Below are 72,089 nucleotides of genomic sequence, written 5' to 3'. Positions count from 1 at the left end.
ACATGGTAGTGCAGACGTGAGCCAGCATGAAAAGTTTCTATACACGAAATTGTTACAAATTCCGCAAATGCCAGTGCGCTTCATGTGTTCAAAATACCGCAGCGCTGACTTGGTAGCAGACATGTCAATTTCACGTGATGCAGACAAACAAGAACTACAGAGGGTACGTATTGATTTATCTTGTACTCAAATATTACAAGAAAAGCTATTAAGAAAATGTTCTTTGAGTACCGCGATTGAAATGTGACGGCAAAAGCGCCAGCTGTTTGTTCAGGCTTACTGTTTCTCGTCCTGTTCCGTTCCTAATTTGATAATTATATATTTCTGTACAATCGCTGTGCTACTTCTTCATATATAACATCAGCGCAGTAGTATACGTGAGAAACAGGTCAGACCAACTTTATCAAAATGTCAAGGTAATTGGGTATCTTTGGCTATACGCTAATCGAAGCCAAAAGAATTACACAACCACCAAAATAGAGACCTTAGTGCTGATCATGCATATTCGTTATTTCTGCTCCGAAGCTGAAGCGAGACATTCGTTACTCTTTAGTTGTCTTTTAGGCTTAGCATCATCAAATGTAGGACTTGCAGCTTTGATTACAGATATACAAGATTTCTTGCGGTGTTAAAGATGCGAAACCATGTAAACAAACGATCAGACAGAAACAAACTCCACTCGCAGCTAACTTTATTGTAAAGACCCGTGCGACTGCCAAGTAAAGCACCAGCTGGCGCAAACACATCTCCTTACCGAAGACGGAGCTAATAGCTATAAACATTGATATTTAGTATGCATTTTGGACATACACTTGAAGAAATGTTCGGTGCTGCGGAGGGCCCTGGACTTATCGCTGATACAATGATCGCGTGTCTTGACACATGACGCACACACACTTGACACACATGACAAAGAGTGAGTCTCCTGTGTGTCTGCTTGTGCCCAGTTTAATTCGCGGCAAAATCACTCAGATCACGATCTCATACGAACAAGCCCACAATGCAACTCTGGATATCAGAAAGACGTGGCTGACACGTGTAGAAGCCACCGCGTACCGCGAAATGCGCAGAGATGTCTGTTTTTTTTTTATTGAAGGCCTGTGCTCCCATGCTTTGTCATTAAAGCAGGGGCCCTGATTTGGACAGTATATACCCTAGGTCAAGTGCGTGGAACATTTAGACCACACCATCCGTGTAGGAAGCATAACGCTTAGCATGCTTTTTAACAATTCTGCGGCTTTTGTGTAACGGAACCAGAATCTCAATATAAGGCACACTACAGTGGAGGAGACTGGAGTGGTTTTGCCTACCTGGGATACTTTATTTTGCCCCTAAATCTAAGTACACGGGCGTGTTCGCATTTCGACTCTATAGAAATGCAGCTACTGTGGCAGGAATGAATTCCGTGACCTCGAGTTCAATAGCGCAATGCCATAGCCACTCGGCTAACATGGCGGGCTAACATGCTTCTTCCCACACAGCAACTGATTCTGCGGCATTGAAATTCATGAGCACTAGCAAGCCAGCTTGCGTGATGTCGACAGAACCATAGATTGTCCGTTCCTGCTAGCCACTATTTGTCAGGTTGTGAATTACGTTGAGCCACGCTTTTATGCATTAGTGCATTGATTTTGCCATTTTACTTTGGTTCTTCAAGAAGGCTTTCCGCCCTGCAACCACGATATACCATATTTTGCTTTTGATGTTATTATGCAACATGGGGAGAATGTACCAGATGCATACGCCCTGTCAAGGCTTAATTTACAGCTAAAAAACAATCGCAAGATTACAAAAATTGTGGTCACTAATAATAGTGCTACCTTTCACACCAAAAATGATGCCGAATGCGCTCATAGAAACCCCAAACACTGTTTTTGTATCCTCCCACTCTGAAGCGAATTCGTTGACAGGAAACTTTTTACGTGATAAAAAAAAAAACTGTTCGCTTTGATCCAGCCGAATTTCAATGGCAGTTGTAGGTGTTTTCTAGAACTGGCCGTCGCCCACCATAAATCAAATAGTGTTTTTCCTGTGCACCATTAACAATTCCAAATGTTTAGGCTTCACCTTATAGGTAGCCAAGCACCTTTCGGTGTACTGACAAGAAGTTACTAATTACTTTTGCTATTGTTTTCGTAATTTTATGCCATACTTGCTTGGACTATAAGTGTGCAGAAGGCATTTAATAAAAATTTTTAACATCTAGCAGAATGCTATCTCAGCGTGAAAGTCGGCAGCAGTGTGGTGAGCATTTAGGCAATGCAGCAACATACCATATTTCACCATCGAAACGCGTTAGGAATAAGGCGTTTACTGGCATCCTTTTGTCGTTTCTCACGCTTTGCTTTAGATACGCTGCGTCATCTAGCGGAGCAGCAGCGAACACCACGCGAGGGGACTGCTTTTCTAAAATTTTATTCCGGGGTTTTTGCTGCCAAAACCAAGATTGAATTATGAGGCACGCCGTAGTGGGGAAGTCCTGAATAATTTTCGCCACCAGTGGATCTTTTACGTGACCCTGACGCACAGGACAGCATCGTGTTTGCATTTCGCCCCCATCAAAGTACGCCCGCCTTTGGCCGGAATTTGAGACCGTGAGCCCGTGCTTAGTAGCGCAACACCACAGCCGCTAAGCCACCGCCGCGGGTTCGAGGGCACTGCCTGAGTACATATATAGATAAGGTTGTCTTAATTACTTGACAATGGTTCGATTTTACCATGCACCGGTGAAAGTCTTTGATGTCACTCAAGAGCATCACCTACGCAGTCCACCTAACTAGCGATCCAAGTCCCCGTCAAAGAGGTTCATTGAAATGCTGCGCGTGCTTGATGATTTGCTGACCAGTGACTCAGGTTCGCTCGAAAATGGTGAGATAGATAGATAGATAGATAGATAGATAGATAGATAGATAGATAGATAGATAGATAGATAGATAGATAGATAGATAGATAGATAGATAGATAGATAGATAGATAGATAGATAGATAGATAGATTCTCAGCCGCGAGAATGTGCTGAAAGTGTCCTAAGGTTGCGAACCCACCTAATAAATTAAGGTGAAATTAAATTACGGTTAAGAAATTACTGTCTTATGGTTAAATATTTATCTGCTTGCACACGCCAGGTGCTATGGATAACGACAGCGATAACTTGCGCAAGTAGAGCAAACATTACTGCCCGATCTCCTTAGTGGGGCTTCTAATATAGTGTGTAAGCATTACATCCAGTCGCTCATCTTGTATACCTGCAATGAACAATTCATTGAGTGGCCGAATTGCGCACACTGTGGCTCACTGCCTCAACGATGACGCAATATTCTGTAAGTACTGCAATGACCTGTTACAATTACCTAATTGCTTAAACAAGCTACATACTGAATCGAATTTATTAGCCGAAATTAATGTTATCTTAACAATCTATATTAGTGTTAGGTAATTCAAAAGCGTTTATTCTTCATTACCCTTCATGATCTTGATTGCGCTAAATTAATAATGGAATCGGAATAACTGTTTATTCGGTTTCGGTCATTCTACTTATCCTCAAATAGCCCTGATTACCCTTAACATCATTTTTGTGTATAAATGAGAATACGTTTAATAAAGATAAGCACGCTCAATTATGTTTAGTTAGCCCTAATTATTTAACTGAAATTACGCTTGACTTGAATAATTATTGTAACGTCAATATAATTTAGGCTTAAATACTTCATCCTAATTAATCTGGTAAGTATATTCTTAATTAGTCTTCATACGTCTTCAGTACTCTCCATTAATGGTCATAATGATAAATCTCAGTAGTGATATGTAGTGATAAGGCATGGTATTATACAAGGTGATCATTAAAGATGTACGGAATTTTTAAAAATCGCCTGTGGCAGATAACATAATTATAGTCCTTGAGCTGGATTATTGAGAAGGGCGAAATTGCTTGCTCGATAAGTCGAAACATATGCTCAACTAATTGACGAAAATTCAGTAGATCTGTTTTGAATCCCTTGGCGCCACATATTGCAATTTACGAATCGTATCCGGTGAGCTTGCAAGACGTATCCGCTTGGTGACAATTTCCAGAATAACGCCAGTGTGCAGATATGCGCCATCAAAGTTGCCGCAAAATGCACTGTTGTTCCTGTTAGATTTTGAGAAAACGCTGTTGTATGCATTGAATCATAAAGGTAACTATAATGCCCATGTATTTCGTCCCTCACTTTGGGAAATAATATGTCGACGCTGGTGCAATCCTAGAGATTCATTTCAAGTGGATGCGTCTCGCAAACTCACCTGCTACAATTGGTAAATTGCAATATGTGCCATTAAGTAGTAAATTATGAACTTAATTAGTTAGTTTCTGTTAATTAGTTGAATATGTGTTTCGATTTCTCGGGCCAGTAATGTCCGCTTCTACGAATAATTTAGCTCGAGGACAAGAATTATATTTTCTGCAACAGGCAATTTTCAGGAATTTTTAATAGACGGACAGACGGACGCACGCACGAAGAGAGTTGCGAGAGAAATAGCTCTTGAATGCCAATAGTTCTAGAATGCTGAAAGCGCTGGCCACTGACGTCAGCATGTACGAGCTCCGAATTTCGCAGTTCCCACAGGACGTCAGATTAAGCAGTATCTTAATAGAAATGCACTTGAGTTAAGCAATAAATTGTAGCACGTTGGCACGCAATTTACAGCCATCCTAATGCCTTACTAAACCAAACAAATTCTTTAGACGGTCCTGCTAAAGCGTGCGAGTCAGACGACAAGTGAAACTAAAATTTTCAGTGCGATGCTTCCGCAGCAAGGGGGCCCGCGTAAAGGTGACACGCCAGCGACGAATTCTGTGGGGCTCTCTGGGGCAGTCAAACTTCCATCTTGAAATTTTAGTTTTTCCTGAAAAAATAACTAAACTATTTCGGATTGTCTTTATATACAGAATTAAATTATTTTTATTAGTACCAGATTCGGTTTTACTGCTAACCAGTCAAATAAAATATCAATTTCATATAATCGGCAGTAGGTTCGGCAGCCCCATCCAGCTCACCAACAACAATGATGACTGGCAATGCCGTCGAAACAGTTTGACACAGAGCTTCAGTTGCAAACAGCACCTTCTTGCTGCTAAAATGCCTCCTGTAGGCACGGCTTTCCGTTATTTAGTGACAATTTGGCAATGAGCTCATGACCACTGTTGTGCTGTTATGCCATCTATGACTAGTCCACAGTATTAGCGCCGATGTGCAGCTTATGAGGGGCCCAAAGCTTATTCCTGGTACATTTTCTCACGTGCGGCGTGTCAATGGAGAAGTAAACCTCCTTACTGCACTCTTCAAAAACAGTTTTTTTTTGGTGCAACATCGAGTTGTTTTCATAAATACTCTTATATGCTCGTACATCACCGTCGTTAGTTGCCTTATCGCCAGCAACCACCTTAACAAACAGCTCGTTTTGCGTCAGCTCTTTAATCAAACCAAGCAGCAGTGGCTTCGTTATTTGTACGCAGCTTGCTTCATTCCACTGTAAACGCCAAGCATTGCACCCATGGCTTTCAGATGCGCGACAGGAGGGTCACAAATGTCGTGTTGCCATCTCCTAAGCGCTCTTAAAACAGCTGTTATAAAAGCCAACGAACACATGGTTTTTATATGATACTGCAATTATGGTCGTAGCGACATCGAACATTATAAGACAAGCGCGATATTCTTTAGGCCCATCTTCTGCTGTGAACTTCAGAGCATCAATAACATCAGGTATAAACCCGAGATGCATTGGCAATTCGAACAACTGCTTTTGGAGGGATCTGAGAGTTGTCAAAACAAGTAACCTAGACATGTGGCGGTAAGCTCTCGGGCTGCCAAAATACAGGCCAAGGATAAACTTCCGCATTTCCTTTAGCCACGAATAGCGAAGGAGTTCTGTGACGTTCCTCCGTCGATTCGTGAGAACATTACGGTAGGTCATACCTAGGAACATGCACCCCGATCATAATCGCGGTAGAAGGAGGGCAAGGGCGGCCAATCTCCTTGGGCAAACAAACAGTGATCAGCACCCGGTCAGCTTTGTGGATGCCGCTTCTTGTAAGGAACGTCGGACGTTCACCATCGTCACTGTCGATGGTCAGCAAGGAATCAACAACGCGGCCTCGGTTCAGACTTGGGACTTCGAAATTGCTTGACAAATGGCTGTTGATCTAGCCCGGCTGGATAGCTCACGGGATGTCATCTATAGTGATTCAAGGTCTGCAGTCAGATCATTTGGAAAAGGCACTGTAGCCAAACAGGCCCTCAGACTCCTTGGAGGCAAGGCAATCACGCACCACTGCATTTATTGGTTTCCCGCACATCAGGGTCAGGGTCATCAGGGGCACCACAGCATTTCATTGGAAGTAGAGGAAACTCAGAACAGACGCCACCATGTATTTCACCCGAACAGCTAACACAAATTGTTTACCTGGAGTGCTATGCAGGATGCGCCGATTTTCTCGTTGGCGCGAATTTTACCCGAGCTTTCTCGTCGGCAGTCAGTGAACGGAGATGGCAAGGAACACGCAATAAGAGCAAACAAATGTTGATGAAATATTGATGATGACAACGTGCGCGCACCCTGCTTCCGAGTTTCAAGCACAGAATGCTGCACAACGAAACACGCCAGCGCCGCGTATTGTTGTCAACAAATTGTCTCAATTTAATAATACCATGACTGTCCCACTGTCTATCTGCACACTTGCCGTGAGCCGTTTGCAACGCCTTTCTCGGGAACGTCAAGGGCCTGCCTCCTCTATCATGCATTATCGTTGGTTATCCTCCGTCTATTGAGAACAGGGCACACGCGCGGCGCATTCTTGCGCATACCCTTTCCCTCAATCGAATACATTAAAATGCAACAAATCAAATAAACATTTTATTTCTTGAAGTATCTGTTTATTGCTTAGAATGCTATAAATTTCTTATGACAGACGGATATCGAGCGACTCACTAAATTTTGCACTTTCTCCTGCGAATAGCAAGCGAGGCAAAAGTTCGCAAGCGGGAACGTTCTAGTGGGTCGCGCGCGTGCGGTGAGCATACGGTGAGCAGTCGCCGGGGGCGATGCAGTGCTATCTCTATAAATTCAGTCAAGAGAATGATATGACCATTCTCTGTCCATTAGGGGAATGGGAACGCTGCGCCGCCGCATGGCTATTCACAGCAGGCGCTTCAATGATGAAATTAAGGCCGCCCCTTTAGCAACTAAACATGACACTCGAATCATAGAGATCGAAGCAATGGCTGTCGCTGCAAAATGGCGGTATGGTATTCCAAGGGCTCGCTTTGACGCAGCACAGCGAAAATGTAAAAGTTAATCTGTGTGCGCAGAGCCTGCGCGATGCATTGCGAACAAGAGCGTGCTGTCCAGTGACACATTTTATCTCTAGCCATCGCTGGCCCAGTGAAGGTCCTCTGTGCGCATGTACGCAGTATTGGAGTGTGTTGTGCACCCCAAGGTGTTCGCCAATTTCCTCTGCTGAAGCTAACAGCGATCACAAATGAATATTGTGATGACATCGCAGCAATGGCATTTTGGCAGGTGAGGATTGCCGTGTGCAGTTGAGACTTCGAGACTTCGAACATAAACTGAGACTTCGAGCGGAGGAAGGTGCTGCTACTGTTTAGTGCGCAGTGCTTGCGGGGAAGATGTGCCATCGCCCTGGGTCTATAAAAGCGAGCGATTCTCGACGCAGGCCATTTTTGCAACACTGCGGCTTCCACACATCACTGATGACGGAGCAGCCATCTCAAACGACAGCTGCGATACGTTGTCATTGGAGAACGGTGCCCGCTCCTTTGCACCATCGTCCACCACGGCGCATCGACGCATTACAAACGGCTACAGTGGCGTGCCGATAAGTATTTGCTGTGCGCTACGTCGCCAGAATGCAGGCAATGAGACCGTGTTTTTGCGTGCCCTAAAGCCATCAAATTCCTGCTCGGCTGCTTCACTGGCCCGGTAAATCAGACACGAAATAGACCATCCAGCATCAACGAGATCCAATGTAGCTCCGTGGAAGAGGGTGCAATTAAGAGGAAGCTTTAGCTCGGGTGCTCCTATCTAAATACATGTAAAAGGAGAATTCGTTTTTCTCGGCAACCACAACACCAAATTTGACGGGGTTTTTTGCATTTAAAAGAAAAACTTAAAATCTAGTGACTGTTGGTTTCGAATTTTCGATTTAGGTCGTCAATTTTTTATTAAAAATTTGCAAAAATCGCAAATTTTCAGAAAACGAAACTATCAAGTTTACAACTTTGTAACTCAGCAAGAATAGGTGATATCGCAATTCTGTGAATTGTACCTAATAGCACATCTAAAGCGCACAAATTTGACATCTTATACATGAATCTCAAAAAATTTATTAATATGTAATTACAACTTTTGCAGAACCCTCGTAAACAACGTAACAAACTCACGTAAGATGTAAAATGACATATGAAATTTGTCCGCTTTGAATGATCTAATGGATGCCGTTTACAGAACCGCGATATCTGTTCTTGATGCAGAGCTATTAGTTTGTAAACTTCGTGCTTCTATTCTTTTCAAACTTCTGAAATTTTGTAAATCTCTTTAACAAAATGCAAGCCCTAAATCAAAATTCCGCTTCCAACAGTCACTAGAATTTAACTTTCTCTCTCAAAAGCAACAAATTTCATGAAAATCGGTCCAGGGGTTATCTGAGAAAAACGTTTTTACATGTATTTGAATAGACCGCGTCGGAGTTGGGCCCGAGCTAAAGATTCCTCTTAAGTGACAATAAGCGTATTGGTCGTCTGTATAGCCCGGTTCCTCGCCAAGCGAATGCCCATGTTTTCCTCCTTCGTATTGCCGATGATAATCTAGACGATGCGATTCTTGCAGCATACACTGATGCCAGTGTTAATGACACCATGATTCACACAGCTCTCGTGAGTCTATTGATACCAGAGGCTGGTCAGACGTGCTCGTATGTTCCCGATCCTGCACCAACGGCCTATCTTGTCGAGCTTGCTGCCATACGAGACGGCTTGGTCGCATTGCTAACTAATGTTCAAGCTGCTCGATACTCTCAACTCATCATTCGCTCGCACAGACTCTACTTTAGCCATCCACGACATACGTAGGGTATCTCGGTCCATTCTATTCTCAGATAGCACTCACCGTCTTGCTGCCCCTACGAATATCCCCATACGCGTCCACTGGGTGCCTCGAGCTGCCCTACCGGGTCTCCTTGAAGCAGATACGGCAACCCACCCACAGATTACAACATACCCACTTCCACATTTTCCTGAAAGCGCCTGTGGACGACTGATCCGGGAAAAGGAAAACCTCCGACGTACCACACGAGCTCTCATACCTCCGTGTGGGTCAGACCTCCCTGGTGGGTTAACCCAACGAGAGGAGGTTACGTTAAGGAGGCTACGTGTCGGGGTCGCGCTCACCCCGTCTGTGACTGCTCTCTGGCCACAACAGTACCATGGTCCTTACGGCTCATCGTGCCAATTTTGTTACTCGGAAATCCAAAGTGTGACAGTGACATACCTACTATGGACGTGCCCAGGACAGCATCTAAGCCGTCTCCGCCACCTCCGGGCAACAGGTCTTCGGCCTGGCCGCCCAACCGACATTCAACGTTGGATTCATTGACCACATCATCGTTCACTCCTATATCTTTTGCACGAGTCGAATCTGTTCCTGTACTTTTAACATCCTTTGTATTATGCCCAAGGGCATACTTTCGAATTAAAAAAAAAGAGACCATGCTGTGAGGCCGTCACAGCCCGAGAAGATATGCTTAAGCCAGCGACAGTCGACGCTTCGTCTTAGAGCGAAGCTGTTTATGCGGACCCTGTGTGTGTGTTGTGTGCCTTCGCTAAAAAGGGGCCACATACCCTAGCAGGAGAGAAAGAAAGAGCTAAGCAGGGGGAAATGAGTTGCAGTAATCTCTTCGCCCCTGTGAGAATGCTATCTTATACGCGAATTTTTCACGGTTGTCATAGGGATCACTTTCGGCGATCGAGCGAGATCGGCATCGAATTTATCGACGGTTCATTCCACCCTGTCACGAAAGAAACGAATGTTATGCTGGTGGTTTGCGGCCAACGAACAACGCCCAGGGGTTGAAACGCGATACAAGGAGCGCGTGGCTGCCGGCACTTTTGCTGGTGCAAGAAGTGCCGGCATCCACGTTAATCGTCAAACTAACGTAACCAATGGTCAAAACTTTTGTAGCGCCTGCACCTCCAGTGGTGGAGCTTGCGTTCAATAAACGGAGCTTTGGATTTCTCACAATACCGTGCTCTTATTACTGGAGCGGAAAAAATTGGCGGAGAAACTTGCACGCGAAAGTAAAGAACGCCAATACACAAACGGAAACCTCACGTACAAAAAAAGAACACTTGCAGAACTGCTTATAAGAAAAGCAATGCTAAAGCATGCTCACCACGTGAAGCCCGCAAAAGCGAAATTGAGGTGAAAGAATGGCGAAACAAAACATTTATAATATAGACTGCTTGTGAAGTTTGACTTGCTTGGTGTAACACTCGGTGTTACACCTGTTTGTTTTGACCATTTGCACGATCTGGAACGGGCGGTAATTGTTTTATAGTGGTGCTCAGTACATCACCGACGACAATGCATCGCGCGTGTTTTGTTTCGGTGGTCGATTGTTGATGCTCATCACCTCAGCACGGAATCCTTGTTGCCGGCAACTAAGTCGGGCATGGTCCAACTGTGGTGGGTGCCCGCACAAGAATTGCATGCCTCGCGCGGGGCGCGACCTATCGTACATCGAACTATCGATGTACAACGCAAGCCAATGCAAGCCAACGCAAGCCAACGCAAGCCAACGCAAGCCAACGCAATGCGCAAGCCGCACCTATTGAATCCAGAGGAAGGCGAAGGAGCAACGAGTGATCTGTTATAATTCACGTGCGAAAACCAGGGGCAGACCAACCTGTGCTCAGAGATGCGAGCGCATGCACGTAGCGAGCCGCCGCAATCCAATCCAGAGGAAAAGAGAGGGAGAATACTACTTCATCGCATAGCGTGAAACGTGATATAATTCAGATTAGTCTAATACACATTCAGCGTGCATCTTGTAGACTTGAAAATGCTTACTAACCATAATAATGTCACTAGTAATATTGTACTAAAGGCATTTATTTTATAACTTGCTTGCACATGTAATGCAGTCAGCGGAATGACAAACAAATGAAAGAAGGCACGAACGATGCACCGACGGTATCACACGTAAGCCGCAGTTTGTCGACCATCCATAAAGCAACGCCCAAGAGATGATAGCCACCCAAAGTGAATCTAGATAAACTAGTGAAAGTGGAGGCATGCCGAGGGACCGACCTTGTCTTGATATTATTAGTTCTTTCATTTTGGCGCCTCGACAGAGCTTGTGAAATTCTTCAGTTTCGCCAAACTTGACACATCCTGCATTGCACCCCTCAGCGCAATATAGTGGGCTAAACATTGAAGTCGGAAGCCTAAACCGGCTCATGGGACGAAAAATCAAATGTCCAGCGTTATAGCACGAAAATTTATGGCACCAAAATCATAGGGAGTCAAGCCCTCGACATTTGATGGGAGTCTAACCAACTGCCAGTGGTGTTAATTAGGGCGAATTTAATTAAGACCCACGACCTTTGCTGTGAGTCAAACACTCGACCCTTTTTCGGAGTCAGACCTTGTGCCGATTTGAGAACCACACTTGCGCCCATTTGATAACAAGTGGGTGCCCGGCGGTGAATGGAATCAAGCCCACAACATCCCGACAACGTCCTGACATCTTCTTCAGCATATGCTAAAGCGGCTTTCAAATTTTAATTAATACCTATAATGCATCACTTACACTGTGCCTAAAAACGTGCCGAGACACGTCTTCAGGTGCTGCAAATGAAAGGTCTGAGGCCACAAATTCTTGCACATCCTCTTTCAGCTGAACAATTGCAAACGAAATAACGTTGTCTTACGAGACATGTGTATTTGGCGGCACAAAATGAGAATCATGTTCTGGCTGCTAACGTTCATTTCACCCACATATGCTCACTACCACACGATTCTTGTTTACAAAATATTGTTCCCTAGCACTCCCAAAGACGAAGCTGAGGACAGTACAGGCGACGACCACGCTCGCCAATGTCGCTCAGACTGTCTTCCATCTTGTATGCCTAGTATGCCAGTGGACGCCTTGAAAATATCTTTTTAATATATTTAAACCTCTCTTCTCCCCGTAACATTTTGGTGGAGGTTGCGGGCTCTCCAGGACGCACGACAGCTTTACACAGCGAGCGCTCCTTGGCTGCATCTGCAATGCCAGCTCAAGGCGAGAATGCTTCGGAAATGTCACCACCCGCGCCCACCGTCATCCTTGCACAACCGCGCGACCATGGCACCTTTTCTTTCCGGAACACAGGGTGCCGTCGTTGAAGATTGGCTTCAACTATACGAACGGGTGAGCGTGAGCAATCGCTGGGACCAGACCGTCCTGCGCGCTAACCTGATCTTTTACTTCGTGGGAACGGCACTCGTCTGCTTTTAAGACCCTCGAAGAGCAACTCGCCAGCTGGGAATTGTGCGGAAAAAAACTCACTGGTAAGTTTGGCAAGCCGCTTGGCCGCTGGAGTGCTATGTAGAAGCACCCTGCGTGCAGAGTTCTGACTTTCATTGAGCCCTATTTGACATATATTACGGACGGGCGTGAACTTTGTCGCCGGGTTGACGAGATGCCGGAAGCGGGAAATGTCACGCATATCCTGAGAGGAATCGTGGAGAAAGCGTTTGCGCTCCTCGTCTTCAAAAACTCTTCCACAGTGACAGACGGCATTGTTGTACGCCACCGCTTAGAAGAAGCCAAAAGCCATCGCAATGACCACCACTTTCGTAGCCTTCCTAACACCGCTGCCACATCTACCTGCGAGGACCTCCGTCTCCCTCCTGTGTCATCTGAATTCGACAGTATTGTGCGCATCCTCTGCCGGGTGACTGCAGCTGCCTCTGCAGTTTCTGCCCAGGTTCGCGTCCCAGACGATTTCAGCGCTACAACACACCTTATCCAGACCATTGTGCGGCAAGATTTGGTTAACGTCGGACTCTAGTCACTTTGCTCAGTCGACTGACCCGACTACCACTCACCCGCGTATGCGATCGAACACGAAGTTCGTGCGTTCGCACGCGGTATTGAAACCCGGAGGAATGGCGCACTTCTGATTACAGGCCTACCTATTTTGCTGTGAACGTGTTGGACATATTTCTCGCCGTCGTTGCGGTTCTTGGAGCTCGCAGCCTTAGGCGAGCTTTCGAAATACCCGGCGCCTGCCTGGTAGCTCTCGCCAGTTGACACATTTAGAAGAAGACAGTGCTCCAAAATGTCCGCCAGCACGACCAAGCCGTTCCATTTCGCCATGCCCACGTCTTTCGCGCTCGCTTATACCTCGTCACTCTTCGTCTTCTCACTCCTGCCGGTCTTCCGAAAAGAGCATGCCATACTAAACGACGAGCCGACCCTAAATTCCTATGCTTCACTGCCTGCCCATCACAACCCCATCAATGTGGACGTGCACGGTATGCCCACGACGGCTCTGACTGACACAGGAGCACATATATCGGTTATAAACTGGAACCTCTCTACTCACCTAACTACTCAACTACTGCCCCGCTCGCTGTCGTCCGCATTGCCGACGGAGAAAGTCCAGCCGTCGCTGGGATGTCTACCGCTCGTGTTGCTGTAGCCGAGCACCACACGTCTGTTTATTTTTTTGTCGTAGAGTAGCGCCCGCACAAAATAATCTTAGGCCTTGATTTTCTGTCGGCCCATGCAGTCGTTATTGAATGCTGTAAGGGTGTTTTCCGTACTCACCCAGCCGTATACCGTTGACCCTCCTTATCCAACGCCGAGTCGAATACGTTCCACTGATTAAGTTCGCCTATCTCACCGGGCCGTGACCTATATTGTCGTTTCACCCAATCCACCCGTCGCCGATGGCAATTACGTGATGTCGCCCAAAGCCCATCTACGTCCTCCTCTCACAGAACATCGCATTTCCCAACACGGTCATCCGAGTAAAACACAATGCCACTTGGCATCCTGCGGTGAATCTCGGCTTGTGCCCTCAAGTGTTACCCCAAGGAATATTTCTTGCAATCAAGTATTTTTCCTCAGCTCGGACCTGCAGCAACAACGCTGGGCCGTCCAACGAGCCGAGGAAGCCGCCAAGGGCCAAAAACTCTTGGCCGAAAGCTAGGCGGGGTCCAGGCCCATCTCACAAAATTGCAATGCAATCAATAAAGTTATTTGAATGAATGAAGGCCCCGGCTTCCGAATACCATATTTCTGACTTTACTGCTTATACTGTGTCGCCTACCTTTGCTAGTTCGGGCCTTAGAACCCGAGTATTTGAGCATTTCACGACCACGTTCACTCCTGACCTTCCGAGCCACAATGTGGACGCACTTCATTCTCTTCTCGCCTCGTACTGGGACATTTTCAATCTCGATGACCAGCCACTGGATCAAACGATCATTGGAAAACATCAGATCCACATTGGCGACGCCAGCCAGATTCACCGACGGCCATACCACGTCCTCCCTGCTCGGCAACAAGTCATACGCAAGCAAGTCGACAAGATGCTTGTCCAAGGTATCATTGAGCCATCGGCTTCTCCGGGTGTGCCTGCGAGAAAAGAATGACATCTGGCGCTTTTGTCGACTATCGCCATCTCAACAAAGTAAGAAAAAAGGACGTTTATCTGTTGCCGCGGATAGATGACACCCTCGGTTGTTTACATGGCGAAAAATATTCTTGTTATACAGATCTTCGCTTCGGTTACTGACAGAGAGCCGTTGACGACATGTACCTTTGAAAGACCGCTTTGTTACACCTAATGGCCTCTATCGGTTTAAAGTGACGCCGTCCGGTTTATGTGACTCCCCAGCTACATTTGAACATATGATGGACGCTCTCCTTCACGGCCTTAGGTGTTGAACCTGCCTGTAATTCCTCGATGACGTTTATTGTCTTTGCCAGGCACCTCCAGGGTCTTTCGACGAGTCTTTCAGTTTTTCGCAGGACAAGGCTTGAGCTCATTTAATTTAAATGTCACTATGGCCGCCGGCAACTTACTGCGGTCGGACACGTCGTCGATTCTTACGGGGTCGGCCCCGATTCCTAGAAAATTCGCGCCGTCAAAAACTTCCTCATGTTTACTTGTGCCAGCGAAAATTGAAGCGTTGTGGGCCTCTGCTCATACTTCCACTGGTTCGTACGCAATTTTGCGAACGTTCCACTTTTTACAGAACTTCTCAACAAGGACGCAGTTTTCGTCTTGGATCCGAAAAAAGCTACTGTGTTTGCTGAGCTTACCGTATGGCTCACTTTACCAACAGTTCGTGCCGATTTTGGCATTACCTCTCCTACGGAAGTTCGAACCGACGTCAGCGGTCATGGAATCGGTGCTGCTTTGGCGCAGCGCCAGCAAGGTTGTGACCATGTCATACGCACGCCAGCCGTCTTCTGTCCCAAGTCGTGAGCAATTACTCGATTACTGAACGCGAGTGCCGAGCCTTCGTTTGGGCAGTGGGCAAATTTCGCCCCTACTTGTACGGCCGGCAATATACAACGATCACCGACCATCATCGCTTATGCTGGCTGTCATCCTTAAAGGGTCTTACTCGACGTCTCGGTCGGTGCCGTCTAGGACCCCAGGTGTACTCATACACAGTTGTGCATAAGAGCGGCCGATTTAATGAAGATGGTGACTGCTTGTAGCGCCGTCCAGTAGACAGCAGCGAGTTTAGCTGCCTGCTGTCACTTACTGCGTTTCAGAACATCGGAGATGAGTGATGCTGTGACCCCTACTTGCGATAGCTCATTCTCCTGCTAACTTCTGATACATCTTCCGCCTGTTTGTTTATGTTTGTGCTTAAGGATGGCACCTCCTACCGCTAGAACATGCACCATGACGGTCCTGAACTGCTCTTGGTTACTCCCAAACATATGCGTCCGACTGCCCTCACATAGCTACACAAATTTCCTACCGCGAGTCACCTCGGAGTCACTAGGACGTATGACCATGTTTGGTATCGCTTCTTTGGCCCGGTATGTACCGTTCCGTCTGTCGTTACGCCGCTTCCTGTGATGTGAGCAGTACCTAAGCCACAAGAAACCAGCGGTACTTCTAGCTGGATACCTTCAACCCATTCTTTAGGGTTGGCCTTGATCTTCTTAGCCTTTCCTGGTATTTGCCTGCGGAAATAACTGGGTAGCAGTCGCTACCGACTACATGACCCGGTTCGCAATCATTCGAACTCTTCCAAGTAGCCGTGCAACCGCCGTTGCCAACTTTTCCCTCGAAGACATTATAATTTACCACGGTGCTCTTCGAGAACTCCTCGCAGATCGGTGCCGCTATTTCATATAAAAGGTTGTGCAACAGCTCTTGCACACGTGCGCCACAAAACACAAGTTGACAAAGCCGCACCACTCTCAGACCAATGGCCTCGCAGAGCCTCCTAATAGAACTGTCAAAGACATGCTTGCTATGTATGTTTTCGCCGACCATCACCACTGGGCGCCGCTCTACCTTTCGTAATATTTGTCTATAATGCCTCCCGATATGACACTTCAGGATTTTTTATCTCTTGTGGAAGGGCTGCGGGCGCCGAAGCATGCGGACATGCTTTTATCGGCTGCAGCAGTTTTTGGATACCAATCACCGAAATTTTATCATCGCCGTATCCGCCTAGTCACCGTGAACACGTGGATCCCCTTTTCCGAGGGGGGTGCCCTTTTTTCATCATTTTTAGAGGACTTTTCTGTCCGCGTCGAGTGGCCGCCGAGCTAAGCCTGGGTACTCGCACCAACAACCGAGTGCAGGAGTTTGCGACGGCTCCGGATACGCACGGCGCGTTCCCGCATTTCGCCGTCGTACAACCGGGCCTGCCATGTATATGCTAGTTTTCGTAGACGGAGAGGGTGTCTCTACTGAGGAACTTCAACCTCCTCGTTGGACCACGGCTGTTAATCGACGGAAAGGCAAAACAGTACCCGACTGCACGGGCGAGGCGCCGAGCGCGATGCCCGACGTGGCGGCGTTGTCGCAGCCTCGTCGGTAGCTCAGGAAGGTGAAAAAGCAAGTCATAGCTGCTTCAAGACTGTCACAACTTTGGAAAAATCATCTGCAGGTGATTATCCGTCCACGCAAAAGCCTTGACATGAGGTGTGTTAGACAAATCAAGTTCGCCTTCGGCCTGTCCAGGGCGTCGAGGAAGGGCGAGTGAGACATCGTCGAGGACGTAGTTTGTCCTAACGTCATGCAGAGCATTGTGGTGGTGAGCACTTCGGCGGAGAACGCCAGAGCGTATGCCAGGATATCCAGTATTGCCATGGGCACTGTGAAGTACGAAGTCAACGCATATATCGTTGCGCCGGATGACACATGCAACGGGGCCATTCGAGGGGTGGACCTCGACTTCGATCCAGTGAGACCAGGTGCTTATTGTGCATGACAGGAACCCAACAGCCTTTCAAGCAAGGCGAATCAAGAACTCGAAAACAGTGGTGATTCTTTTAGACAGCCTCAAGGTTCCAAATTACGTAATTGCGGCGCGAGGATGTTCCGCTGCACGCTGTTCAAATAGCAGACAGCTGTTTTCTACGCTTGAGGCAAGGTAGGACATCGCGCTAATGTATGCCCTACGCCAGATGACGGTATATTCAGGGAATGCCGCAAACAGTCCCCATCGGAAGAGCACGATTGCAAGCTGACGTGCAAGTTGTGCGGCGGCGCACAGGTCACAGAAGACAGGAATTGCAAACAGTGTTTCCAGATCCTATATGTGGTGCGTCACGGAAGAAAGTAGAAGCAGAAGCAGGACTCAAATCCGTATTTTCAACGAGGCCATGACGCGGATGAAGACTTCCCACCACCACACATGGAAAAGCCAGGGGGTACCAGCGTGAACCAGCATGGGCGCTCCCTATATATGGACGGCTGATTCCGCTCCAGGGGGAGATCAGCCTCCCTAGCAAGATGCTGCTCCACGATTCCTGCGGTTCGCATCGCAACGAAAGGAGTTGACCAAGGGAGGTGGGTCACCAAGGTCAAGCAAGTGGCACAGCCACAGGTAAAGAGGGTGCTGCTTGTTAGCTTTGTCATGTTAGCTTTGAGCGAGTTAGTCAAATCCAAAAGGAGAATGCTACTCTTGGAGGCATCGTTGAACAGCTCAAGGATAAGATAGCAGAAATTATGGGAGCTAAGGCGGCGAAGGTTACCCCTCCATCACGACCGAACAGGCTCGCCGAGATTTTAGGGCAGTCGCCAACAGCTGAGTTTCCTAAGGATTGCGTATTCGAAGCTTACGCCGGCAAAGAGAAATGCAACTACTGAGCAAATTAGGAACGATGACCTCGATTTTCATGTGCAAATGACGGATTGCTTGGCAGAGGTTAAGGAATCTCTTAGGGAAATGGCGGAGGCGATGCCTCTCTTAACGCAAGGACTTCCAAGCTTGAGGCAGAGGTAGGCAGACTGAGCCAAGAAAGGCGTGAAACCGCTAGTTAAGAGTACGGCTGCTTCCTCGAGGGAGCCCCATGGTAGCACACAGGCTGAATTGGCCGATATCTCCAATGATTGCTGCGAGTAACAGTGTATTGAACTTCACGATCTCGGAATGGAAATGTTGGGGCTTCTCTCAAAAAGCAGCGGCCCTTCAGCAGTTCCTCAGATCGAGAGATTCGAGGCCACAGGTTATCCTATTACAAGAGGTATTGGTGGATTGTGTTTCTCCGTCGGGCTACAAATTGTTGGTAAAGAAAGAGCCTTAGAATGACAGAAAGCTGAGCTAGTTGGTAAGGCTTCATTATGCAAAAAAGAAGTGAGGCGTGCAGACAGGACACAAGGGTAGAGAAGTGGACAACACGAACGCCGACTATGAACTGAAGGGAGCACTGAGGCGAAAAAAGAAAGAAGGCACAAAACTCATCTGCGCATGCTCAGGAATGGTAACACCACGTGTCAGTCGGGTACACGTGCCAGTCTACGTGAGAGATAACTGTTATGGCACTAAATCTCTTCCTTATGTAAAGTAATCGAAGGCTGACTCACGGCACGCACTTCCACCAATATATATATATATATATATATATATATATATATATAAATATATATATATATATATATATATTATGCCATGCCTCTACCATAAGACGCGTATCTTCAGTCTTATGCCTGTACAATATCGCGCATTCATATAACTCTGGCGTGTAGTTACAATCTCGGCAATGTAGCGAAAGATTAGAAGGCAATCCACCGGTTAACGACCTTTTATGTTCCATTAGCCTCTGCTTGATACACCGTCCCGTTTGCGCTACGTAGAACTGGCCACAGCTAAGGGGAATTTTATAAACCACACCCATACGACAGTCAGTAAAATTGTTGTTCTTATTGTGCTTCAATGGACAAATCTCTGTTCGTTTTTTCTGCCTTTTAACCGCTCCTTTTTTCTCTGTAGGCAGCGCATATCCTAGCTTATTGGGAGCAGTGAAAGCAACATTAACATCCAAGCATTCAACATTTCAATGCAAGCATTCCACAGTATAAAAAATGGAATTGCCATGTCGGGCCTTAAGTCTTCCCTCACCAGATCCTGCATGTACAAAATGAGCGCCACTTTTAATGCGCAGGTCCGGCGCCTATTAGAAGCAGGTTGTCCTAGTGTAGCAGTGGCCACTGTGGCTGAGCGCCTAAAGAAGTCGGTTACGAGAGGGACGGACGTGATTACAGAAAGCAGTAATAGCAAAAAAAGAGTAGTGGCTATTCCGTATATTCATTCAGTGTCGCACAGGCTTAAAAAAGTTGCAAGTAGATATGATATTAATGTTGCTGTCACTGCTCCCAATAAGCTACGTAAGATATGCGCTGCCGTACAGAGAAAAAAAGGAGCGGGTAAAAGGCAAAAAACGAACAGATGTTTGTCCAGTGAAGCACAATAAGAACCACAGTTTTACTAACTGTCGTATGGGTGTGGTTTATGGGTGGTATGGGTGTGGTTTTACGGACTGTCGTATGGGTTTGGTTTATAACATTCCCCTTAGCTGTGGCCAGTTCTACGTAGGGCAAACGGGGCGGTGTGTTAATCAGAGAGTAATGGAACATAAAAGGTCGTTAACTGGTGGATCGCCTTCTAATCTTTCGCTACATTGCCGAGATTGTAACTGCACGCCAGAGTTAGATGAATGAGCGATATTGTACAGGCATAAGAATGAAGATACGCGTCTTATGGTAGAGGCATGGCATGTATATGTAATGGTGGAAGTGCGTGCGTGAGTCAGCCTTCGATTGCTTTACATAAGGAAGTGATTAAGTGCCTTAACAGTTATCTCTGACGTAGACCGGCAAGTGCACCCGACTGGCCCGTGGTGTTACCATTCCTGAGCATGCGCACATGAGTTTTGTGTCTTTTTTCTTTTTTCGCCTCAGTGCTGCCTTCTGTTGATTGTCGGCGTTCGTGTTGTCCACTTCTCTACTCTTGTGTCCTGTCTGCACGCCTCACTTCTTTTTTGCATAAACAAAGAGCCGGTGCATAAGGAGTTCTCCACCCTTGTCTCTAACAAAAACGCTCTTATGAAACACGAGCTAAAGATGGGAAGATGCAAAATTGAGTACATTTTTTGGCAACGTTATCCCGAGCGGCGAGTTCAGGAGTAGGGTATTCATGCTCAATGTGTACAGTTCCCCTACAGCGGGCCAGCATCGCTTCACTTCGTTGTTGGCTAAGGCAATTTCTATGGCAGGCAGTGCCAGGGCCCCCATTGTTGTGGCCGGGGATTTATAGTCCAGCATCAGCCGTGTAGTTACCCTCCCACTATACGCGCAATGGCGAGAACCGTGGATAGACGGCGGCGGACCTTGTCTTGGTGTTAATTACCGATTTCAACTGCCCCACCGGAATTGCCAACTCCTTGTCACAGGATTCTACTCCGGACCTCACATTCGTGGGGTCGGCAGGGGAATTTTCCTGGGCTAACTTGGGGATGGAATTGAGAAGCGATCATTGTTTTGTTAGCGCCGTGCTCCAGGTAGGCAGAATGCCTCCTACGACATTCAGATATACAGACTGGGATCATTTCTGTAAGATCCGGGAAGAAAGAGGGGGTGATTCTCCGGAGAATTTCCAGGAATTATGGGATCGAGTCAAAAGGGGCGTAGAAGAAGCGACCAAGTCGATACACATGGAGCTAGAGGCAGATAAAATGAATAGCAGATTAACAATCTTAACAGGCAAAGGAACAAAGGAATCTCTGCTCGCAAGTTGGAAAACACAAAGCCCAATCGCAGGCTTAGAAAGAGGCAGGCCGAACTAAACAAACAAATTATTACACATTGCCAAATGCTTTAGAGGTAGCAATGGCATGATGTTTTTAACATGGTTAGTGGGCATGGCCACAATTAGTACATGACCGGGGTTGTTGAAGAAGTAAGGGAGAGGCCTTTGCCCTGAAGTGGGCGTATCCAGGCTGCTGCTGCTGCTGCTGCTGCTGATGATGATGATGATGAATGGGCAGATGCAATTAAGTGGGAAATTAAACCTACTCGAGCCCCTGCTCCACGACGATAAGGGTAAAACCAACCAGAATCGGCTGGTGGATGGAATTCCCCACGCGGAAAGGCAGCAGCATGGGTACTACGAAATCGGCATGCGCTTGGCGGACGAGGCTGGGACCCCTAGGCCGGAATGCCCACGATAAGAGAGCAAATCGGCCGAAAGCCTAGAAAGGCTGTTTCAGGAGGCGGACGTTTGCGAAACACTACAAAAACTAAATGGCAGGTCAGCCCCGGGAACGGATGAAGTAACTAACAAAATGCTGTGCAATTTAGATAATAGGTAGAATAATGTCACAACGGCAGAGATCAACCGCATTTGGGAAACGGTTGCATTTCCAGATGAGTGGAAGGTCCCGTCCATGCTTCTCATTCCGAAATCTGGGCACATATCGGGGCTGAGAATCTGAGGCTTATCTTCCTCACGTCTGGTTTGGGCAAGGTGGCGAAGTATGTAATAAATGATCAGAGCTCTCAGCACATTGAGGATGAGGATCTCTTACCCAACATGATAAGCATCAGGCCTCACCTCTCCCCACAGGATGTCATGCTACTCATTACACACGATAAATTAAAGACACCAGGGACTCGATGGCCATTCTCTGTCTCGGTCTAGAAAAGGCCTTCGATAACGTGTTTCATAGGCATATTCTAGACTCGATTTCGCGCCTTGACTTGGGGGAGATATTTTACGGATTCGTGCAGTCCTCCCTCGGAGGTAGGAGGACCACAATCAAATTGGGTGACCTGAGATCGCTACAGCGGTCAGTTATCCAGCCGCTCTTGTTTATCACACTGATACACGGGTTGGCCGACGAGCTCCAGTAGATAGAGGGTATGGCTCCGCGATCTATTCGGACGACATTGCCCTCTGGTGTTCTGCCGGGTAGGACGGCCACGTTGAAGACGCAGTGCAAGAGGAGGTGCACTGCAGAGAAAAACACGTCAGTTGGATGGGTCTCCAGCCTCTCACCTTGTAAATCAGAGTTAATTCTATATCGTCTTACTAGACGAGGACTCAAGCCTCGAGGGTGGAAGCCTCCCGAGCGGATTGGTATTGGGGTGCGAAGGTCGTCCGGGTGTGAGATCCCCAGGGTTCGTTCCCTCCGGATGCTAGGCATGATCATAAAGCTAACGATCAGCCCGGGCGTGCTATAGATAAGCTTACAGGACATGCTGAAGGAGTAATCAGACTTAATACAAGGGTTTCGAACAGAAAAGGAGGGCTTAAGGAAGGTAATCGCCTTCGACTTTTACACGCATTTCCCATGAGCCATGATAATTATGCCACTCCTATGTACCTATGGCCTAAATACGAAATGAATAAGTTGAATACGCTCATCAAGAAGAGCATTAAGGAAGTCTTTGGACTCCCAATGCGTACATAGACAACCTAGCAAAGCTGGGCGTCCACAGCACATTAAAGGAAGTGAGCAAAACACAGAAGTCAGCACAGATTGCCCGATTGTCGTTTACGGGCGCGGGAAGGGAGATCCTGTCTAAGGTCGGTATCAATCCACAGACTTTAAGGGATAGGAACGCTGAGCTTTCAGACCGGGTAAGGCAGGCGATTAAGGTCTCCCGCATTCCAAGCAACGTACATCCGAGTTTCAACACTAGCAGAAGGACGGCTCACACCGCTGCGGATTTGCGGAACGCGCATGTGCACGAGGCAGAGTCATGGCCCAGTACGAAGGCGACTCCAGTCGTTTTTGTTGCTAACGTCGTAGACATGAAGAGCCGAATATTATCGGCCGCGTCAGTCCGGACGTCGATGGCTTGGAAGGTGGAGCAACTGGCCATTGTGCTGGCACTCCTTGGATCAGACAGGGAAGAGAGTTATACAGACTCGAGATCCACCCTTCGAGCTTTCTCGACTGGGGATGTTTGTGAGGAAGTTTCTTCGGCACTTGAGGGTAAGGTGCTTACTCATCACGTCATTACAAGGTTCCCTGCGCACGAGGGCGCTGAACTAGGAGAGCTAGCCAACGTTAATGAGTTGGTGAGGCCGGTGCGTCGGGGGTGACCGGCGGTGGGCTTGATCCGACCTTTTCGGAGGCACAACCCCCCCCCTCCCGCTTCATTGACATTCTCTCCACCTTCAACGAGATAACTAGCCGCTATCAGATGAGTCACAGGGCTTTGCCCTTGCTACATCAAAATCTCACGAGGCCTCAGGCCTTGACTTACAGGCTAGTCCAATGGAACTCGTATCCCCCACTATCCGTCTTCAGTAGGTACACGGTGGTATCCCATCTGTGTCCCGACTGTGATGGACTTAGCGACTTTGTTAGCGACCTATGTCAGATCCAAGATCATGGATTGAAATATTTTATTCATTGGTCAAAAGCCAAGACTAGATTGATCAACTCCGGGCTTTCCAGAAGACCCATGATGCGGCAGTGAGGCTTGGCCTTCCCGTCCCAACGTGTGAGCGGCCCGCAGTCCTGCCCCTAAAAACGGGGTGAAGATTCTTCTGGACCTGAACAAAGTTTACTACCTACCTAGCCATTTCTTGTACAGAACAGATACCACGCTAGCATTTGACGGACGCCTTTCCGCCGCTCTTACACGTCGTCAGAATACGCCCATGACGCCACCTTCAGAGCTGTCAAGGCAAACCGGATTACACACCTGCGCCTTACCACTTCGCAGAAAAAGCGACGATGCTTCTATGATGCCCTGAACCACGATGCCCACTTCAACCCCGGTGATATGCTCCTTCTTTGGATAACTTCACGGCGAGCTGGCTTTTGCTAAAGGTTGATTTCGCGTTAGTCTGGCGCTTACCGTGTCTGGCGCCAAGTGACCGACGTCCCACGCCTCTGAACTCTACGACGTCTCGACCTTCCACCGGTGTCGTCCACGTTACCCACCCCAACGATACCACTCGGACGGTCTCGCACGCACCTGGACGGCGCCTTCGCCGGCCAGGATCAAGTTACCAAGTAGTGCCAGAAACAAAGCTGAGGATCGTAAAGAAGTCGACGACGCTCGCTGATGCGGCGAGGACTGTCTTCCATCCTGTATACCTACAATGCCAGTAGACGCCTTGTGAATGTCCTGTGAAGATATTTTAAACCTCTCTTCTCCCTGTAAGAATACAAACTGCAAGTTAAATGCCCTGAAATATAAAATTATGCACACAAATAAACTTAGCCCTTCGCTTCAAAGGTCGTCCAGATGGTGGAGGTGTTGGGACGCGTCATGACCTGTTATTTGTACCTAGAAGCAAACACAAGAGTTGGGGATGTGATACGCTTGTTGACTGCAAAAGAGGGTGCTTAATATTGCAAATGTTTTATCTGTGATACTTTTCAATAGAATAATGCGCAAGATAACATGGTTAGTTTTTAAACAAACATACGCCATGTTTTCCATGAAAATTTTGAGTGTGTGACTTCTACTCTGTCAGATAACTAGCAGCACATGGTTCACAATTTCACTAAAGCAGAAGTACAGACTTAGTGGGGATGAAGCAATGCACTCAGCAGTGGGACACTGTCTGGGCGGCAGGCGCAAGCGCAGATCATGAGCGGTCGACGCCGGCTGAGACTTTGTTTTCTGTGCCCGTCGTGCGGTCCTTCGGCCTGCTGTCCAACCCTAATAAAACCCCTTTCAATGTGGTGAGGTATTCAAACCTGCAACTCCCAAGTCGGACGTTACCAGATGCCTCGGCAATGCGTGACGAAACCACCCAGCAGACCGACGCCAAATCCGCGCAGGTTATCGTATCCGGCGCGCTCCGCCAACGCGACCCTCATTTTGTTAGTGGAATAGATGACCACGATGTGAATGATTGGTTGGAAACATTCGAAAAGTTGAGCGGCCACAGTTAGTAGGGCGACCCGCCTAAACTACAGTATGTCTCGTTGCATCTCTAAGACCTCGCAAGCCTGTGGTACCACTACCACGAGTCGGACTTCGCTACATAGAGTACGTTCAAGAAACGCTTCGCAGACGTCTCCGCGGACGCGCGCAGCAGCAAGGCGAAAATTTTACTACCTACATAGAAGACATGGTCGACTTATGTAAGCGCCTGAATCCTTCCATGATCAAGCAAGAGAAGATTAAACAGATCCTGAAAGGCATTAATGACGATGCGTTTCAGGTGTTGCTGATCAAGGACCCATGCACCTTCGTAGAGCTTACGACCTTGTGCGAGAGCTTTGATAAGGTACGTACACAACGCGTCTTAGTTCGGCGGCCGACAACCATAGGTGGTGACTACAATATGCTACTGTCGCAAATCAGAGAATATGTCCGTGAGGAAGTGGCACGGCAGCTCTCGTGCTTGTCGTATTTGCCGATTCCAGAAGTACCTACGCATATTCTAGCGCCATCTATCACAAAAGTTATTCTGGAGCAGTTCTACGAGGTGCTGCCGCCCGCCTCTCGGCCGACACCTGTTGCCACATAGCGCTAAATCCCACCTGCCACTTTGCGGATGCCGCTATACAGCCACCGCGTCGACTGCCAGCGTTTGCCCCTCAACCTCTCCCTCAGCCATCGGTGCATTTCCCTGGTGCACAGCAGCATATAGTAAATCCATGGCGCACTGCTGACAACCGACCAATACGCTGCGCTTGTGGAATTCCAGGTCAAGTTGCACGCTTCTGTCATCGGCGCTTGGCGGCCGCCGCGGGTGCACCACCATACCGCGACCATTCTTTCCGGCCCTTGTACTATGAGGTACGAGACGTGCCACCATATGTTTACTCCCGAAACCCCCAGCCTGACTCCGGCATTCAGCCCTTGCCTTCCCGTCCCTCAACACGCCGCCGTTCTTTGTCACCTATGTGTCGCCGACCACCCAGCGCGACGCGAAGCTGCTCCGGAGGCACGAGCTGCGTCGTCCTCGACCTGTGTAATTATTCCCCGGATCTCCACCAATTTTTGCTGACGAAGGTGTTCAAACTCTTGCGGTCATCGATAGCGGTGCCAGTATATCTGTAATTACTCAGAAACTTTGCCGCGCTCTTGGTAAAGTGCCAACGCCACCTACAGGGTCTTCCATCAGTAATGGAAGCGCACAGCGACTAATCCGGTGGCAACCTGCGCCGGTATAGTCATCATTGGAGATGTACTCTACAACATTGAGTTTATTCTGTTGGCTTCGTGTTCACATGATGTGATCCTTGGGTGGGGTTTCTGACGGCGCCATCACGCCGTGATAGACTGCGCTCGCGATCAGGTGCAACTTTCTGTGTTTGGCGATGCACCTTCTGCCCATGTGCCCGTGCATGGCGCTGACAAGCTTGTCGGGGCTGCTGACACTACTTGTGCCCCCCCCCCCCCCCCTCATTGTCGTCGTCGTTCCTGTTTACTATGCTGCCCTTTCCGAAACTACAGTTATGTTCACGCCGTCTCACGCATTCAGTCGCCGCCACCATGCGTCGGTACCATTTGCCATTCAAACACTTCCCCAGGATGCCTCCGGAGTACTTACTTCCAACACTACCTCATGCCCTCTCAAGTTACGCCGTAATGAGACGCTTGGTAACGTTCAGTCAGTCGTCGGCGATGTTATCGCTCCTATCAATTCCTCCAAGCCAATTCCGAAGCCTGAGCTGAAAGCGTTGACGCCGCATCTCGCATCCGCTGACGTGTCCTCGGACGTATTTTCTCCTTCCATCGACAGCAACCTCGCTCCGGACCAATCCGAGCAGCTTGTTATCCTTCTGATCGAGTTCAGAAGTTCATTTGACTTGCACCAACCATCGTTAGGTCGAACGAGCACCGTTGTTTACAGAATTGACACCGGAACCAACATCCCTTTGCGACAGCGTCCGTACAGTGTATCAGCAGCGGAGCGCCGTATTACGAAGCAAGGTAAATACATGCTTCAGCGCAGAGTCATCAAGCATTCCTGTAGTCTTTGATCATCCCCCGTTGTGCTCGTCAAGGAAAAACAGGGTTCAATTAAGTTCTGTGGGCATTACTGTCGTCTCATCGAAGTTACTAGAAAATATGTTTACCCTCTTCCCCGCATAGACAACGCCCTGGACTCTCCAGAAGGCTTTGTTCTTTGAATTCTTTTGTTCACTCGACCTACGTTCGGGTTATTGGCAAGTCCCAATGGCCGAGTGTGATCGTCCAAAGACCACCTTCGTCACTCCGGGTGGCCTGTACAGATTGAAAGTCATGCCATTTCGACTTTGAAATGCGGCTGCCACATTGGAGCGAATGTTAGACAGCATCTTGCGCGGTCTAAAATGACAGTCATGTCTGTGTTATCTAGATGACGTTGTCGTGTTCATCTCCCATTTTGCTTCACATCTCACCCGTCTGAGCGCTATTCTCCGGTGACTTACCAACGCCAGCCTTCAGCTGAAGCTCAAGAAGTGCGCCTTCGGGGATCGCCAGCGCACCATGCTAGACCATGTAGGCTCAAAACACGGAAATCTTTGTCACCCTGACAAGCTTCGCGCCATCGCGGAGTTTCCTAAGCCGACCACCATAGAGTAACTGCGCAGCTTTGTGGGCTTATCCTCGTATTTTCGTCGCTTTGTCCAGAACCTTGCCTCCATCGTAGCACCGCTTAGGAAGCTATTGCTGCATCAGGTAAGCTTTCAAATTGGAGTCAAGCCTGCGACGATGCCTTCACTACATTACGGCATCTGCTTGGCATACCACCCGTTCTGCGCCATTGCGACCCGACTGCACTAACCGAAGTACACACGGACGCCAGCGTAGTCGGTCTTGGTGCAGTACTCGCGCAACGCAAACCAGACTTTTCTGAGTAAGTTCTCGCTTCTGCTAGCCGTGCCCTCACCAACGCGGAATCCAACCGCTCGGTAACTGAGAAAAAGTGTCTCGCGATTGTGTTAGTAATAAGCAAGTTTCGTCCCTACATACATGGTCACACATTCGACGTGGTGACTAACCATGACGCACTGTGATGGTTGGCATCCCTGAAGGATCCGTCTGGTCGGCTTGCGCGTTCGGCTCTTTGCCTGCAAGAATTTGACATTCGTGTGGTGTTCCGATAGGGGAGAAAGCACTCTTAAGCTGATACGATCTCCCGTGAAATCAACTGAATAACCGCATTCAACTGGTGCCCTTCCCTTGGCTGCTCTTACCGCCATAGACATGCCTTCTGAACAGTGAAAAGACCCCCGGATCGTCTCGCTCCTGAATGTTCTTTGCGCTTTGCCAACTTCTGCACACCCCCGTACACGTCGCCGCCAAGCCACGCATTTCGCAATGTGGGACGAAGTATTATGTATTATTGGCTGCTCGTCATCCCTAGCCACATGCGGTGCGATCTCTGCGCATACTTTCATGCTGGCCCTAAACATGCTCACGCTGGTGCGCTAAAAGCGTATGAACGGCTCCAACAACGTTATTAATGGCGTGGCATGTACACATATGTTACACATATGCATATATACACATATACACATATGTGTACATATGTGTATATGTGTGCATGTGTACATATATGCATGTACATATACGTGTGTACATATATGCGCGCATATATGCACACATATATGTGTATGTGTGTGAATATGTATGTGCATATGTGTACATATGTGTACACATATGTACACATATGACACATTCGGTCTTGCCGATTGTTTCAAGACGAAAACCATTTACCCATTCGCCCGGCTTCCTGCAGCCTTTAGCGTGTCTTGCACACCCCTTGAACCATGTCGGAGACGATCTTTATTACCCGCTTCTGTGCTCTGTCGCTGGTAACAGATGGGTCATCGTTGCCATCGACCACATAACGAGGTATGTGGAAATGGCTGCGCTTCCTTCGGCTGGTGATCGTCACGTTACGAACTTCACATTACGTCATTTCGTCCTCTGCCGTGGCGCAGCACGCGAACTAGTCAGCGACAAAAGCGTGTGCTTTTATCCGATGCCCTTCAGAAGCTCCTTCGTTCATGCCGTACGGTGCACCGAACATCTACAGCCTACCACCCTCAGACCAATGGACTAACGGAGCGCCTTGACCGCACGCTGGGAGACATGCTCTCTATGTATGTTGCTATTACTACTCTAACTGGGCTGTCGTACTTCCCTTCGTCACTTACGAGTATAATACCGCGACACAGTCGAGAACCGCCTTTTCCCCATTCTTTCTTTTATATGGCCGCGATCCATGCACCATACTCGACGCCATTTTGCCGTATCGTCTGGAGGCCTCCGAATTCAGCCAAGTTTCTGAAATGGCTCAATATGCCGCAGAGTGTCGGCAGCTGGCCGCGCATTTACTTCGGACAACCAAGCCCTCCAAATAGCTTGCCGTGACCACAATCTGACTTAACAGGATTTCGCCGTCGGCTTCCTCGTCTGGCTCCGCACACCACCTCATTCCCCTCGCCTGACTCCTAAGTTTGCCCTCAAATACCAAGGCTCGTATCGCATCGCCGAGTGCCTATCTAGCCTCACCTATGTTATTGAGCCGATCAACCCATCCTCCGACAAGCGTCGTCTTGGCCACCAGCTGGTCCACGTGAGTCTCCTCAACCCGTATCATGACCCCCTTATTCTCATGTCGCATTGAGTCACCAAGATGGCTTACCGTCGCCTCCGGGGTACTGTAGTGGGCATGAAGCAACGCACGCAGTAGTGGGACACTGTCTGGGCGGCAGGTGCGAGGGCGGATCGCGAGCTGTTGAAGCCGGCTGAGACTGTCTTTACTGTGTCCGTCGTGCGGTCCTTCCGCCTGCTGTCCAACCATAACAAACCCCCTTTCACAGAGAGCACCATAATGTCGTGATTTGTTACCAGATGAAGCTGTTTTTAGCCTCATACCTACCAGCTGCCTAGGGGCGCGTTCAGCAGATTAGTAAAATGAGAAGTACTTTAAAAAGACGGCTACTTTTACTTCTAAAGAGCAAAAGTAATGGCGGACGTGCTGCGGTGTGTCGTAACTTCAGGTGCCGGTTAACAGGATGTGGAGGGCGTCAAGTCAGCAGCACGTGGTGGGAGAGAGGGGGCACAACATACATACATACATACATACATACATACATACATACATACATACATACATACATACAAATCTACCTACCTACATACATACGCACAGACGCGCACACACATACATCCAAAGTCTCTTAATCTGAAGATATCCTATTTCATTGGGTGCAATTTTATTAATACTATTGAAACTCAGAAATTTGCTTAAGAATGCTCGGTGAAAGCTTTCTTACTCTGTAGTGCACGGTGAGAAGTTTTGTTCTCTTTCGCGTTCTCGTAATTCTAAATTTAATTTGGGCGCATAAAAAGAGTGGTGGTACCTGCCAAACATTTTCCTGGTGTATTCTTCTTGTGTCTTGTTCTTAGGCAATCCTATTCGAGCTGAGAAATACGAAATTGAGTCGCGTGTTTGTGGATGCTTGTATGCTTTATGTTACCAGTGCACTCTGTTGTGCCTTACTATTCACAGTTTTGCAGCCACCCTGAGTCGCTGCAACCGCGCTTGCTTGGGTAGCTGGTAGAGGCGCTCCATTGGCTGGCCTCACGCCTTGCGTGGGGTAGGGGTGGCGGCTCTCAGCTGTTGCTTGGAGGACTTCTTTCAGTCAGAAAATTGCAGGTTTCAACATAAACATAAGGTGAACGTTACACGTGCAAGTTTTTTTAATTAAAACATTTCTGCAGTTTTATGGGCCATCACCGCTATCTGATTATATTTCCTGCCGTAACGGGCGCCTCCCCGTTACGCTTAACCCCACGGAGCTCTAAGGTAGACATAAATCAATGTGCATCAGGTTATTTTACTTCGTCTTCATTGAAATGTGGCAGCCGTAGCTGGAACTGAATCCACGAGAGCTCAAGCTCAGAAACGCAAGGCCTGGGAACTAAGCTTCCGCGGCAGGTTCAAATTTTCTTGCGTATATTTATGAAATGTCATGTCACTTCAATGGCGAAAAAATGTCATCCCTCTGCGCCCACTCTCACCATAGCGCCAATAGGACGTAGTACACGATGCAATTTTCGCAGTGACGTACAAAATTCAGGAATGGTTTGATGAACTGGAGGTTAGAGCTACAACAAATACAAAACATATAATACAGAAATAAAACGCGATCAAAGGCCTACAGCTAAAAACAGAAGAGTGTCTAGAGGTTTCCCTACACTATAAGCTAAGGACTATTGCGCATGATTTCATATGACTAGCGCCAAACAAATAATTGCCTGCTTCGAAATGTGTATCCTGCAAGCAAGAAGTTTTATCAAAAAAGTTGCATACGCCCTACACACCGCTAGGCTCCACAACACAAAAGCGAGCAATATATGCACAAGCAACTTGTGAAGCTCCTATTCAAAACTTGAGACCCACCACAGATGCTTACGCTCGGTTGCTAACCGGCGCATATTCTCGCTCAGTACGGCCGCAGCCAGTGTTATTGAACGAGCGAGCCTAGTTTTTGAGGGGTCCAGATAAACACTGTCTGCATAACGGGCCGACACAACGCAGCAGCCCTTTGCGCTTTCTCCTCGAGCAGGCCTTCCATGTACTGTCGGTTGGCGTACCGAAACCAAGCATAAAATCGGAAGCACCAGTAAAGCTGAAGAAAAAAAGAACTTGAATTTGTAAACGTTCGCGAATTGTCCAATGGGTGTATTAACAGAGTGATACACCACGTTTTTTTTTGTTTATTTAAAAATATTTTGCTTTGTATAGAGCCACGGCAAATGAATGGTCGTGTTTTCTGCTGTACCCGCACTTTGAAGCCACAAAGTAGATGCCTAGTCGCTATTGTTTTCGCTACGTAAATTGCACATAAGCTTCACATAGGGTGAAACTTTAGCCAAGTAGGGTGAATCTTATCACCGCAGCGCAAATAGAATGGTGAAAAAAAAAGACTCAGGGAGCATGAGCGCCAATCCTGCGTGCTTTTCACATGTCTTGCAGACCTCTTTGCCCTGTCGTAGCAATAAAGATAAATTTGCTACATTCATCTGAGACTGGGTAAGCAAAAGACAAGCGAGTTTTTGAAGGAAAACCTACATGAAGGCTGATAGCAGGCAGATGTGATTTTTTTTAATGGTAGAAGGATCGAGTGACACTCTTGTTTCTTGAGCGGCACTTCCGGTTCCCCTCCTGAGACAACCGCGACAAAATTCAAAATAAATAAGAAAAAAAAGAAAAAAATATTGCACAGTAAGAAATTCATGGGTTTCATTATAGATATGGTATCAGAGCACAAGGTTACTTACAAGCTGAGTTACTGAAGTGCCTGCAACAATAAGAATTTTATAAATCACTGATTACTACACACCAAAGCACAGAATCGCAGCCTTTAGAGACCTGCCACCTGAGCACAATTATGGCGAAATTCCTAGAACCCCGGGAGTAGAAAGCAGAAATAATCACGTCATTGATGACGTCACAGAGAAGTTGGCATGATATTTAACCGGCTCACTAATGGAAAACCGTTTCCTGGCATAGACTGAACATCCGCCTTGCAGAGCGCATGTGACGTCATTCCTGCCTCTCTCACTCCTCCTCTCCTGGCGCGCACCTGCTCCATCGCTCGCTTGCTCTCAACAGTTGTGCGTTCACACTCATTACATGCTCTGACGTGAACACCGGAGAGGGCGTGTAAGGTGCGCTTCGTGCGCCGCTCGCTAGGGCACCACGCCCCGCCAAGTAGCGCGCGCTGCGCTTCCTCCCCGCCCACTCTCGCCCCTCACCTGCATATCGTGCCAGGGGAAAGGCGTTCGCTCGTTTAACCTAAACGAAACCAACGCCGAGGTGCGAGTGCCACTAAGAGACACCTAAGTCAAAGATTAGGGTCGCCTGTCATTTTTTCCCCCACGACCTATAATAAAGGTGTATATTTTTTTATACATGGGCACATCCAAGTTCTCGCACAACTAGCGCAATATATCAGAGGTAAAATAAAGAATGCTGTCTCACCTTCCGTCTGCAGGAAAGCAAGATAACTTTGCTTGACTGTTTCCGCCAGAATTTTGTCACCGCAGTACGCAGCAGATAGAATTCCTCCGGGAGTTTGGGCGCTTGTTGGCTGACATCGTGTCCGCCACCTATGCTACGGGATGGGGTACGATTCCGTGGTTGAGCCATCCCCGAAATTGCTAGAAAAGCATCTTATAGCGGTCCCGTCGAAGGCATCCAGTGCTGTGCAGGTGTCCAAACGTGAAAATCAACAGCGTGCGCAGTGAGCTGTGCTGAACGGAACGAAACAGATAAAGCCCATAATGTTAGTGGCACACACAAAAGATCGTTTTGAAAACGTCCCGCCAAGCCATTCGTAAAGACAGGAGAGCGCTCACGTTTGAATCACGAGGTAATTGAGGGCGAGAATAAAAGGGAAAGAAAAAATTATGACTTCTTTTATTTCTAGTACTTTTCAGTAGAATATTATGTATGAGTACAATGGCATCCATATCAAGGAAGACTGTGTGACGACGATGGCATGACAACAATGGGGGGACGTTGACGGTATGACGAGTGTTAAATGACGAAACTGGATTGACTGCGACGGAGTGACCACGATGGCATTACGAACTCGAGCAAATGGCCTAGTGGCCGAAGCTGGTACACCAATTGGGCCTTTGGGTCGATGCTAGAGGATAGATAGATAGATAGATAGATAGATAGATAGATAGATAGATAGATAGATAGATAGATAGATAGATAGATAGATAGATAGATAGATAGATAGATAGATAGATAGATAGATAGATAGATAGATAGATAGATAGATAGATAGATAGATAGATAGATAGATAGATTCAAAATGCCTGAAAATCGTAAGAATTCTGAGTGCAATAAACGTGGAATATTCCAAAGTGGACAGACATTATAGGGAAATGAAGGAGCAATCTTCGAGTCATATTTATATACCGTGACCATCGTCATAATTACCATTATCATCATCAGCCTATTTTTATGTCCACTGCAGGACGAAGGGTTCTAGTAATCTCCAATAACTCCTGTCTTTCTCTAAGTTATTAGAACTTGCGCCTGCAAATTTCCTAGTTTCATCACATAACCTAATCCGCTCTAGCATAAAGCATATGAAAAAAATCAGGTGGTATGTAGCATAGATCCTTGCAATAGAGCCAGTTTTGCTGAACCCCATAAAGACAGTCATGTAAAAGTGCTAATGCTCCCCTTCATTTTCTTTTTCTCTTAGCTAGTAATATTTTTCGATAAAACAATCCATCGAGTAATATTATTTCCATCCCATATTCATTTCTCTAAACTGGTGCCAGTCTCAGTACTCGTTGTAAATTCTCATACTTACCGACTAAAGTACTCCAGTGTTCTAATAAGCATTGTCCTCGAAAAAGCATAAACACAAGCTTCACTAGCAAAAGTATTACTGCGATTGTTCGTGCAATTTTTCTGTGCTTTGACAAGCATTGCGAAGGGCCAAATTCTGTTGTCTGCCGAGGGTGATATTTAATTACAACGAAAGCTTTAAGTTGCTCATTTGTCGGAAAATCGCATGGTCGGTGTTATAAAAACATTCACCGTTCGACGTTGTGACACTAAAATCCAATGACCCCAAAATTGATGGTTCCAACCAAGAACATTGAGGGCACTTGAAACGACAACGTTGGGTAGAAGTAGAACACACGACCATTGTTGGGAATCAAAGCTATGACCTTTGCTGTTAATTAACGCGAAGTTAATTAGGTCACTCGAAAACAACACCTTTAGTATGAGTCGAAACCTCGACCTTTGGTGTTACCAAAATTCAATGACACCAAAATTGATTTGCGCTGCCATTCACGGTTGAACCCACCACCATCGGTGTCAATTAAGGCGAAGTTAATTAAGTCAGAGGTAAATAAGGTAGAGTTATATAAGGCACTAGAACCCACGACCTTTGGTGGGCGTGGAACCCACGAATGCTGGTGGTACTTATGACGAAGATAATTAAACACAGTTAACTAGAGAGAGTTAATTAAGGCACTCGAACCCACGACCTTTGGTGGGACCCAATTCAGTGGCATCAAAATTGATGTTGCCACCATTCATGGTCGAACCCACGACCTTTGGTGCTAATAAGACGAAGTTTATTAAGCTAAAGTTAATTGTTATATATTTAATTAAGGTAATCAAACCTACGAACTTTGGTCGGAGAAAACAAGCAATAGGAAGTAAGAACGCGTTCGAATGAGATTGTCAAGTAATTCATTGAATGTCTCATGAGCGCGCAGGCTTTTGCCTTCATCATCTTTACCGTATCCCAAACTGACTCTGAACATTTACATATGTTTGATTCTATATTGAAGTGTTTTCTTTTCCTGTATCTTTTTTGAGGCATTGACATTATCGTGCTTCCTTAAAGGGCTTGGCAAAACCTTGTCTGTCTCACGCCCGTGGCTTAAAGATAACACAACTGCCACCATCTTCATTCGTTATCTATATCACAGGTCTTATCCCCGGGATGCAGGTAGTGCAAAGTCTCAGGCATAGATTGTCCGGTGCGGTTCTCTTTTACAAACAATGATAGAGAAATGATTGCTTGGTATATGATTGTTAGAAAACAGTTCACTCAAGAAACAAATTAGGTAGGTATTATATGAAAGAATTGTACCAATGCTTTATTCACATCACACATATATTTAAATAAACTGAAGTGATACCTGCCAACAGGCTAACAATATAATACGTGATAAACCTCCGGACACGAGGTGGCGGGGGGGGGATATGCAGAACTGTTTTATTCAAATCATTCCTTGAGCACACGCATTTTGTGGGATACGTGTGCACTTCATTATCGATGTTATAGCTTTAGACTCGGCAAACACGCAGCAGCAGCATGGCTAGAATAGCCGAGATTGACAAGCAATGCTTTGTTTTTTTTATATCGCAGTAACCTATTCGGCGACTTCGCTATTTAAGGTTTCGCCTGCTTCAGGAGCTTGCTCATATCACGGCTCTTGTGCGCTTTTCACTATAAGAAAACATCCGTGGGGTGGTTTGAAGACCAACGAGCGAATTTTTCTTGCGACCAACATTTGGTAAATCTTGACCCAGCCTTCGCAAAATTGTGAAACGGTCTCAAATTCGTAATGTGTACAAAAATTCGTCAGAGTAACCAGGCATGCTAAAGTGCACTCATACTCTAGGAAGGACCACAGTTATCCGAAGTGATACTAGTGGTCATCTCTTGGCAGTGACTCAGAATGATGGACATTGGGAATCACAGATATCTTACATATGTATCTACGAGGATAGACAGAGAAAGGAAGGTGTGCATCCCGTTTTGCTACCCTTGCAACTAGAAAAAAGTCCATAATTCGAGAGATATCTTCTTGCATGTCACTGCATTTTTCGTATTACAAGTTATGAAGTACTGCGGTGGTCTCTGTGTTGTTTCTTTTTCTGTCCCTTTATTCGCGCACAGCCTGCAATTGGCTTGCATTACAGCGTGTGAAGTTGTGGCTTGTGTGATAGGGCCCGTTAACCGTAGGCGGGAACTCGGCCTCGAGTACAATTTTTATGGTTAGGGCACCGTTTGTCTCAGTGTGTTCGCCTTTTTGTCGCATGTGACAGCAGAGGAGGCGCTACGAGATGCTACTATCGCCTGGCACAACTATAATAAAACAATAAAAGGTAGCGGATTCATCTAGATTACAGCTGGCCCGCTACCCCTACACTGTGACAGATAAAAGTGAGAATGAAATGAAAAAGGAAAAGAGCAAGGGCTGATGCTCTGGCACACACAGCAGCCTTCACCGTGCCGTGTGCGGGCACAGAGCCTAGTCCACCTTAAAAAGTATGGTTGCAATAAACCAAAGTGATTAATCGAGCCAATAACTGGTTACGAAAACTGCGGCAGTACGTGTTCCCTTCCTGCTGTCACTTGAATTTCTATCTCGGCTCAAAGGAACTGTAGATCCTGAACGTTTCAAAGCGGATTTGAAAATTTGTAAAGCGGTATTCCAAGGTTCGAGTGCAGCTGCAGCTGGTCGTCAGCACCAACTATCTACTGGAAAGATAACAGATTCGAAGAACAGGATGTGGTGCAGCCGGCGGCGCTTTTCAGTTAGATTGTTATTTTAGTCGTTCCACAAATGAACCCATGTATGCCAGTGGTATGTCTATTATTTAAACTTTATAATTCATAACATCTGTTTTGTCGAACTGTCCTTTTTCTTTCTCCCCCGAGCAAGCGAGTGTGTGGGAAGGGTCGTTGCACGTGACGCCACAGAGCGGCTTACAGAGGACATTGAGCGGTGAGTCATTGACAAACGCTAAAAAAAACGGATACCGGAAGCCTGAGCGAGGTTGGGATTCACGCATTCCTCAAAGCTAGAGTAGTGCTTCAGTTACGCCTGCTGGGGTGACGCACGCGAGAGAAGCTGCGTGTTTGTGAGCCTTTCTTCTAAGTTGTTTAATCGAAGTTTCCATTCAGTCTCATTGTTTTCACTATGAAATGGGTGACAATATTGTATTTTTTCTATGCTACGGTGGTTTCCAGTGGTAAGTGGCTCTTGTTATACTTTATTGTAGTACCAGATCGCAGCAGGAATACCAGTGCTGGATGTAATAGAAAGCGCTTTCCTATTTACATATTGATACTGTTGGCCTTCTCTGACACATGTTTACCACCAGGTGTGTCTCGCTGACACATTTTGTTGCAACAGAATCTCAGAAAATGGAACGGACCTTTATGCATGTAATTGCCAGTTTGTTTATAAGATCTCTACTCTGAATGATACTACTCTGAACATGTGAATGGCAAAGCAGGTACTGAATGAATAAATAATTAAATTATTTAATTAATTGATTAAATGAGGCATTCCGGCTTTTAGCAGATTAACCTGCTCCATGTTGTCTCATTTGGCAATATATGCAGCATCAATGACATCAATACATCACAAGTATGGTTTTTGACCAACGTTGTTAGGTCTCTCTTCACGATTACCCGCTGAATTCTCTTCTATTCTAGATTCTCTTCTATTATAGAAACAACTGCGAATGGTCGAAACATGAACTCGTGACTCACATAAGAACGCACGACATAAAACGACCGCATGAACAGATCACATGAACTTGAATTCGCGAGTCTCCGTCGTTCATGGGTAATTAGCAAAATTTATTGTTCCAAGGTAACGGTGCAAATAGAGTGACAGCGCACCTAACTTACGTCGTTGCATGAGAGTGAGAAGGAAGGAAAGCTCGGAATAAATGACAAGAAAAGAAAGAAGATCGGTTCTGATTGCACGATCGCACATCCCGCATCTGTACTTGTCGCTGTATTATCGCGGGAAATTAGTGCGCACCCATTTTCAACAGCTTCTTTTTCCGGGTACCTACTGCGGCACCGACCAAAGCAACCGCGTTCGCCCATTCGCCGCACCGCTGAAAAAAACACGATGATACTTCGCCCCAAGAGCTAGTTTTGAAGGTTCAGGCGGCCGCGTTCTGGAAGAGCCGAAAGGCGTATAGGTGCGTGCAGTGCAATTTCGGAGCAAAGGAATCCTAGCTTTGTGACGTCAAGGCATGGAACCCAGAACTACGGTGTCCGCGGCACCTCATACGAGTCACCGCCAATGTTTCCATAAATTTACTAGCGTCATAATAACACACATTCCAGTGAACGCCATGATACGGCACAGCGCCACACGCGAAGCACATAACCGCTCAAGTTTGCAGCTGGTTTCGGATCAAATGCGTTCAAGTCACAGATCATGCTTCACTGACAAACTTTCTTCGGAGCAGTGACTGCAAATATAGAAAGAGGGCAAGTGGGGGGGGGGGGGGGGGGTATCCAAGCGGTGGAAGGCGCTGTTCTGTAACCACGCTAATGCGGCCTTGCAGAATGAAGCGAACTGCGACTCAAAAGCAACGAGGCGTTAGAATTCCGGACAGACTTGCAAATTGTAAAACATCATCAGCTTACTTTTGTCCACTATAGCACCACAACCTCTTCCAGCGATCTCCAATTACCCCTGTCCTGTGCTAGCTCATTCCAAGTTCTGTCTGAAAATTTCCTAGTGTCATTACCACATGTACAATTCTGCCATCGTCCACAGCGCTTCCTTTCCTATGGCATGCGTCTGCATGCGTTTCAAACGCGTCAGCTTTTAAACATGAGTTGTAGAATGTTCCAGCGTAGCCGAGAGTGCCTGCGTGCCTTTCACCGACTCCTACAGAATTCGTATTGCGCATGCATTATGCAAGGTCTCACGACAACAGTCTACGGAAACAACTATTGATAACGTGCGCGAAACTTCCAATACATGCAGGCGCGCCCCACGCTTGATCGATAACATTTAGATTTGAAATGCGAACACTGGGTACAAATAAATGAAGAAGCATATGTATATATATATATATATATATATATATTCGCTCATGCTACAAGTTCAAATATTTAAACAAACAACACGAACTCCACCGAACTTGGTTTGACAATTCAATTTAATATTATATTTCATCTTTTCAGATCTGACTATTGACAACACACCTTTAGTCGACAATTGCCGGAGAGCTTATACTTTTGTAAGTTGGGCATTATGGTTTCGTCTCTCAGGCTTTCTGTTTGTTCTCGCAGTACAAAAGAGCAACGAATGAATCACATAGTACCGCACACTGATAAAGTAATAATGTTTTATGTGTTACTACTTTTTGGCGAAATGGTTCAAGCGCTGCAGCAAACGCGTCACCCTGAAAGGTACCTTTCATTAAGTGGACACGTGTCCACTTAATATATCATGTTATTGCGCGTAAACAAAACGCAACAAGAATGCGGACGAAACACAAGGCGGCAAAGTGCTTGTGTCGTCTTTTCTGTCGATTGCCCATTTTGGGCTGTAATCAGAAGCACTAATAGTGAGTGCAAGGGCTTGTGTTCTATACAGTCCTGGTGCAGGATGCATATGCTTCAAACGTAAGCAGGACTGACACAGCCAAGTAGGTAAAATGCTGTAGGCTAGGTACGGGGACATTTGAGCATTATTTGTCTGCGTATACGGAAGCCCGTGCATTCAATAGCTCCACACCACACCACTTTACTTGGATTATCCATACGAAATTATTAGTTTCAATTACCGTACCTGATTGTAAAGTGCAGTGCATCTTAACCCATTAGGGACCGGTTTCTTTTTTTTTTCTTGCTATCTCGAAATAAATCTAATATATTAGCTTACCTTTATACGAATAACTCACATGCAAGAATTTATTACTCTTGCCTAATTAGTTTTTGAAATATAGCCCCTGACCATATGGTCACACTGGGCCCTTACGCTACAGCAAAATAGGCAAAGTTAAAAACATTTATTTCAAGCCATGAAACATAACAAAAAACATACATAGCGAATAGTCGAGCACTCATTTAGTGTGATATGGTTTAAATCATGGAATACACATGCCGACGTCATACTTTGTGCACTGTGTGTGCACCGCGCTGTTGCAATTATCTCATGCGCACCTCCACCTCTTGCCATTAGGTATTGTTGCAACAAGGTGGGCCGCATGGTCATACCGTGTACCATTCAGGACATCACCAGTCATTGGGATTCTGCGTTGACCAGGTTCTCCAGGCTTATTGTCCCATCGCATCAGGAAGCTTTGTGCAATTTGCCTGCGGAATTGCACCTGCGTGACGTAGTGCCCTGTGCTACGAATTAGCGCCCAAGCGTTGCTGATAGATACATTACAAAGTCAAGTAAAAGTTGGCCACCAACACTTTTTTGCCACTGATTGCAATCCTATAGGCGCCTACATTTGCATCCATCTGGTCCGTACCTCGTATAAAATTTGTACTGAGCAACAGTGTTTGGACGGGCCACCTTGATTCACTTCTTCTCAACACGAGAGTACCTGTCTGCACATGACATTGGCTCTACGCCGTGAATGGTGCTTACGATCGTTATTACAGAATCGTCCATCCAGCGGACAGGAATTATCCCATTGTCGCTCAGCACGGGATCTTCGTGCCCGCGAGGTTGGCACTTGATGAATTCTGGTCAAGCGATAGGGCACTCTTTGGGGAACACGGTTCTGCTTCACTGTGCCCGTGCCTTCGTAGCTCTGTGCCTTGAGATGCCTGAGTAGCTTCATGCTTGTGAATAAATTATCAAAATAGAAAAAGAAAGGAAGGTCATGCGTCTCTGCTGCGAGTTTTTCCACCATTTGAAGAAGTGGCGCCGCTGCTCTTCCGAAGTCCTTTTCATATTTTTCAGATGTTCCGGAATCTCCCCTGCTTGCCTTGATACACTTTGAAGTTTGCAAGGTATCTGTCCTTGGCATTTAGGCACCATACTTTATACCCGAAGCGGATAGGCTTTCCGCGTTTCAGCGCAGGCTCATCGCTGCCACCTGCTTAGATTGTCATTGAGCCTACCTGAGTCTTCATCGGCCGTGTCTTCATCCGAATAGGTGCTAGCCTCTGGCGGCTCGATATAAATCACTGACACGACCTCATCTTCCTGTACGACTATCTTCACTATTTTTTCCAACATCAACCTATTCAGACAATAAAATAAAAAATAACCACTGCGACAACGCGGCAGCAGACGTGCAAGAGATGAGAACGCAGTTAAAAAAATAAAACGTTCGGTAGTCCAAAGGCCCAGCATGACCATATGGCAACGCGCAAGATAACACGTTCGTTCATGGATAAATCAAACATTAATCTTTAACAAATGCTCATCGAAGGTCACATATTCAAAGGGCAATACGGAGGTAAGGATATCTGACTATTGCTTAAACAATTGTTGAAAAAAAAAAACACTTACCCCTTGGAGCAATGCATGGCAACGCTACTCACAGAGCAACACTTATTCCTGCCTTTGCGAGGGGCTCCCACAAAATGACTGATAGCTGCTTCCACTTGGTATCCATAAAGGGAACTCTAATCTGTCAAACGGCACGTCAAAGGCGATTTTGGTGCCGCTTTGTTAATCTTAATTAATTGAAATCCACTGTGAAGACGAACGTGACCATATGGTCACGCTGGTCCTTAATGAGTTAAGCTCCTATCATGATCTATTGTCCTCACGGTTTGGCCTCACGGTTTAGCTCTGCCTAATTACGAGCTATTGTGCGCTAGCACCATTAACCCCAGTTTTGCATAGTTTGTTTCCGATTATCATCGTTATGTTTCACTCTGTCAGTGCTGGTCTCCATTGAACCTATTTGATGCGAACTTCGGTTATTCGGCATGTGTCAGTAGGTATGTGACGGCCTTCAACGAACGTATTTGAACACGCAAGTGACGCGCTCGTCGGCAGCATGCTTCACCCGTCGAGCCTTCACATCTTGAACGTTGGCGTCTACGCGGCATTGTCGCTCTTGTAGTTTTGTTGGCCCACGATCTTTGCGTGTCCTCGGTATCAGCGTCAAGACGACGTTCCCTCTGTGCAGAAGTTTCATTTGCACGTTCACGATATTTTCTCATCCTGTCTGCTTCCAACTCCTCTCGTTTAGCAACAATGCCAAGATGAGTCACCGCACGCTCATGCTGTCGTTTCAGCTGAAGGGGTGCGTTCAGTCGAGCCTGGTGCTGCGCTTCGACTAACCAACCCAGATAGATCCGCCCCGTCATCCATGGCCCATCTCCGAATAACTGACACGACTTGTTCTGACGCGCCACTAAACTATCTGCGAGACGAGGAAGAGCGCCGAGAAACTGCGGCCGAACGTGGCTTCCTATTGACTGCAGCTGTCGTGGCGCACACGCTGTGACTGGCTGCGGCATACAAGGCGGTAGCACGTCATTGATTGCAAGTGCTTACTCTCCTCCAACGTGTGGCGTACCTAGTCTTTGCCACGTCTCCAGTGCGCGGCGTTGCTATTGCCTCTGCATGGTCGTGCAGCGTACGGACAGACACACAACGACTTTTCGCGGGATTGGAAGCCCTAGCGTTAGTGCACCAAACAAAAGTGGAAACCAAATAATTTTTTTCTGTTTTTATGCATGGCAGACAATCCATAACTAACGTGCAGAGCTATTCTTCAGAAGAGTGTCAGGCTGTGAATTGGTGCTGAAACGCTTGAGTGTGTATCGGTGTCCTTTCAAATGGCACCAACATATTCCTGAAGTTTGCACCACGTGCTGCGATTGCAGTTGGCAACGTATCACTTAAACACGTTCTGAAGCATAGCTACTGGGTTCGGTCATTTTGGTGCTGCCAAGGCCGGCATCGGTAGAGGCGCTATTTGCGATACCATGTGCGTGTTATAAAGGCAAATCTGTCAGAAGCTTACTGGCTGTTTCCAACAGCTATTATTCTTACCTCTTTCAGTAAATTGATTTTTTCTTCAAGTCAGGCGTCCTAAACGTCCAATAATGCAAAGCAATGTTTTAGTTATCGTAAAGTGGAAAAGGTCTACTTAAGACATCAAGAACGTCTGCGATACTGTGTCGCAGCAAGTACAATGCGGCACTAGGAATCAGGCAGTCTGACACTTTTTAATACGCAAGCGACACCTTTCGCTTATTATAGTAATCAGAATAATCATACTTTTTCTGCCACTAATAAATAAAATAAACTTATCCACGCCTGCCAAAGCCATTATTGGCTTGAGCGGCAGAGCCTGGCAGGACTGCAAAACCATACACGGTCCATTTACAGACAAATATTGAGCAGCGAACTTGAGTAGAGCATACGCGAAAAAAAAAAAATGAGTAAAACGTATACAGCGCCTGCGAAAATAATTTTCATTGTGCAAAACATAATAAAGTACAGAAACACAGCAATGCGTAAAGAAATGACCTTAACGAAACTAGAGAACCGTACACCATTCAGGGTAACATGGCTCAAAGGGATTACACATGCACAAACACAAGCAATACCGGTGAACAAAAAAACAAATACGCCCTTACGTCCTATAACGTGAAACTATTCCAATATGCTTTTATTCTAATCTCCTGACGCCAAATTTACGTATCCGCCTACGCAGGCATCGGGCGATGACCCGCAGCGTTGTCTGTGCAGCTGAATCGAACGCTCTCCTCGTTTATAGCTCATTTTTGTTTGCTTTAAGAACGAGTAACTTTACCTGCATTGAGCGGTTTTTCTTATTAATTGCTGACAAGAGACCACAAGCACGCTCAAGTGGAGATGGTTTCGACAGGGACGAGCTGTTACGTTTTGCGCCAGGCGTGTCGAAAGGATCAGACAAGTTCCGGGTGAACGACGTTTATTAACCCATGCTTGTGGGTTGAGGCTCGGCAAGAAAGAGAGGGTCGCTAGCAAGGGGCACTCTGCTTTTTAACACTTAGTAGCGCATGCGCACTTCGCAGAGTGCTCTTATCAGCATGAGCGCCAGCCGACACAACACGAGCCAGCGCTGTGAAAATACATAGGTTGACGAGGCTGGTGCCGGCGTCTGCGATTGGTCCGCTTTCCCTTACTTAGCTTGCGGTGGCTGGTCGAAAATAGCCGCGGCATATGACGGAAGCTTCAGAATGTCACTAAACGGATCCTCAGCAAAGAAGACCTGACTGAGCGATGTCGTATGCGTGCCGAAAGGGCTCGATAACGCCATACTGCCACGCAAAATATCTATGCTCTCCGGCAAGTGCGAGTAACCAGTACCTGAGCGATCCCATGGCAGCTATCGTCGATTGCTCTCGGAACGGTGCAGTCTCCGGCTATTCAGAAAAAGATACAGCTTTGTATGGCGTATAAATGCATCTTTACCGCCTACATGTCACTTTGACGGGGTGAGTTAATGCGGTTTTGTGACGTCGCGTGACAGACAGGCGAAGTGGCCGCAGTGCGAAAACATTTGGCGAATAGCGGAGGGCTATTGGCACGAAAACGTCAGATTAGAAATATTAAGTTTTCCTTCGTTTATCATAATTATGCATAATAAGCGTGTGAAGGTCACATCAGATTGGGAGATATCGTGGTTTTCGCAACGCCGCGTGACATCCAAGCGAAGTGGGGGCAACCCGAAAACTTTGTGACCAATCGCGAAAGGTTGATTGTAGAAATGGAATAAAAAAGTTTGGGATAGCTTTACGTTATAGCTCCCGGATACGCCTTAGGAGTCTCTTTAACTTGTATGCCATTTTTGCATAGAAGGTGCTGGGGGGGTAATTTATTAAAGGAAGTTGGACCGTAATGAGCGCGTGTTCTAGTGATGTGCCTTGTGGAACAGCGTGACCTCCAAAAATGGTCTTTTGGCCTTAAGAAACGCCCAAAACCTACGGAACTAAGAATTTACCGGAACATAAGTATTTCAATACAACCGTTTGCGTCAAAGGATCATTAAAATTCAGCATCTAAAGTATTTTGTAACGTTCTGCATCGATATTCAGGCTCAGGTGACATCTTCTTAATGCTATCAGTCAACTAACGCATATTATTTAGCTAGACAGTGGTGTGCACATTGATTCAAATTATGCGTTTTACGCGGCTAATTGTCTAATTTGTCGACAAAACAAAGAAGCGTGCACTAAGACGAAATATAATCAACGTGTGCACGTTTGTTGCGCCTTAGCGTAGGTTGTACTTTTTATTGTTTCGCTTGAAAAGATTATTTCTTACGCATATTGTAGGGAATAACACATCAAGGTTGAGACTATTTTGGTATTCGCAAAAGTGACAGCAATAATGAAAGTTACGAGTGAACACATTAGGCCTAATCTTGCTTCGCGGTCGTGTACCGCAGGCACAAACACCGGTCAAATGCCCCACCATTTCCTCGCAGTATCGCGACAGGCGGGCTAGTCACGCACATTAAGCAATTGGAAACATGTTATAGGTGCGAACTAGGCGCGAACATCTAGGGGTAAAATGGTACACATTTCCCAAGTAGCACTTATTGCTACAATTAGCTCGCGATTCCGTTTGAGCGATTCCGCTGCTTTAACCACTGGCTGCGAGCGCGCGCGTATACGTTTGACCACCGGTAGGTCCCCGGCAACACATCATATACTCGCGAAAAACTTTCTGTGGCTATAAAGGGTAAGCTACGGGCGCGTGGCTTGTGCACGTGTGTTACCACACCATGTACTCCGGCAGCTTTAACAGTTATATTGGTTGCTCGAAAGAGACGCTGAATGGACGCAGAATCCACGTACCACGGTTTCGTATTTACCCAAACGTGTCAAGGAAAAGCCTCCAAATAAGCAAGCTTTCACACTCAGGGCTGTGCTTCGTCTTATTTAACTGATGCTAATATTGTGCTTATGTTTTTTCTTCCCCAGGTTAAACTAACGTGGATTAAAAGGCGGGATTCTTTTCAGAAGAGGTCTTATTTGTGCGCGCTTTGCCTCCGTAGCTTTCCCTTCGTAGTAACAGAAAGTTGTCCGCGAGTATATTCGGCCTCCGCCAGTGATGGTGCATGCTTTGTTATAATACAGCTGCACCTAAAAACGAAAACCATCATCTATGTTTGCAAATTTGAGGAATTTATCAAAGGCCATGAATATGTTAAGGATGTTATCACAACGATCGATGGTCCTCGGAGTCGGATTTTCGACTATACCCTATAATGCGAACGCTTCACCATATACGCCAAAAGTAAATTCATACGCTTATCTGTACTCGTATATATGTTTAAGATGGATGTGTGAGGCAAGGTGAAAAAAGCCGACAGATCCCACACCTTCTGGGAATCGATGCTATGCGAAGCAGAGTGCGGGGAGCCTATCAAGTTAACGAAATGACCATGCGAGCGCCAAGAAATAGGTTGCTGTTTCATGACCTAGATGACACGCATGTCATGACAGTCATTTCATGACCTATCATTTATGTTTGTCATACAGTCTTCTCATACTATGTCAATTTTGGCACATACTGTGATAACGAAACAATCATGAGAACACCAAGATCTAGGTGGCAGTTTCATGACCTACATGGCAAGCATGTCTTGACATTCATGTAATGACCTATCTTATATATTCATCATACTCTCTTGTTGTACTATGCCACTTTTGCTGCATACCAAATCGTAGGCAGCTGTTTCATGACCTGTACATAACACCAATGTCACGACATTGATGTCCTGACTTATCATTTCTGTTCGTCGTGCACTCTTCTCATACTATGCCAATGGTGGCAAAGTTAACGAAAAGTCTATGAGAGCACCGCGACGTAGGCAGCTGTTTCATTACCTACATGACACACATGTCATGATTTCAAGTCATGACCAATCATTTATGTTCGTCATACACTCATGTTATACTATGCCCATTACGGTATGTGCAAAGCTGTAGGCAGCTGTTTCATTACCTACATGACACACATGTCATGATTTCAAGTCATGACCAATCATTTATGGTCGTCATACACTCATGTTATACTATGCCCATTACGGTATATGCAAAGCTGTAGGCGGCTGTTTCATGACCTACGTGACACGCATGTCGTTACCTATCGGTTATGTTCGTCTTACATTCTTGTCATACTATGCCAGTTTTGGTAGATACCATGGCAACGAAACGAACATGAGAGCACCAAGACGTAGGGGGCCGTTTTATGACCTACGTGACACAGATATATCATGATATTCATGTAATGGCCGATCGATCATTTATGTTCGTCATACACTCTTGTCATACTATGCCACTGTTGGTACACACCAAATTGACGAAACGACATTGAGGACACGAAGACGTAGGTGGCCAGATACTGTCAAACTGGCAAATGCTCGTCCAGGAATGCTTCGCATTTAAGACCAACGGAAGAAATAAGGAGATGAAAAGAGCGCGTCTTACGAATTATCTGGCGTTCTTTCCGTCGCCTCGTGTGTCTTCTGTTGGCTTTTAACTTTACCCAGCGCATCCTTTTTTTAAAGCTATACACCAACTAACCCAACGTAGTAATCTGCTAGTCGTACTATCCTGAGTAATATGAGCGGGAAGACAGGAGCGTGGGTTAGATAGCCTCGAACCCTGATATAGGCGATACGTTGCGGCTGCTGTCGGAAACAAAGCGGAAAGGAGAACGCTGTAATAATAACTGTTGGCACTCCTACCATGTGTCTCTTTATAAAAAGAGTGGAACTTCGCATCACCAGCGCACATTGATAAAGCTGTTCGATATTGCAGTTACTGATAACTTTGTGCACCTAAGCGTGGCCAATAGCAGCACTGTATTGAGGCGTAAACGTTCGAGTGCTACTTCTCTGGGAAATGTGTCCGTCTGTCTCACGGCGGCCGCATTTCGATGGCGGCGAAATGCGAAAACACCCGTGTGCTTAGATTTAGGTGCACGTTATAGAACCCCAGGTGGTCGAAATTTCCGGAGTCCTCCACTACGGCGTGCCTCATAATCAGAAAGTGGTTTTGGCACGTAAAATTCCATAATTTATTTGTCCGTCTCTCTGAAGCGCATCACCTAAAATATATATATATATCATGGTTCTACAAACGCTTTTAACAAATCCTTCCTTCCCTCTGCAATAGAATAATGGAATTCGCTCCCGGAATCCATTGTTGTAGAGCAAAACCCTTCGAAATTTCGTGAGTTACTAACCACCCATATTTGCAACTAATTATGCAAAAACCCGTCCTTTTTAGTGTCTTTTCAGTTGTTGCTTTTTTTTTTGCTTTGTACATGACTATACATTCGATGTTTGTATTATTGTTTTGCCTCCCCCTTATGTAATACCCCACATGGGGCCCTTAAGGCAATAATAAATGATGATTATCATATATATATATATATATATATATATATATATATATATTGAAATGGGGTTTATTGTAGCTCGTTCGAGGGATCGCAGGTAGCTCTCGATCACGAGTCCTAGCGCTTCGCATCAACAACCCGCGCTCGTGTCTCGCGCCGCAGCGGTGGCAGTCCGCACAGTGCCACATGCATATTACCCACTACAATTACCCCCGGGGCGAAGAGGAGCCATCCTGGCGACCTAAGGCGATGACACGATAAGAGGGTCGTGGTACGGCTTCAGGCGGCTGACGTGAACAGTCTCGCGGCCACGGCGGCGTTTGTCCGAAGATGGCGGCACCGGTTCGACCACATAATTCACAGGCGAAGTACACGCGACGATCCGGTACGGACCTTGATATTTCGGAGCAAGCTTTGGGCTAAGGCCTGGAGCTTGGAAGGGCAGCCGAAGCCAGACGTGAGAGTCCACGGCGAAGGACTGTGTGGGCTGATCGTTGTCGTGGCGATCTTTGTGGATTCCTTGGGTATCCGACGTGAACGACCGAGCCAGTTGGCGGCACTTTTCAGCATGGCGAGCAACTTCGGAAAGAGGGGTGAATTCAGAGGCATCCGGGTGATATGGTAGTACGGTGTCGAGGGTAGTGGATGGTTCACGCCCATAAAGAAGGAAAAATGGTGAGAAGCCTGTGGTAGCCTGAACGGCGGTATTGTATGCGTACGTCACAAAAGGGAGGACATCGTCCCAATTTGAATGATCCGACGCAACATACATGGTGAGCATGTCCCCAAGGGTGCGGTTGAATCGTTCCGTTAGACCGTTAGTTTGTGGGTGATACGCCGTAGTGGTGCGGTGAATAGTGCGGCACGCGGCGAGTAGCTCATTAATAACTTCGGACAAGAAGACACGGCCTCGGTCACTGAGTAGTTCTCGCGGTGCGCCGTGCCGTAAGACGAAATGCCGTAAGATGAATGCGGCGACGTCGCGAGCAGCAGCCGAAGCAAGTGCAGCAGTTTCAGCATATCTTGTCAGGTGGTCTACTGCGACAATTATCCAACGATTTCCGGCAGCACTGCACGGAAGAGGCCCATAAAGGCCGATGCCAACCCGATCAAAAGGACGTGCAGGACACGGTAAAGGTTGCAGAGGGCCTGTCGGATGAGAAGATGTCTTGCGTCGCTGACAGGCTGCACATGACCGAATGTATTTGCGGACATAAGAATACATGCCGCGCCAGTAGTACCGCTGGCGGAGCCGCTCGTAGGTTTTCAGGACGCCAGCATGAGCTTGTTGTGGGTCTGCATGGAAATACGTGCATACGTCGGAACGCAAATGGCGAGGGAGGACTAGCAGCCATTTGCGACCGTCGGGCTGATAGTTTCGGCGGTACAAGATGGCGTCCCGTAGCACGAAGTGGGTGGCTTGGCGACGAATGGCTCGAGGGCATGTAGACGTTGAAGAACTGCTAAGAATGTCAATGAGAGACAGAATCCACGGATCTTTTCTCTGTTCAGACGGCATGTCAGTAACAGCAAGCGTAGTAACCGGGCACTCTATGGATGAAGGTGGCCTTTCGTCGGATCGCATGGGCGCACGGGAGAGCGCATCTGCATCAGAATGTTGGCGCCCGGATCGATAAATGACGCGAATGTCAAATTCTTGGATCCGAAGAGCCCAACGTCCAAGACGCCCCGACGGGTCTTTCAGTGACGCAAGCCAGCAGAGCGCGTGGTGGTCCGTCACAACGTCGAACGGACGGCCATACAAGTAAGGGCGAAATTTGTTTAAGGCCCAAACTATAGCTAAACATTCTTTTTCCGTGACAGAATAATTGGATTCTGCCTTCGTGAGAGCACGACTCGCATATGCAACCACATATTCTGGAAAGCCAGGCTTCCGTTGTGCAAGGACGGCCCCAAGACCAACGCCGCTGGCGTCGGTATGAACTTCAGTCGGTGCACTCGGGTCGTAGTGGCGTAGAACAGGTGGTGAGGTAAGCCGACGACGCAAAGTGGTGAAGGCTTGGTCACATGCCGGAGTCCAGTCACGAAGGTCACGAGAGCCAGCCAGGAGCTTCGTCAGGGGAGCGATGATGCAGGCAAAATTGCGCACAAAGCGGCGAAAATACGAGCAAAGACCGACGAAACTGCGGAGCTCTTTCACTGTAGTCGGCCGCGGAAATTCTGCGACAGCACGAAGTTTGTCAGGGTCGGGAAGGACGCCGTCTTTGGACACGACATGGCCAAGTATGGTCAGCTGGCGGGCTCCGAAGCGGCACTTTTTCAAGTTAAGTTGAAGGCCGGCGGTGGTAAGGCAAGTAAGGACTTCGCGGAGACGAGAGAGGTGAGTGGTGAAATCAGGGGAGAAAACTATCACGTCGTCTAAATAACACAAGCACGTCTTCCATTTGAGGCCTCGTAGAAGATTGTCCATCATCCTTTCGAATGTCGCGGGTGCATTGCAGAGGCCGAATGGCATTACTGTAAACTCATACAGGCCATCAGGCGTAATAAAAGCTGTCTTCGAGCGGTCGGATTCATCCACTGGCACTTGCCAATAGCCCGATCGCAAGTCCAAAGAAGAAAAGAATTCAGCACCATGAAGACAATCCAGGGCGTCATCTATGCGCGGTAGAGGATAGACATCTTTTCGTGTAATCTTGTTGAGGCGACGATAGTCCACACAGAAACGAATCGAGCCATCTTTTTTCTTAATGAGTACTACAGGAGATGACCAAGGGCTGCAGGATGGCTTGATAACACCACGTTCAAGCATGTCTTCAACTTGCTCGGCGATGACACGACGCTCGGTGGATGACACGCGGTACGGACGCTGGCGTAATGGTGCGTAGTGTCCCGTATCAATGTGGTGAGAGACGGTACTCGTGCGGCCTAATGATGCTTGGTTGCAGTCAAAAGAGGCGTGAAAATCATTTAAAAGAGTAATAAGCCGCTCACGTTGTGTCGGCTCGAGGTCATCGGCAATAGAGCGACAAAAAACATCCGGTGGTACTCGGTTAGATGACACATGGGGTGCCAGTGCTGTTACGTTGGCAGTATCCACGTCGTCGGGAACAGGGAAATGCACAATAACGTCAGCGTCCACAGTCTGGATGGTACCAATAGTCTCGCCACAGTGCAAAGCCAAAGTGTACGAATTTGGGTTAGAAATCAGTATTTCTGCAGCCCCATGGTGAACCGTGAGGAGGGCGAAAGGCAACAATATAGGCTGGCGGCGAATGAAGACGGCAGCGGGTGAAAACATGACCGTCGCTTCGGCAAGCGATGCGCATGAAAGAGGGACAAATACCGCGCTGTGAGGGGGAAGGTCAGTATCTGAAGCTACACAGATCCTGGTAACATCATGAACTTGAAAGTCGTGAGATGGCAAATCGCACAGAACGGAGAACTGAACCTCAGCACGTGCACAGTCAATGACGGCGTGATGGCGCGACAGAAAATCCCAACCGAGAATCACATCGTGGGAGCAACAAGTTAGCACAAAGAAATCAATCGAATACAAAATGTCTCGAATCAACACCCTGGCAGTGCACATAGCGACTGGCTGAACTTGTTGTGCACTGGCTGTTCTAAGCAATAATACCGAAGGCATCATGGTCACTTTCCGTAATTCACGGCAAAGTTTCTCACTAATCACAGATACAGCAGCACCTGTATCGACGAGCGCAAGACATTTGATGCCATCAACAGACACTTCAATAACGTTAGCGGGGGAAAAACGAGGACTTTGATGTTCCGACGATGACGCAGTTCGTGCCTCAGGAACTGCGGAAATCAGTTTTCCGCCTCAGTAGTACTGGCACTGGGCCTACGACGCATGGGTGAGAGTGAGCGCCGACGAGGCGAAGGCGAGCGACGAGTATTGTAGAGCTGTGACTGCGGTGCTGGTATGTCATCAGCAGCGTAGACTTCCGGTGGTGGTCGTGAAGGCATACGGAAAGGTCGGAAGCCGGAGCTGGGTGGTCGCGCGGTGCCCACGAAGGCCGGCAAGCGCCGGCGGCAGAAGCGCGCTACATGTCCCGGTGTACCGCAGGCATAGCATATTGGGCGGTTGTCAGGAGTGCGCCAAGGATTTGTACCTTGCTGCTGTGCGTTGAAAAAGGCAGCGACCTGCTGGCGAGGCGAGGGCGGATGAGAGAACACCGGCTGGAGAGGCGCTGAAGGCGGAGGTGAGAATCCCGGCAGACGAGGCGCCCGTGCAGCGGCTTCAGCATACGTCAGAGGCGCGGCCACAGGAGCCGGCTGACACGGAGGTGGAAGAGCTTCGGTCACTTGCTCGTGAATTACCTGTCGGATCGCTGGAGCCAAATATTGAGAAGGCTTCTCCGTGGTCGGCAAAATCGAAAGCTGTCGCGCGACCTCCTCGCGCACAAATTCTTTTATTTGCGTCAGCAAAGTTGTGTGGTTGTCGCCAATAGCCAATGCTGCTAACGAATCTTCCGTAGGCGGTGGGCGCCGAGCTAAGATGCGTTGTTTCCGTAGCTCGTCAAAACTTTGGCACAAGTTGATAACTTCGGCCACGGTACGCGGATCCTTCGCTAGCAACATCTGAAATGCGTCCTCATCAATGCCTTTCATAGTGTGTTTTATCTTGTCCTGTTCCGCCATTGACGGATTCACGCGCTTACACAGGTCAATGACATCTTCGATGTAACTTGTGAACGTTTCACCGTGATGTTGCGCGCACCCCCGTAAGCGTTGTTCTGCGCGAAGCTTGCGCACAGCGGGGCGCCCGAACACTTCTGTGAAACTTGTCTTGAATCTGCTCCACGTTGTGAAATCGTGTTCGTGGTTTCGGAACCAGAGGTTCGCGACGCCGGTTAAGTAAAACAGCACATTGTGCAACTTCGTGATGTCGTCCCACTTGTTATGCTGGCTCACCCTTTCGTAAGATGACAACCAATCCTCCACGTCATGATCATCGGTGCCGCTAAAGATGGCAGGATCACGCTGGCGCAATGCACCGGAAACGATGATCGTCGGAGGCTGTGGTGCATCTTCCTGGGTGGTTTCGTCAGGCATGGTGGCAGCAGTCGGTAGCGTCCGGCTTTGGAGTTCCAGTTTTCGAGGTTACCCCGCACCTCCACCAAATGAAATGGGGTTTATTGTAGCTCGTTCGAGGGATCGCAGGTAGCTCTCGATCACGAGTCCTAGCGCTTCGCATCAACAACCCGCGCTCGTGTCTCGCGCCGCAGCGGTGGCAGTCCGCACAGTGCCACATGCATATTACCCACTACAATATATATATATATATATATATATATATATATATATATATATATATATTTATATATATAAATATATATATATATATGTATATACACAGCAGGTCCTATGTCGGCATATCTGAAGACACCTTATGCTCAACGAAGTAACGCGCGCCTAAGAGCTGGTCTCCCCCCCACAAAAAGCATGACTGAAAAAACAATGACTCGCTGTAAGTTAAGTTGCACGCAACCGTCTTATCGGCTATCGGCGGCCACTGAAACGCCGTAAGCTGCCATTTTCGACAAACACACGCGCAGTAGGAGCGCCAAGAGTTAGCAGAAGAGCGTCCCCCTTTTCCCTCTATTTTCGACAGCGCCATACGCGTATCGCTCTAACTTGGTTTCGAGGCCATTTGCCACGTGCTCGCGTGGTCCCGCTTATATTTCTCATGATAGTACATGCCTATTTATACGCTCGTCGGTGTACGTTACATTTGTTCCTCTGCTCTGCGCCCCGTGCACTAACACAGGCTTCCTTCCGCCTACGCCTTTTGTCAGTCGTAGGGATGCGTTTCATACTGTTCGTGTTAGCCACGACGGTTATGAGTAATTCGGCGCTCCTCTGGTACTTAGGAAGCTGGCACTTCACTGGCTGTAATTCCATACAGACCAGGCCACCACAGGAGGCCGCCGCACAAAACCCGCAGTGGAACTGTCCTGAATGGCCTCTTTCAATAATCTCTTTGCACACCCTTCCAGATGGCGCTAAATTATACATGCCGAATGAGGCTAATGCTAATCAGTACCTCATGGAATAAATGGCAGTGAAGCGGTTGCGAAGACACAGTACCTTCAGTCGCACAGATTCACTAACCGTGGAAACGCGTGATTTTTGTACCTCAGCCATATCTTCATGCCTACGTAGTTTATTGTGTTAAGTGTGCCATCATAGTTAAATTGCTTCAATACTATATTTCTTCAACATCTGTAAAGTGCCAAGTGGGTATCTGATGTTGTGTGACTGTGACTACGGAAGTTTAGGTGGAGAGTATAATTTGCTTATCGAGCAACGCACAATTTCGGAACGAGGGCGTATTGCTTGCGCAGCCAGTTACTTCTTCTCTGCTTTCTAATGCTCGTAATCATTCTACACTGGCAAGAGTCAATTCATGGTGCCTACGGCAAGCGCGTAGCAGAGTTCACAATCCCTCTTTGCTCGACGGGATTGAGCACAAATACAGAGAAGACGTTACGACTCAAAACAGCCATAAATGTTGTGCACTGTCAAGTCTCAGTTTTATTGCGATAGCAGCATAGGCGGATTTCATCCAATTTGTAGAGATCTGTCTGTCGAAAGATGCCAGGTGCGTGATCGTAGAGAATTGCATCATAGTATGCACGAAACCGCAAGTTGGTAAGGCGCGCCTGTAAAAGGTGTCTGCAATCGCGAGTTGGTAAGCGTTTTACTACGAGGTATATGAACGTCACTTTGCTAAATGAGTGCGTACAGGATCACCCGTGACACACGGGTGCGCAGCTGGCTAGACGTCTACTATACGTCGGAAGGAACGGGCCTTATCCCGGAGCCAGAGCAAAAGTAAACGGGGTCGTGTCATGCTATGCTGCACCCAGTAATCAATATGCTGCAAAAAATGGCACATACCATGGACTCCGACGTAGTATTAAATACCCCTTTAGGAAAGCTTGACTTCACATAAGTTCCAGCATGTGCGTTTGATCTCGATGTTCATTGTACCTATGAAAGATATATACCTATGAAACTTATTATCACCATTAGCAATAGCTAAATTCTCCCTCTTTTGTTTTTGCTGATTGTTTCAATAATGCCCATATTTCTTTCGCGCATGAATGCGAGCGACCTAATCGAGTAGCCATCAGCTACCACGCCAAAACAAAGCTAAGCTTGACGACACCCAATTAAAATTGTGAACGATAACGACACTCGTCAAACGAGGTGGTAAAGTGAAGGGGGCATGAATTACATAAAGACCGCAAATATTTAATAATATAACTTAACAAAGGTGGTCAAAGGTGCGTGAGTTGATCAAGCGAACATATTCTTTTCACAGATGAACGCTGTAACTCATCATACTAGCTCAGTGGCGAAGACTGCACTTGTGAGTGTGAGGTCGCGCGTTCTATTCCTGGCGACAGCGACAGCATTGCGATGGGAGCGCAATGCAAAAATTCTGGTGTACCATGCCTTTTGCGCACGTGATAGCACCCCAAGTTGTCAAAACAAACCCTGTGTTCTTTATAGCCCACTGTGGAAGTTGTGAACGTTAAGCCCAACAAGGAAGATGGAGCACGCTTAAGTTGCGCCTTTAAATGTTGAACGCGATAGCATTCGAAGATCCCGGACTGCTTCTCACATTCCCGGCAACTGGAGCGTATGTAATCATAATGCTTATCGGGAAATGCTGGCTGTGAACGCTATGCACAAAGGTGGGCTTTCTGGTAGAAACGAAGATTCTTTCGCGGAGCCGCGATGCATGGTGGATGGATGTATGGATGGATGGATGTTATGAGCGTCCCCTTTGGAATGGGGCGGTGGGTTGCGCCACCAAGCTCTTGCTATTATGCTGCCTAATGTCCTGCCTAGGTTAAACAATATAAAAGAGGAAGAAAAACACTGTGAACTACCCCAGCCAAATTTTCTTATCCCCTATATCGAACTATGCTTTTGTACGTCTCCGTTTTTATGTCGGTTCCCTACTTTTCTTCCACCAATCCTCTAATTGCCTCTTACTTATGCCTATTGCGGACCTGTTGACTTTTTCACTGCTCTCGCTGAACCCAAGTGCTTCAAGGAGGCCAGTGGCGCCTAAATCGACCGCCGGATAGACGTCGTCACATTCTAATAAAACATGCTCCATAGTTTCCCTAGCTTTACCGCAGCAAGCACATGCTTCTTGTTTCTTATATCTCGCTTTATAGGTGCATGTTGTAAGGCATCCCGATCTCGCTTCGAAAGGTAATGCGCTTCCCTTTGAGTTATCATAAATTGTTTCTTTCCCGATTTCATTTTTTCCTCTTAAGTAGTTACTCATGGCAGGTTTCTTTCCATTGCCGCCACCCATGAGATTATTTCAGCCTCTCTGTCTTTCCGCTTGACCGTCTTTGTTGCTGTGTTGGCCACACTTCAGGCCACATACTTGCTGGTAAGCTTCCTAGTTCTTTTCCTCCACTGTGAATCAATGCTTTTTCTGTACAGATACCTGAACACTCTCCCAGCCCTTTCACTTTCTTCCATATTCCTCAGGCGTTCTTCATACTCAATTTTACTGCGAGCTTCCCTCACTTCAAAACTAGTCCAGCTCGTATCACCCTGCACAACTTCATTTGTAGTCTTCCCGTGAGCGTCAAATGCGAGGCGACCCACTGACCTTTGGTTCCCATCGAGTCCTGATTGTACCACTGATTTAAAGCAAACAACCGCATTTGCAAAAGTAAGTCCTGTAACCATTACACCTTTCCACATACGTCGGAGGACCTCGTACCTATTGTATCCCCATAGCGCTATGTGCTTCACTATGGCTGCATTTCTCTTCCCCTTCACTGTTATTGTTTTTTCCTGTGTTTCCATATATCAATTTCCCTCGTTTATCCGTATACCAAGGTTTTTATATTCTGTTACCCGAGGTATTTCCTTGCCCTGCATCTCCATTGTCTGTTCACTGCTTTCATTGAATACCATAACACCTGATTTTCTAACACTAAATTTAAAACCTAAATTGTTGCCTTCCTGTCCACAGATATTGGCCAGACGTTGCAAATCACTTTGCTTGTAAGCTAGCAACACAATGTCATCCGAATAAAATAAGCCTGGGAGGTGCTGCTCGACTACAGTACCCGCCTGTCTGTATGAGAGATTAAACCCGATATTACTTCCTTCTAGCGCCCTCTCCATCCCCACCATGTACATCATAAACAGCAGCGGGGATAAAGGACACCCCTGTCTCAGTCCCTTGTTGACATGAACTTTCTCCTCGCTTCTCATCCCTTGCCATTCAAAGCAAACGGTATTTTCTGGGTAAATCTCTCTCAACAGCTGTAGACAATCGCCACCTAAGCCTTCCCCTTTCAGAATATCCCACAAGATGTTGCGGTCTACGTTGTCATAGGCTCCTGTAATGTCTAAAAAGGCCACATATAACGGTCTGCTTTCTACTTTTGATATTTCAATACACTGAGTAAGGACAAATAAGTTACCTTCTAAACCTCTACCTATTCTTAAGCAAGCCATTCTGAAGTTCTCCAACTTTCGCCTCACTTTTAATCCCTTGCCATTCAAAGCAAACGGTATTTTCTAGGTAAATCTCTCTCAAAAGCTGTAGACAATCGTCACCTAAGCCTTACCCTTTCAGAATATCCCACAAGATGTTGCGGTCTACGTTGTCATAGGCTCCTGTAATGTCTAAAAAGGCCACATGTAACGGTCTGCTTTCTACTTTTGATATTTCAATACAATGAGTAAGAACAAATAAGTTATCTTCTAAACGCCTACCTATTCTGAAGCAAGCCATTCTGAAGTTCTCCCAAAATGGCATTATTCTCTGCCCAAGTTTGAAGCTTTAATTTGATTGCCTGCATTGCTAGCCTGTATATTACCGATGTAAGGGTCAACGGTCCATACGAGTGAGTTCTGGGTTTCTCCCCCTTGCCTTTATAAATTAAAATCATTCTACTTTTTCGCCAACTGTCTGATATTCGTCTATCTTTTAAAGTTTTTTCCACTGCTTTTACCAGAGCTTCCTTACTTTTTGGTCCTAGTTCATTAATCAGCCTAACGGGAACCTCGTCTAGCCCTGTAGCTGTGCGCTTAGGACTGGGTGGGTTTATGGTCACTCCCTATGCTGCTATACCCTTCCTCATCAATGACCATTTCTCTCAATTATCACGAATTCCTTCTTTCATCAGACAGTAATCAATGGTCGATTGCCGGTTTCCCACTTCCCACGAGATCTGCCCTTCACACTTAGGCCCTGTAATCACGATAACAAGGTTATGTTGCTCGCAAAGGTCTAGCATTGACTTCCCGTTATTGTTGGTATAGCCATCTAAATCCTGTATGTAGGTTTTCATGTCACCTAATAGGACAATTTCAGCACCAGTCCCGAAACCCTTAATATCAGTGCTGATCCATTCCACTAACTCTTTATTTTTCTCTGTGCAATTATTTCCGGTCCACAAATACGTAACGCCCAGCCAAGTTTTTTTTCCCACTCATTGTACCTGATAACCAAAGATGCTCTTGACATTTTGAATTTACTCTTTTCGATTTGGCTCCCTGATGGATGAGCATTCCGACTCCCCCTCCCTTTCTTTCCGACTTAGTTCTGTTGCACCCTTCCCAAACATAATTCTCAATAACTGGTGGCTCTTCTGAGTCTCTAAGGTGCGTTTCTGTAACCGCATACATCCCTATTTGTTCTCTATTTAACTGCTCCTCAATATCTGCCCACTTTTCCTTTCTTCTGCCGTCCTGCATGTTTATGTAGCATATTGCATGGCGAGCTCTCTTTCTTGCTTTCCTCCTTTTCTTGCTATCGACGGCGATGGTCTGCTGAGGTTCCCCTAGGGGACCTTCTTCATTACTATCTACTCTGGCTTCCTGAGTGCCCGCGGGCCCCCTAAAAAAGCAACAGCGCGACCACCAATTCACCAGCCCGCTCCTTCTGCCAGCCTGTAATTGAAGTGGATCCCGTCTCGTTTAATACCACCACACCTTCTCACTTCCCTGTTTACTTCGACCACATCGAAGCCTTTCTCTCGGCTCATTTTCCATATTGCCTCATTACCAGCCATTACGGCTCTTTGTACGTGACTGTCACATACAGGCACCTCCGGCACCGTGCACGCCACGATCTGCACCTGAGGGGATAGCTCGCGCAATTCGTCCACCCCCTTCGCCAAGCGCTGGGCTTGTCCTGTCCCTTTCCTATTCAGGACGTCATTTAGCCCACCTGCTACTATGACAAGGATGCGCACGTGGGCATTTCCCGCAAGCTTTTTTTTTTTTTTGCTCGCTCCATGACAGAACCCAGTGTCCGCCCTGGAAATGTCCCTACCGCCACTGTTTTATCGCCTTTCACCCTCTCCACAACTGGTTTTGAACAACTAGCCATGTTTGAGTCGCCGGCGATTGTCGCCCTTTCACTCTATCCTACCTCTCGCTGCTTCCCTTTGTCCTTTTCCGCGTGATTCGAACTCGACAAGGGGCATTGTCCCCTGGGCTCCTGCTTTTTCCGCGTGGCGGCCTCGAGGTAGCTGCGGCTCTTTCCAGCTAACCCTTCATCACGCTGCCCGAATTCTACGTACCCTGGTGACACTCCCTCGCCTGTCGCGTTGGAGGTCTGCGTTCCATTGTAGCACGTATTTTTGTCACAATGGCGGCCCTGTTCAGCTTTTCTTCGGCTGCTTCAAGTCTCTTTTCAACTACCTTCCGTGCATCACGCTCCCGGTCCAGCTCATTCTTGAGCTCTTGCACCTGTTTGACAAGGTCTTCCTTAAAGGCCTCCATTTTCTGCAACCTAGTATCGACATCACAGTGTGTGCCGGTTGGCTGGATGCGCTCTCTGTTCTCATCCGTATCCTCATCTGCCTTGAGGGACCCCCCGCGCACTTCCTGCTTTAACGGCTTTCTCGCCATGTATTGCCCGGCTTTTTGCAAATACTATAATACTATAATAATGCTACTACTGATGCAAATACTACAATACTATACCACTATATCAATGCAGAGCACGTGCCTTTTAACAAGAACCGATGCGCACAGGATCCAAATCCTCAAAATGTCGCAAAGGAACTCTCAGCACTGTTTCAAAAGCAACTAGTGCCGCGGAGACCGGAGGTTTGACACGCTCTCGCACGCGCTCAACCACGCGGCCACGCTCTCACTTTCCTACCAAAAACATGCACAGTAAAACCACATAATAGGTATTAATGTTGCCACCTCCAAGCTACCATTTAAAGATTACAAGCACTCAACGTCCCAACAGGTTGCACGTGTTGAAGCAAGTGGCGCGAAAGGACGCTCTAACAATCCTGCAAAACCAAATGTGCAGGAAACACACCCGCGGACCCGAAATACGAGACAAAAAACGAAAGAAAAGGAAAAACCACTCAATTACTATTTAAAGGCAAAAAATCAGCAAATCAAAAAGAGAAGCAAGCTCAAAGCATGCACAAATACTTATGATTTCGTCGCCGCCACGGAGCCCCGAATAGCACGTCCATTCGCCACAAAGTCCAAACCAAACCGCGATGCGGTGGAGGCGAGCGCCATTTGGAGGCATTGCAAGGAACCGGGTGCGCCACTCCGTGGCCCCCGTGCTATTCATGTGCGCAAACAGCTGGCGCCATGGAGATTCTGTGAATGGTAGAAATGCTGGAAAGGCGTTTCTTTGAGTTTTCGCGTAACAGAAATATGTTTTCTCGTATAGTCAAATAACAACCCGACGTTATCATGCCTGTAGGTTGTGTGTAAGTCATACGTTACGATTTTTGTGCGTATTTTAGCTTCAGAAATTCAATTAGTTCACTAGCTTCCTTGCACCACATGGAAGACCTGGGTATGTGTGGTTCCAAAACTTTTTTGCCAAAACGACGTCCGATGCCGGGTGACCACGTGAACGCTGACGCCGGATTTTCTGCGACCGGCGCTCATTAACGCTATCGCTTTAGTAGTTTAACGATTGCCCAAAACAATAAATATCAAGGAATGGAAAAGCGATATCAAAGGTAAAGTGACGGCTTGGAGCCGCTGGATCGTATTGTTCAACGCGCATGTCATCGGACGTGGTTAATAACCGAGAAGCTTAGAAATAGTGCTACAATTATTATTACTGCAACATCCCCAATACTGACTTGATTAAAGTATTGAGCCAAGCCATTCCGTTCATGTTCATGCTCGATAAGCCTGGTCGTTCTTACGCACTGTGTTCAATGACACTGGAAATTTGCAAAGAACATTTACTAAGCATTTTTTCTTTCTTTTTTTCATCTTTTTTAACGTAGGTGGTTCTTGGTGAGTACGTGGCAAGGTGTGTCTATCTTTGCGAAGGACTGCCGTTCCGGTATGCTAGGGAATACGACGGTACCCCATGCGTTGTGAGTTATCGCCTATTACTGCGGCATTTTGAGAGCTAACGTTTCAGTTACACATGCATTGCGGTTGGGGGCTCTCTCCGTAGGCAATCTGCCAATAACTGATCGAAAATTCTCCAGCAAATTATCAACATTCTGTCGCATTGCGAAGGCATATACAAAACGTATACACAGTATTTGAAAAAACAAGAACCACTAGCACCTTTATGTCGATAGTTGCGAGACGCCATGCCAATTATCATCGTAGAATCAGAAGCATACGGTACACGGGTGTTCATTTTTACATTTTCTGGAATTTTTTAATATAGCCTGTTTCAGATAACGTAATTCTACTCCTTGAGCAGGATAATTCACTGAGGCAAATATAACTTACACGATAAATCAAAACACATATTCGATATATTAACATAAACTTAGTAATTATCTTTTGAATTAGTTACATTATGGCACATATTGTCATTCACGAATTGTAGCTGGTGAGTTTATAAGGCGGATGCACTTATAATGAATTTCCAGAATGACGCCAGTTTCGCGATATCCGCCATCAAACTTGGCCAAAAAGTGCACTGCTGTTCCACTTACTTTTTTAACAAGGGGCTATTTTATGCATTGAACCAAGAAAGTAACTGGAACGCCCTTGTATTTAGTTTCACACTTTGGGAAATAATATCTAGAAACCGGTGTCATCGGGGAGATCAATCTCAGCGGATAGCCTAGCAAGATCACTGGATTGAATTCGCAAATTGCACTATGTGCCGTAAAGCAATAAATTACGAAGTTATTTATTCCATTTTTATTTGCGGAATGTGTGTTTCGATTTCTTGTGATGTATGTCCAGCTGTTCGAATAACTCAGAAATGCACAATAATTATGTTATCCGTCATAGGTTATCATGTTATGTTATCTATATTATTATCTATGTCATCATATTTGGTTACGTTATCTGGCACAAAAATTCCATGAAACTTAAAAATTTTCACCCCGTATGTGTTCACACATAATAATATGACAGAGATTATATAGTCAGTAGACGAAGATTAAAGACGCAGTCGGAATTAGCTAAGAAACAACCTACACCAGATTCGGAGAGCCCCACTCAGCCTTTACCACAAGATATTCTAATGCCCTGCCAAACATAAACAACGTCTTACGAAAATACCACCCAACATTATTAAGTAATGAGCGTCTGGGGAAAGCTCTCCCAGTTGTACGAAGAGTTACCTGTCGCAGCAACGCAAACTTTAAAGACATGTTAGTGCATGCAATAGTCAGCCGGCGACAATCCCCTGCAATAAAAGTATGTTCTCGCCCCAGGTGCAAAACCTGCAAGCACCTTCAAAGTGACGTTAAAATTAAAAGTACAGGAGAGAAAAAATTTGCTTTACTTGTACTATTTCCGATGTAATCTACACTTTTTAATGTTCTCTCTGTATCGGTGAAACGGGACAATCAATGAACGTGAGGTTAAACGGTCATCACATGGACACAGCTTCCCAAAGCCGTCGCCGAGCACTTCAGCCAACGAAGTCATAACTTTGATGAACTGAAACTATACATACCATAGTGAAATTTCGGCTCTGCTTGAGACAGAAAATACAGAGTATCATAGCTCATGTGTAAGTTCAAGACATTGCAACCAATAGGCATAAACATTTCAAAGGGAGCTTTAGAACCTATACGCTGTGCTAAATTTCAAACTAAGGTCAACAGCACCTTTTTATTTTTAATTGGGTTGCTGAGCTTTTTGGTTATTTGGCTGTCAAAATTCTAACCTCGCTTTTCTTTCGCTCATTCGGTTTGTTGTTATTTATATATTTATTTTTTTCTCACGAGCACCCTTTTCTGCTGCTACATCAACTCTTTCTTTCAGAATGGTTCCCTGACCTTCAGCGCAGCAGATAATACGTCCCCCCCCCCCTTCCCCATTCAACTATGCGTTCTGCAAGTCCATTTTAACTGATTCTGTACCCAATCGAAGAGCAACCACGACAATCAAATGTCGACATACATACCTTTAATTAGACCCAATGTTCAATGTTTCCGATTGTGTTGTTTAGTTGTTGTTCTTTAGTTGTTTTATAAGCGTTTCTTATGCACTGGTTCAACACAGAACGCCGGTATTGTGGTACGTATTTCTGTGCTCAGACTTTTGAAGGATAATTTAAAATATGCTAGAACTATGTTTTCCAAGAGAAAGTCTATGCATCTTTCTTTATAGTTGTCCATTTGCATAGAGGAGCGCAGAAATGATGTATTAGGAAGGATACATTGTAAAAATGAATCAGACATGCTTATACTTGCTTCCATAACTATATTGATACGTTCACTAGCAGCATTCTGAAGACCATGTCATACCTCAGCTGTATCCTGTCGCCTACACGTATTTTGGCAGGGCCTACGCCACCGCGCGAGGGCCGTTTTCTGACAAAGTGTCATGTCACATGCTTCTAACTTAAGGAAAAACTGTATCGGACGCGTTTCAAGCAACGAATACCTCGATTGTGGCGGCGGCAAGACTGCCTTCAATCTGCCCTTACATTGTCCCGCGGTTGCATTATACTGCGCAATGAATCTTGCCGTGTAGGTCATCCTGGAGTGCACGGAAGTTTGATAGCAAAAACTAAACATTTCCAATTGCTTATGCGGCCTGCCGGACCATTTAATCAGAGCCTCTTTCACTCTATTGAAAGTGTCTGAGGCTCTACTTTCTACTGGGAGGATTACCTTTACCAGTTCACGCGTCAGAGACGCTAAACGAGGACTGAGTGTTTTTTTCCGGTTATCGTTTCGTCCTTCCTAACCTGCTCTGCTTTTAAATTCTCGCCATTTCACGATGTTTCATCCTTTCATCTCTCCCGATTATCTTGCTCCGCTCGATTAAATCTTGTTCTCATCGAATTTCCTTTTCGCAAGTAACGTTCCTCAAGAACGGGATGAATGTACGTTATGCAACTACTTTTGCTTAGGATAACAGATTTGTTTCCTTTAGAGAAGCACTGGCAGAAAAAGAATTCTCACAATTTAATTGCTTTGTTGTGCACCGACCAAGTACGCTTTCAAACCTCTATTTCCCGTCAGCGCTACAAATTATTCAATGCGTTACGTTCGAATGGAATCTTTGCCTAATGCGATACCAAGACCAACGTGCAACTTATGACGTGAAAACGGTAACTCATCGTCAGCGAAATCTGTTGCGGCGGTTTAGTGGTAAGACATGCCGCTGACGGGAAACGCGCATTATGGCTGAGCTCTTAAGAGCTGAGTCGATTCAGCACGCGATCGGACATGAGCGGTGAGTATGTCCCCCTTGTCTGCCTGAGAAAAGCGAACAGTTGGAAGCGTGAGTTTGGGAGCTGTCGGTGACAAGGCCACTTTATTTGCTTCACGCACCACATCACGCTATCAGCCAGTCTCTCAAGTTTTTCATGATACCAGGTGACAACTATGCGATATTTCGATGACTTGATGAGTATCCTTTTTTTCAGGTGCGAAGACCCGTTGCGATTGAAGCACGTTTTGAACACGTTCTATAAAAGCTGCTGTATATATTTATTTGGTACTTTCTCGAAGAATTCATACTTTCGAGAAGCAAATATAAAACCGAATGGAACGCGGAAAGGAAAAAAAATAAGTGGGACGCAATATTTTTGCGTTACTATTTTAAGGTAGATAACAATCCACGAGGACAGAAAAGATTAGCGTTTGTGTTTCTCTTATTAAAACTTGTTCTAAAACAAGAATTTCGCCTTATTCACGCTGATGTTAGAGCTTAACCGCTGGCAGAAAGCAGGGGCAACAAAAACGAGAGCAGAGGGCACTTGATAGGCAAAACAAAACATAGTAATTGTAAATTAATATAGCCTTGCCCCACAAGCTCTATGCTACAACAACGAATGGAACACCAAAAAGTTGGAGTTTCGCCTGAAAGGCACAGCATCGGTTGCAGTAGCAATCGACGCTTCGATAGTTCATAGTTCGATAGTTCATTTATCTGCCGTATAAACTTGTATAGATAGGCATACTAACTAAATAATAAGCATAGTCCGTGCGCGTACAAGAAAACATGAGCCCATCTTACTCGACCTCCGCGGAAACTTGCTGTCAAGACGGCGGAGTCTGGAAGCGCGGCCGCAGCGGTGAGCGAATTGACCTTCGTGCTGCGTCTTGCATCCCCGCAAACTAAGCCATAGAAAAAACAGCGCATGGGCGGACTCTGGCCCCGTCGCAGGTGGCTTTCAAGATATAGCGGCCCGGGGTAGAATGCGCCCCCTGCCTACCCTCCTCCCAAAGCCTTGTGCGCGACGGAAGATGGTGCGCTTCCTCCCCGCTTTCCTCGTTGCGTGCACGAGATTGAGCCGTGATCGCCGGCTCACTCTCGCACGCTTTCATTCGCGCTTACAGCCTACGGCGCACCGCGACGATTTTATCGCCATTGGCGTTTATACGGAACCTGAGGGCGAGGCTGACGGCGATGGAAGAAGTGCACCGAGTGGCCAGATAATTGTTATCGAAATAATAAAGAATAAAATCAACCCTTCGTGCGTCGCTCCTTGGTTACTGGTGGCCCAGCGATAACATATGGATTATCAGACTAGCAGAATAGATTTTCCAAATAATGTAATTTTACGAGGCTTAGGTGCAATGACCTTGACTGGTGAGGGCCTAGAGTAAAGAAAGTGGAGTAAGCATTGCTCCTATGACGTTTGTGTGCATACTACCCGTATGCACAGCACAGTTCATTGCAGAAAGTTTGGTAATGTTCTCACAGTATCCCTGAAATCTGTAAGCCTGAATTATATGCAGCATACGTGAATGTGATCGCTAACTCTCTGGCAAGATGAAATTGGTGAGCCACCTATCGCAATTATTTGATGATGATGTTTCCTTGATACGACCATGAAAATTTCAGCTCTACACTGGAAAGCAGTTGCTGGTTTTTAAATCATTAAAGATATCACTTGTTAAGCAGTCCTTATTTTTCCCCGTTGCAGAAACTGGTTGACGGAGACACAACGCCAGGTTTCTGCAAGGACGGCCAATGCGAACTGGTCGAAGCTGCAAGAAATGTGCAATAATTTCAGCGACACATCAATGACCCCTGTACACAAAACTTGAATGCTGCATCAGAGACAACGTCCAAGAGGAGCCAGTGCCGCTCCTTTCGCAATATTTATTTTTAAGTTTAAGTAATATAGTTAACCGGCTATACTGGAACTTTTCCGAATTATTGCTTCAAGTTTTTATGTATGGCGATGTCACATTGAAGGAGTGTTATGTGATTCAAAATATACGCACAAAAGAAAAAATAATGACAGCATTCTTTTTTTCAGGGTTAGAGAAGAAATGTTAGTGGCTTTAGGTCGAAATAAATAAACATCAGTGCGAGCGTACACGCAACTGGTTAGCAGCCAGAGACGGCCCCTAAATTTCATATGAGAACACTAAAGATTGCCAAGTGAATTTGATCACATGAACAAGTTTTAATGACGGTGTGGTCAAATTTCGCCGAACTCTATGCGCTGGCGGCTATTAGTCCACTAGATGTAACATGAACGCGCCCGTCTCACAGAAGTTACCCATCCATTGGAAAATACTAATACCAGTTAAAGTATCAGTGAAGTCACAGCTCATTGGTTTCCAACTGTTGTACTTTGGTTGATACCGGTAACAGAAGTCAAGTATTGGGGCAAGAAACAAGGCGTGAGCAGAGAGAGCCCACTCTCCAAAGTGGGTACATTTGTATTGGGTGTATGAGATGATATAGACTTTAGTGTCAATATTAGTTAAACAATTACAGCTAAAATAAAAACGAACGTGAAGAATACATGACCGGACACTAGGCGTGTTACACTCAGAACTAATTTATTCATCATCATCATCAGCCTGGTTACGCCCACTGCAGGGCAAAGGCCTCTCCCGTACTTCTCCAACTACCCCGGTCATGTACTAATTGTGGCCATGTTGTCCCTGCAAACGTCTTAATCTCATCCGCCCACCTAACTTTCTGCCGCCCCCTGCTACGCTTCCCTTCCCTTGGAATCCAGTCCGTAACCCTTAATGACCATCGGTTACCTTCCCTCCTCATTACATGTCCTGCCCATGCCCATTTCTATTTCTTGATTTCAACTAAGATATCATCAACTCGCGTTTGTTCCATCACCCAATCTGCTCTTTTCGTATCCCTTAATGTTACATCTATCATTCTTCTTTCCATAGCTTGTTGCGTCACCCTCAATTTAAGTAGAACCCTTTTCGTAAGCCTCCAGGTTTCTGCCCCGTACGTGAGTACTGGTAAGGCACAGCTGCTATATACTTTTCTCTTGAGGGATAGTGGCAACCTGTTGTTCATGATTTGAGCATGCCTGCCAAACGCACCCCCGCCCATTCTTATTCTTCTGATTATTTCAGTCTCGTGATCCGGATCCGCCGTCACTACCTGTACTAAGTAGATGTATTCCCTTACCACTTCCAGTGCCTCGCTACCTATCGTAAACTGCTGTTCTCTTCCGAGACTGTTAAACATTATTTAGTTTTCTGCAGATTAATTTTTAGACACACCCTTCGGCTTTGCCTCTCCAGGTCAGTGAGCATGCATTGCAGTTGGTCCCCTGAGTTACTAAGCAAGGCAATATCATCGGCGAATCTCAAGTTACTAAGGTATTCTCCATTAACTCTCAGCCCCAATTCTTCCCAATCCAGGTCTCTGAATACCTCCTGTAAACACGCTGGAGAGATCGTATCTCCCTGCCTGACGCCGTTCTTTATTGGGATTTTGTTGCTTTCTTTGTGGAGGACTACGGTGGCTGTGGAGCCGCTATAGATATCTTTCAGTATTTTAACATACGGCTCGTCTACATCCTGATTCCGCAATGCCTGCATGACTGCTGAGGTTTCGACTGAATCAAACGCTTTCTCGTAATCAATGAAAGGTATATATAAGGGTTGGTTATATTCCGAACACTTCTCTATCACCTGATTGATAGTGTTGATATGGTCTATTGTTGAGTAGCTTTTACGGAATCCTGCCTGGTCCTTTGGTTGATGGAAGTCTAAGGTGCTCCTGATTCTATTTGCAATTACCTTAGTAAATACTTTGTAGGCAACGGACAGTAAGCTGATAGGTCTATAAATTTTCAAGTCTTTGGCGTCCCTTTTGGTATGGATTAGGATTATGTTAGCGTTTTTCCAAGATTCCCGTAGACTCGAATTCATGAGGCATTGCGTATACAGGGTGGCCAGTTTTTCTAGAAGAATCTGTCCACCATCCTTCAACAAATCTGCTGTTACCTAATCCTCCCCAGCTGCCTTCCCCCTTTGCATAGCTCCGAAGGCTTTCTTTACTTCTTCAGGTGTTACCTGTGGGATTTCGAATTCCTCTAGACTATTCTCTCTTCCATTATCGTCGTGGGTGCCACAGGTACTGTATAAAGCTCTATAGAACTCCTCAGCCACTTGAACTACCTCATCCATATTGGTAATGATATTGCCGACTTTGTCTCTTAACGCATAGATCTGATTCTTGCCAATTCCTAGTTTCTTCTTCACTGCTTTTAGGCTTCCTCCGTTCCTGAGAGAATGTTCAATTCTATCCATAGTATACTTGCTTATGTCAGCTGTCTTACGCTTGTTAATTAGCTTCGAAAGTTCTGCCAGTTCTATTCTAGCTGTAGGGTTAGATGCTTTCATACATTGGCGTCTTTCGTCTCCTGCGATAGCTTACTGGTATCCTGTCTAACGGAGTTGCCACCGACTTCTATTGCAGACTCCTCAATGATGCCCATAAGATTGTCGTTCATTGCTTCAACACTAAGTTCCTGTTCCTGTGTTAAAGCCAAATACCTGTTCTGTAACTTCATCCGGAATTCCTGTATTTTCCCTCTTACCGCTAACTCATTCATCGGCTCCCTATGTACCAGTTTCTTCCGCTCCCTCCTCAAGTCTAGGCTAACCCGAGTTCTTACCATACTATGGTCACTGCAGCGTACCTTGCAGAGCGCGTCCACATCTTGTATAATGCCAGGGGTAGCACAGAGTATAAAGCCAATTTCATTTCTAGTCTTGTCATTTGGGCTCCTTCACATCCACTATCGGCTATCCCGCTTGCGGAAGAAGATAATCATTATCCGCTCATTATTCTGTTCCGCAAACTCTACTAATAATTCTCCCCTGATATTCCTAGTGCCTATGCCATATTCTCCCACTGCCTTGTCTCCAGCCTGCTTCTTGCCTACCTTGGCATTGAAGTCGCCCATCAGTACAGTGTATTTTGTTTTGACCTTACCCATCGCCGATTCCACGTCTTCATGAAAGTTTTCGATTTGCTCGTCATCGTGACTGGACGTACGGTTTTACACCTGTACGACCTTCAATGCGTACCTCTTATAAAGGTTCGCAAAACGACCTGCCATCCTCTCGTTAATGCTATAGAATTCAAATAGGTTACCAGCTATATTTTTATTAATCAGGAATCCGACTCCTAGTTCTCGCATTTCCGCTAAGCCCCGGTAGCATAGGACGGGCCCGCTTTTTAGCACTGTATATGCTTCATTTGTCGTCCTAACTTCACTGAGCCCTATTATACCCCATTTACTGCCTTCTAATTCCTCGAATAGCACTGCTAGACTCGCCTCACTAGATAACGTTCTAGCATTAAACGTTGCCAGGTTCAGATTCCAATGGCGGCCTGTCCGGATCCAGGGATTCTTAGCACCCTCTGCTGCGTTGCAGGTCTGACCAATACCGTGGCCCGTTGCTTCGCAGCCGCTGGGGACTGAGGGCTTGGGTTTGATTGTTGTGTTCATATGGGAGGTTGTGGCCAAGTACTGCACCAGAGTGGCCAATCCTGCTCTGGTGAGGGAGTGCGTTACCGGTTTCGGTCACTGGGATGACGCCGCACTCCAGGCCTGATTGTGCAATTTTTATCAACACGCGGATTTTTTGTTATCTGGTGGAAAATTGCGCGGCACCGGGATTCGAACCACGGTCCTCTTGCACGCGATGCGGACGCTCTACCTCTACTCCACCGCTGCAGCGAACTAATTTATTACGGTCCCCTAGGAGTCCAAAACCAACGTTAGAAAAAATGCGCATGCACATAGGTTTCTCACGGCACACAACCAACGAAAATGAAAAAAGAACTCGACATTGCTTCCCAACAGACACGCACATTTATCGCTGAGAAAATCCGTGCCGCTATTGTTGATATCCAAGGCTTCCAACCGTTCGAGAGCAGTAATTTCTTCGTTTTTTCGAGAATATGAATCTCTCGAAGCCGAGGTTCACCCTCTGTACCTACGCATTGTACAACTAAGTGCGCATTGTCTTTATTATTCATTGGCATATCGTGCTCCCGTCCTAGCTTGCTAACGCGCCGTCCTGTTTGACCAATATAGACACCCCGGCTCCAAAATGGTATCAAGAAACCCACGCCAGCTGCACATCTCCCACACGGCCTGGCGTGTTTCTTCTGCTGATAAAAAACTACCCTTGAATTATCTGATGCTGAGCGGAATACAACGCAAGTCACAAGGGTTCCTCAAACACAGAAACCTGACGCATTAGCCGGCTGCGTGACA

General features: G+C 46.6%; 1 long non-coding RNA gene across 1 annotated transcript; it reads left to right on the top strand.

The window, feature by feature from the left end:
• The first annotated feature begins 37,900 nt into the window (after positions 1-37,900).
• On the top strand, positions 37,901-67,728 carry LOC140216437 (uncharacterized). The gene is made up of 4 exons (XR_011893106.1): positions 37,901-38,045; positions 40,015-40,070; positions 62,425-62,517; positions 67,506-67,728. It is a non-coding gene; the product is annotated as an uncharacterized lncRNA (long non-coding RNA).
• The last annotated feature ends 4,361 nt before the right edge of the window (positions 67,729-72,089 follow it).

This window comes from Dermacentor andersoni, chromosome 3, assembly GCF_023375885.2.
Source record: "Dermacentor andersoni chromosome 3, qqDerAnde1_hic_scaffold, whole genome shotgun sequence".
NCBI lineage: Eukaryota > Metazoa > Arthropoda > Arachnida > Ixodida > Ixodidae > Dermacentor > Dermacentor andersoni.
Note: the sequence above shows the minus strand (reverse complement) of the source record. Positions and strands in the feature narration are given on the sequence as shown.